Consider the following 60,948-nt stretch of genomic DNA (forward strand, 5'->3'; position numbering starts at 1 on the left):
TCGGTCCCTCTCTCTCCATCCAGGACCGGGGGCGGTATACGGGCGAGGGGTCGCCCTACACGCAGGGATGAGCGCCGGCATCGGCGTCTGGTTGTCCCTCTCCATTCTTCTGCTGAAGGTGTAAAGAGCTTTGCCCGGAATCGCCCCTAAACCCCCCCCAACCCCCGTCCCCCTCAGCGGAAGGAAGAAGGAAATGAAATTCTTTAATTACGAACCCATCACTGTGAACAAAAAGAATATGCATTATTCCAGGAGCCATTGACTCATTGCATCAAACCCACTTTACCCCCAATCCCCAGCACCCTCACTCTAATTTCCAGTCCAGCTCATCTGCACCGCCATCATCATCACCTCTCTCTCTCTCTCTCTCTTTCTCTCTCTTTCTCTCTCTCCTCTCTCACCTCTCTCTCTCTCTCTCTCTCTCTCTCTCTCACACACTCACACACTGTCTGTCTCGCTCTCTCTGTCTCTCTTTGTCTCTCTCCCTGAACGCCTTGCAGATTTGTCTGACTAGGTACTTCCTCCTCACCTTGTTTTTGCCATTAGTGTCACCGGGCTGATGCTGATAGAGAGTGTATAGTAATGATTATTGAGTCAGTGATCAATGAGAAAATAGATAATCTAACAACTGGACGATAATTTATGTTATATACTAGACTAATGACTCACCTACAATGTTTGCCTTATGGAAATGATACTTAAAATAAGAATAATACGGAGGATATTTATGGAAAAGATAGTGATAATGTGATACCGATGGTCATGTGACCTTTTGGAAATTGTCCAAATGGCCGCTGGGCCATGCGACATGTCACCCTCTGATCACACACACGTACGGCTTTTTGATTTAAACCGTGTAGCGGTGAATCTGCTACGAATGATGTCAAAATGTATAAAAAAGGGCGGGTGGTGACGGTGCCGGTCTCAGCTCCCCCCTTGTGTAATTTGGGGGGGTTTATACCAAGGTTACGCATGTGAGAAGACGCCCTCACCACCCGATCCTTTTCAGACCCCCTCTCCACCCCCCCACCTCCTCAACACCCCCACACACCCTGTTCAACGTGCTCTGTCTAGTCGCCCTTCGCATCGCTATGGTGTTATCTGCTCCGTGCCCCCCCCCCCCCCCCCCCCCCCCCCCCCCACCTCCTCCACCCACCCACCACCTACCCCCTCTTCCTCCCCAGTGTAAATATATGCAGTACCGAGGCCATGCCAGCAACCTCAGTTGCCTGGCGCCAAACGACAAATCTCATCAGCCTCGACTCTGCGCCAGTCTTCAGAAGCAGGAAGAGACTGTCCAGTGACAACGATATCTTCTGCTTCAAAGCTGCGGCTCCATCCTCCTTGTCGCTTGTTGATAGCATGTACCGGTTAGAGATGTTCCTGTTGTGAGTCCATACTCCCCTCCCTCCTCCCTCCCTCCCTCCCCCCTCCCTGCACTGTGTCTGTTTTACTCTGCAAGGTTACCTGCTTTTACTTTTTTGGTGTTAATAATACTACAGATGATGATGTTAATAAGTATTTGAATAACTATGAATAGTAATTCCATGTGAGAAAAAAAAAAAGAACAAAATCTGATGGTAATGAGCCGTGTGTGGGAAAAATAATTTTTGTACTTTACTCTGAGAAGTCACACCCATTGAACGACTACAAAAAAAAAAAAAAAAAAAACAAAGTTGTAAAGTTTTCGAAGTGATGTGCTCTATTTTGCCATGACAAGCTTTTTAAAAACACATTTGAAACAGTCCAAGGGATTCTTTTCATCCAAAATCAGGAGCGGTCAATGATAATGTAATATATAATTTGTTACGATTTATGTATTTGACTTTTTTTGTCATGCTGTTAACTGTATTATACACATATATACAACATATTTGTCCACTTATCATAGTGTGTCTCTCTCCGACCAGCTAGATAAATGATCTGAAACTATGTAAAGTCTCTGGTCATGGCTGTAAGTCGGTCCCCGTACGGCCAGAGCGCTGGGAGATAAAGATGTAATTAGCCGTTACCTGTGGCTGGCTAAGTGAAGGAGCCTGGGCTCCACCTGTCCCTCCTGCCAGCCAGTGATGGCCCCCATAAATCAAACTCAATCCTGCCAGTGACAGGAATCCTCTTCAAGGACAACCTCGCCTTGGTGCACTGCGCTCCCCTCAATGTGTACCTGCGACATGCAGGCATGGGCACTACCAACCCCCCATGGTACAATTATCCAGCCAGTTCCCTGCACAGCACAAACAGTGGGAGGTAAGCCCCTATATCTCGATACGACGGCACTCATTTCTCCGCTGAAACACTGTCTCACTCACATGCAGTGGCTATATGCAAATTCGCCATAACGAGCCTGCGCGGAGAGATGGGTTTACCCCAGTTGAACCCTGACTATTCCTGCGACCATAAAAACGGGAAATGCTCAGCATTCAATAAGTTGTCTGAATGTGTTATGTTTGATTTTGTTTCAAACCAGCAATAACCCCTAACTCTACTGTGCAAGAGGCATCAGATACGGTTAAAGCTGTGCTGTGATATCTGAAAGATTGCCATTAACAAGGTATATCAAATAAGTCTGTTGTTGTAATCTTACTGTGTACAGTACTCTGAGATGGTGTGAAGCTCTGTTTAAATGGCCCGTAATATAAAACAGAACATGTTGTACTCAAGCGTCTTGTCACTGCCGATGCCCTCTGCAATGTAGTCGGTCTTTGGGTTGTCTGTGTGACAGAACACACACCACTTGTGCGTGCATCTTGTTGCTCCAAAAATAATGATGGATTCAGTTTCAAGCACAAGAGCAGGTCGTTTGGTCAGTGCTTCTATTTTCTGTCTCAGTCACTTTTATTCTCTCTGTCTCTCAGTATCCTTCTCTCTCATGCTGTTTTTCTGTTTCTCTCTCGCATACTGTACACTGTTCCATGTCAGCATCCCACTGGGTTTGCCAGTGGCGTATAACATCTCTATGTACATAATCTGTCCTTGATGAAGAAAAAGAACAAAAACAGAAGAAAAGATCAAAAAAATATGGAAAAAAACATTCTGTCATGTTTCTCAATGTGGGTTTGAAAAAAAAGCACGTCAATGTTAGTTCATGGGTGGATTTTGAAAAAAAAAAGCAAACAAAAAAAAAAAAACATTGTGTGTTGTGTTTGGGTTTATGGGTGAAGGGTCCAGGAGAGGGACTCGGGCAGTATGATTTTAAACCTTGGAATGGTGATAAACAGAATGTGGGCATTTGTACTAAACGAAGAAAAGAACATGTTTCCATGAGTCATGCTGTATGTAAATGAGTCACACTTCTGGTGGGAGAGAGGAGGACTTGGAAGGGGGGGGGGCGGGGGGGGGGCGGCCAGGCAAGGAGGCAGCAGGTCCCTTGGGTGCACACAGTTTGAGGGTTACATGAGGATGCTGTTGAGAGCGCCCGGTCCAGCGGGCCGGAGGGAGGATACCCTGACAATGCAAATCTGAGAGCTGTGAGCCGGAGGGAGATGGGATGACACTAACCAGACAGTGAACTCTCCATTTAGGGAGGAAGACAGACAGGCACTCATATTGCATTCCCAAACTCGAGCGCTGCGGTCTCTCCCGGGGGAAGGCGTACCACACACTATTTATGGTTACACTATGTAATATGAATAGCATTAGCATAGCCTTGATCACAAACACTGTCTGGCCTACTTCAAGTGTATAAATAACGCCACGGCTGAGGTTCAGTGAGTTTACAGTGACATAAACAAGACATTTGCTCGGCCTGTAATTACACTCGGCACACCCTGATGAGAGCGTGTTGATTGGCTCCTGTAGTTGAAGGGTATGGCGGCACTGTTGGATTTGTTTACTGACATTATGTAAAACAGCTGCCATAATAGTTCACGCCTCCCAAAAGCTAGCAGGTAGTTTCCAGTTTATATCACATCACTTTGAAACTTGCACTTTTATTTCTGTTTTTTTTTTTTTTTTCCTGATATGATTTATTGGATGGGTTTATATACGAGATAGCTGAAATTGGATGTCAATTTATATAGCAATATATGAATGCCGCTCTTTCTTTTTTTTTTATTGTCGTGAGCGTATAATTATCAATGCAGTGTTTTGAAATGGATTTTAGGAGTAGGGCTCGTAAAATACTTTGAAATTGTATCCAGTTTGTAACAGTTTCAGAGCGCTGTGCCTTTGTTGAGGAGTCAGGTAATTAAGCTCTTTAGGGTGTAAAAATAGATAACGCACATTGTCCCTCAACTGTCGCAGTGAAATGGTAAAATAATTATGGAGATTTAAACCCAAGGCCATAGAACAGCAACCGAAGTCTAAACCTGGCAAAGGTCTGAATGTACCCCTTTCTTAATTTTCTATGTGGCGGACTATAGCCTCCCCTACAACACCCTCAATACAGCGAACAGATCCCTGACAGACTTTCAATTCAAAATGCAATGGTCAATCAATACATTCGACTGAATGGCTTTGGAATAGAGCAATTTTTCCCCGGCCTGCCTTACCAGGCCCCAGAAGCTGGATTGATCAAGTGTCTATAGACCAGCCTTAGAATAGAGAGCATAATTCATCATGCCTGATACAAGACACCCCTAATTGCGCATCGATTTTAGGCCCTTCTCTGAAACTATTTGGGCAAGCTATAATGTCAGCTCAGTAAACTCTGTTCAGAGGCAGACAATGAAGAATTAATAATTTGTTTTTCTTTTCAAGCCAGTCGAATGGCTTTTTTGTTTTCTTTGCTACAGAGTGTAAAGTTAGCCAAACGCATTCACTGGGATCTTATATGTGCCATTGGGTGGACGCTTGTATATTACATAAATTATATTTTATTAGTGATGACAGTCATGACATATAACTAGATGTTCATTTTGGAATTGGCAGTGTCAGAACCTATTGATACTGTGTATCTAGAGGCTTATGTCTGACACACACAGCCATGCTTTGCATGTAGAGTAGAACACATAGAGATAAGGTGTGAGTGTACGATAGAATGATAAATGAAATTAAATGAATACACAGAAACAGATGGTGATTTAATAATGTGAAAAAATACCCACGTTGCAGTGCAAGAGTCAGTATACCAAAAGGATATGTCACGCAGCGTGACAATTATATATGAATGATTATCATCGCTGTAAATCCCCCGCTCTCGTCCTTTACAGCATGGCACGCTTAATTCCCATATATTATCCTAATTATCTATTGTTTACCAACTATCTACAGGCTCATTTGGTTCTCATGGGCAAAGTCAATGTTGCAAGTATATTAAGGCCCAGTACTTTTCCATTACCACTGCTAATGAGCGCATCAGTATACAGCATGCTAGACAGGGTAGTGGGGATTGAGGGGAGACTCTGAAACGGCAAACATGCTTCACACCTATGAGCATGCTTCAAATGTTTGGAGGACATCAATAATCATAAATAAGCATAACTAGACTAGACTAGACATGAAATTTGTTACAATTCAGGATAAACCTGACAGTGGCAAGATGTCTAAGGAATTATTTATAAATTAGTGAATAGTTACATAGATACATTAGTCACAGTAGATGTGGTAGGTATAATAGATAGATAGATAGATAGATAGATAGATAGATAGATAGATAGATAGATAGATAGACAGACAGATACATAGATAGATAGATAGATGGCTGTAGATTTAGTTCTAGTTTTAGTGCTGCGTTTTGTGCTAGTAATTAGCCGAGTGTCTTCGGATAGATTCCTTATGCATCCTTCAGCTCAAAAGCGCACTGTATATATTTAAAACCTCAATTTACAGCAAAGATGTTTGGCCACAGGGCAGCCAGTCTCGCCCACGTCCTTCCTGCGACCACAGATGGCGTCTTGTCAATCACTCACCTCTCTAAGAACGGGGGAGCGTTTGTGCTAATTAAAAGTGTGCTCATTCCACCGGTTGAGCAGCGCGGCGATGGCACGAACCAGGCAACACAATGGAGGCATCTCGCCCACCATGTCTCCCCTAGTCATTAAGTCGCCCACCTCACATCTCCAACACAGAAAGAGCCCCATTTACTTGGCCTCTCTGAATCACCATCCCACGTCTGGCATTTTCCTTGTCAATCAACCGCGGGGTAAATATTGGTTGTGGTGCCGAGAACTGACAGGGGGAAAGTTGGATTTCTTTCATGAGTGACAGCGCCAACTGGTGTTATTGTGCTGATTTATATTACAGTTATGAGAAGGCAGGGACTCTGTGTTGTGATGAAGTCACCGCTGCGGACTACAAGTGTCTTATTACTGTGTGAGGAGCGCTGCAGGTGGGAACGCATGACAGGACGGACGCCAGCGGCCGGTCATGCGCTGTGTGCCTCAAGAGGCCGATAAAACACGAACAGATTGCAATGACCTACACTGGCTGGTAATGAAAAATGTCATTTTGCCTCATTTGGAAACTAATAACAAATATTTTCAGTCGAGGCCAGCTGTGAGAAACCCACCATGTATAATTGAGAGAATGAGCCTGCTGGGCTAGGTTTAGTGCTGAGTTTCTGAGGATGTCATACCCATCTCTCTCTCTCTCTCTCTCTCTCTCTCTCTCTCTCTCTCTCTCTCTCTCTCTCTCTCTCTCTCCCTCTCTCGCTCTCTCCCTCCCCCACATTTGCTGCCCGTAGTTTCCTTCCTCCTTCCTCTCCCTCTCCTCCCTCTCTTTTGTGTGGAGACGACTTGCCCTGTACCAGTTCTGCCCTCCCACCCCTAAGTACTCCAGGTTTGCCCACCCTGGCATTGCTATGTTATTAGTGTGTGTGTGTGTGTGTGTGTGTGTGTGTATGTGTGTGTCTATGTGTCTATGTGTATGTGTGTATCCAGCCCCATAATGAACATGAGTGATTCATGGGGCTTCAAAGGCGAGCATCTTATGTGTGTGCATGTGTGCGTGTGTGTGTATGTGTGTGTGTGTGTGTGCATTCTCTGACCTTTACAGGGCAGGCATGTTGGGTTCAGTCTAAGCCAGACCTGGATTACAGGCGTTTATGTTACATTTTTCAAGATGTCATCAATGTAACGGCAGAGGATAGACAGAAACAAAAGGAACAAAACATTTGTCTTCCACCCTGACAGATGTTCTGTGCTGTGAAGCGATGATTATGCCTCTTTTGATTAATTTGGTTTGCCGAACTTGTCTTTGACTTCTATTTTGGAGTGTGTCATTTTTTTTTCAAAATCCATGAAGTGGAGTTAAAAATGATATCAAGTGGAGGGAGAAAAAAAAATAAAAATCAATTTTGTTTTTAACAGAACTCATTGTGTGTGGTTTGTTGCTCCCTCTCGGCCCCTGTGGTTAGAAAAGAGGTGAGGTCAGCCGAGTTTCTGCAGTTGGGTTTTTTCTCTTCCTGCTGAGTAAGGCCCTGGGCTTTTGTTGTGTTTGCAGGTTTGCCTTTGAGGTTTTTATTGAAATATCTGAGTATCAACTTTGATAAGACATTGTCAGAATAAATAGTTCACGTCAAATAGATTATCAAACGAAAGTCATCACAACTGATTATAATTACACAATAGAAATTAGCAGTATTTTGCTACCAATCAGTGGGTTGGAAACAAATTCAGTCGAACAGTTTATTTGTCAGGGTGTGTTTTGATTGAAATTAGCTGTTGTCCTCTCATCCCCACACCAACATCTATGTCGACCCATCCACAACTCAAACACGCTTCCACACATTCATTTACTGATCAATTATCGGACACATCCCCTTAATTGAAATTATAGGTTTTGGGTGCTCTCAACCAAACTTTCACCAGCAGTCCCCTGCTCAAAGGTTTTGTTTTAGTTTGCACAGGAAAAACTCAGCCAAAATAAATGCCTGCTGGTTCCAGTTTGTCTCTGGTGACACAACAAGTTTTGTTTGCAGTTTTGTAGATTTCAACCAAACCAGCAGTGTAAAATAAAAGTATAAAATATTTATAAATATACACTTGGCAGCCACAGAATGCATTTTAGTCCAGATATATATTTTTCCCTCCCTCATCTCGGGGCTGGATAGTGTCGGTCTGATCGGTGCAGAGCTGGTATACAGTAAAAAGGGGCGGGTAGGGGAACTGTCCAATTTGCTGTTGAGCCCTCTGGAGTAGAGCTGAACTCAACTAATTGAAATAAAAATAAAAATTGCAATATGAACTTCTGCATTTTCCAAATCGCAGAAGCTGCAATTAATTGCTTAAGTGAGAGGGGCGTCCAAACTGGATTTCTGAACAAGGTGTTTTAGAGCTGCGGGTAATCTTTGGTTCAGGAATCAAGTACAATATTGATGAAAACCTTTCATCATACTCAAACTCAGTAAATCCTGCACACTGACATCCATTTTCTTTGAACAAAATCACTTTTCTTTAAACAATTTTAAAGTATGACAAGAAAAACTGTAATTGCGGTATTCTGTCAAATAATCGCAATTCGATTTTTTGTTCTCTTTCAGCCCTATTCTGGAGTTATCATGGGCCTAATTCAACAAAACATAGCGATGGGAGCTACTCATACCCTCCATGACACAGTATACCTCCACTCTCTGCCTTTCCTCTAACATTCAAGCCAGCTTTCTGCAGGCGCTCACCTTAGCTCACAGCACGAAGGATAGTGACATCAGATCCTGTGTACTGGTAATGTCTTAAACTGTGTGTGTTGGGTGAAAATGAGAAAGTAAGGCGAAGCAGTTGCCTGGTCGTTCGACTGACTGTCTAAACCATCTTGAGTATTACAAAGTCACAGGATTAGTATATGAGTTTCATTAGAAAAGGAGATATGCACCGTTTGAAAAAGTGGTATTAACTCTTTTCAAACTGTAGAAAAACTGAGCAAAATGATGGTATTTTAAAGGATATTATATAACTTGAAGGTGCAATAAGTAAGATTTTTACTGCCCCATAGCACAAAATGGCCATAATATATCTGGACTGATAGGGTTGTTGATCGATGCCAATGACTCACTGATTACCTCATCAAGTGCTGAGACTTCGCCTTACTTTCTCATTTTCACCCAACACACAGAGTTTAAGACATTACCAATACACAGGATCTGATGGCTTTCAAACTCACTTTCTGTTCTCCTTTTTGGAACAATTCTCTCTAAGGAAAATGTAACTTTATTATTTTAATAATTTTTGAGAGTCTTTCTTCTTTTGACAGTGCCACTGTAATGTGCCATCAGTTTTCTCCTTGCTATGGATTCATTACTCCTCACAAAACCTTAAGAAACAGAAACTCAGATGCCCATAATATGTTTATTTCTGAAGTTATATTACTTGTATGTAATTATGTGCTACATATATGTAAAAATGTTATATTTCTTTAATACATACAGTATATGTAACTTGTTAAAGGTGAAGTTCATAGCTCCTACATCAGCTGTTTTGATGGTTCAATGAGCCTTCATACTACTGTAGAAAAATATAGCAACCTGTAGAAAAACATGTGGAACAATGGAAGCAGCACTTGCTTACTGTTGCGCTGCGGTTTCTGTCAGCGCGCAGACAGAGTGCCTATTTGTCTGCCAAGACACTGACATATGTAGTTTTTTCGCCCTAACAGCCTCTGAGATTTAGGTTTCTGTTGAAGCGTGACCTATTAATGAACCATCACCTCTAACCGTCGACTGAACTAAAAAAAAAAAGAAAGCTGACAGCATCACATTTTAAAGCACAGTGAGCTTCAAACTTAAGAGAGCCTGAGAAATTATTTCACCAGTCAAGCTTGGAGTGAGGAACGGCAGCATGGCAAAATTGCCTTACCTGTGTTTGCTTCTTGTGATGGCAGGCCCGGCACCAGGTCAGTCTGAACACTAGTCTGTCATATTGCTGAGAGGTTCATTCCATAATATTGGTTTTTGAGATATATTTTTACACAAAATGCATTCATCAGTAATTAAAAAATCCTGCTGATTCCATCCTCAAAGAAATGTAATTAATGGTCTCAAGACAGCTGATCTCCTTAAATAATAATCCATAAACTTGACTTTGCTTTTGTTTTGTAAGCGTGTCAGATGATTCAAATGGTTGATATCTAATTTTGGAATGAAACTCCATATATTTAGATTTTTGATATATTAACCCTAACCCTAACCCTATATTTACAGTATTAGAGTCCCATAAGATTTACTAGGTGTTGACAATAATCTATACTGCCACAATGAATCATACGGAAAGGATACAGTAGGATAGAAATAACTGTAGTCAGTAGTTTTTGTGTGTGTCATCTACACATTTTTGGCTGACACCGATACTATGGCCTGCACTCATGCTCCTCTAAAGAAGGGGACAATGTTGAAACATCTGTTTTATTTTCTGCTCTCCCCTGAATGAATAAAATAATATAAAGAAGGAATATGCAGCCTGTTTTTGGAGTGCAGACCATAGTATCTGTGTTGGTTGGTCTTCTGTTTTGGTCTACACACCAGTTCTGAGTGCAGGTGACTCTCTAATCTTATCTACAATATTTGGCCGTCACACCTGTTTTGTGCTAAGTAGAGGGACACTCATAAAAGTCAATAAAAATGACTCGATGAAAAATGAGCAACACGCGCCAGGCTTTGGCAGTATGTAAGTAAATAAGTAAGTAAACTTTATTTATGTAGAGCCTTTCAAAACCAATGTTAAACAAGGGGCTGTACAGGTGAAAATCAAAGAATGTAAAAGAAAAACAGTCTGTGTCAGTCAAATTTTAGTTTCTAGCTGCTTGGAATAGCAGATAGCTGGTTTATCACACTAGGAAGTGTTGGGTAAGTTGTAAAATTATGCTAAATTGACTTCCAAATGGTTTCAGGGGTTGTCTAGACTTTCTGGCAGTCACTGAACTGTCTAACTGTCATCTACGCAGACTAGAATACACCATAAAAAAGTATTTGCAGTTGTCCCAGGTCTGGTCTGTACTTTTTTAAAAGTTCCTTGTACAACACATTGCTTAAATGGCTGTGTCTTTGGCCCTGACAGCGACCCCGGAGGGACTGAGGGTTAGACAGTATCCTCCCTCTCTGCGTGTGATGCGGGGTGAGACGGCAACGCTGTCCTGTCACTTCAAAGTTGAATCCCTCAAGCACGGGGTCCAGTGGTACAAGATGAGGCCGGAAAAGCTGCGCGTCCCAAACTCGCCCCGGAGGTTCGCCGTGGAGGAGAACCAAACCTCATCGCTGGTGATCACCGAGGTAGCACTGGAGGATTCTGGGAGGTATTCCTGCGAGGTGAGCGTCCTGCAGAGAGATCCGGAGTGGGGGAACGGCACTGAACTCACGGTCTTGGGTGAGATACGAGTGACACGTACATAAGGAATTAAGACACCCGCCATTACACCTCGATGCTTTATTGCAATTCATTAGTATCACTCAGTGTTGTTTTGTTTGCGCAGTGATGTTGCCTCACTTGCAATTATCTCTCATTTGTAGCCTTTGAGCGCCAGGAGCAGCAGCATTTAGTGTGAGGAGGTTCAGCCAGAGTGCCGGTGCGGACTATGCATCACCACAAAGAGACTGGCCGAGCTCTAATCCATAAAAATTCAAGTCATGTGAAATTCCCTCTGAGTTCATCTTTTTGCCTGAGCAGTTTCATGACAGATCTAGAAATAATCACCCCGGCACCATGCGCAGTGCCTTGTATCGATCTTTCCCAGGGAATTGAAACTCACCAGAAAACAAGGCAGGGAGGGATGGCCAAATTATTATGTGGAAATCCCTCATGCGGAAGAAAAGCTTCCTTTAGATTTTCTCCGGTTGCTATGTTCGCTCCACCAAATAACTATAGATATATATTCACCTATTTTACTGCTGTTTTATTGTTTTATTCCTGTTTTATTCCTTTTTAACCCTATTTTCAATTCTTATCTGTCTTGTTTCATAATTTATATTATTGGCTTTTAGTTGTTGTTTTGTTGTGTGTAATGCATTTTGCAACTTTGTTTTGAAAAGGGCTATAAAAAAAAGTAGGTTACTATTATTATTATTATTAGTAGTAGTAGTAGTAGTACAAATAATAGTAGTACTAATAGTAGTAGTAGGACAAATAACAGTAGTAATTTAGTAGGTGAAGCAGCAGTTTTTCTTCATAGTCTCATATTTTCTCATTTGTTATATTGCTATGAGTATATCTTCATCATCATCATACTATAAAGCAAGGAATCTCTGTCTGTATGTGTGTCCTTCGCATATCTCAAGAACCGTTCGTCCGATCTACTTCACACTTGGCGGGTGTATTGCTGGGGACCCAAGGACGTGCAGTGTCGGACTGGACATGCAACACATTCAATATTAATAAACTTTGAATAAACAAGCAAACAGCGCTCTGTGCAGCAGCGGGGCTCAAAGCAAGCGACTGGAAGCACAGTGTCGAGTGTGAAGTTTGGATGAGCGGTTCTCTAGAAAGCTGCAAGCAGCAATAGCGGAGGCCAAGCAATTGGCCCGTTCTGAACAGGCATGTTTTGAACGGGCACTGCACTAGTTTTTATGAAGACAGGCGTTTATTTTTATATTTTTCATTCATTTTCTTCTTGTTTCAGTATGTTCTACCTGTCTCCCCTCTACTGTGGGTGTTTTGCACATCCTCCATACATGCTGTAATTCATATATTTTCACATTTATCGTTCATATATTTCTACTTAATATGTCCTATTATGCTGTAATTGTTGGTTGCGTTATATATGATACCACCCCATTTGCTCTATTTTTACCTTTTTTGGTAACACTTTATAATACAGCCCGCGTTTTAGAGTATACTGTAACTCCCCTTCATTACCATGTAATTTCCCTGAACTTACGGTGTAACTTCCTCGTATGAATCAGTACATATAAAATACTTACCGGTTCCTACTGGTACTTAAATGTAGGTACAGTGGAAGAAAACAAGACAGCGAGGAACAAGGGAGTAACAATTGGGGATTTGGAGTTAAGGGTTAGGGTTATGGGTTATGACACTTATGACACATGAGCTAAGAGTTATGACATTTTGGCCAAATAACAGTAAAAGAAAGTTGCCTACCCTAGCTTTAAAGAATAAAAACATTTTTTATAACTCTCTGCATACCTTATTATTGTGTAATTAAAGATATAAATATACATATTATTACATTACTGTATTGTTAGTTTTTCGTCCTCGGATGAGCTTTCTTCTCCAGCCTGCCCGTTATGAGCTGCTGCAGTGCTGGGCGAACAGGCCTGCTAGGAGCTAATTTTCAAAAGTATAGACCCATTTCTCGACATTTTCTTATTCAAATTCATACAATGAAGTATAAGAGATAAGCATAATAAATCCCCAGAGTGTGGGTGAAGCTTGCCTGCCGAACTCACATGCATAAAAAATGATTGTCACAACTGCCATGAGCAAAGGGCAAAAGCATTTGTTTTTATTGCACTTCATCCATATACATACTGATTCACACAAGGAAGTTACACCGTAAGTTCCGGGAAATTACACGGTAAATGTCATGAAGTTACACTCTAAAACGCGGGCTGTATTATAAAGTGTTACCTCTTTTTTTCCCCATGCTGCTTCCCTACTATTTCCTGCTGCAACAATCCAATTTCCAATGGATCATCTAATCTAATATAATCTAATATAAATAGTAGTATTAGCAGAAATTCTGTTAGTTGTTGTAAGTAATATTGGTAAGGTTAATGTTGCTCTTGCTGATGATATTGAGGTTGTTGTTTTAACTGCTTTGCATCACTTTGCTTCTCCCCCCGCCTGCCCCTGCTAGCTCCACCTTCTGCCCCCAAACTCTTCCTCCAGGTTCCCTCGGACCCGCAGACCGGTCAGTGGACTCTCCTCTGTCTCACCGGGGGTTTCCACCCCAGCCAGCTCTCCCTCACCTGGACCTACCGGAGTGCAGCAGATATCGATCACCTGTCAGTCAGCAACTGCACCCTTCCCTCTATCCACCCTCTCAGTAACCTCTCCGAAGGCCCGGCCCCGGGAGTCCTGTCTTCTGATCGGTCGATGAACTCTGTGTCAAACTCGATGCCTCTGCGTCGCCCCGAGTGTTTCCAGGTGATGGACAACCACAGCGGGGCAGTTTACCTCGCCAGTGCGTTCTCCCTCCCGCTGAAACAGTCCTTAGACAGAGGAATCACCTTTACCTGTAGGGTGCAGGACCACCCAGCCATGACCGCTGCTCTGACCGCCTCCTTTACCTGGGGTAAAAATCACAATCACTTTATCTCTCCAGTACAGTAAATACACAGGGATTTGTCTTGGAGGCATTGGTGCAGAGGCTGCTAATTGTAAGGCAGTATGTACTGACACACGGTTCAGGAAAAAAACAGGACCTCACATAGCACAAGCTGCTTGCTCAGTGTTTGCCCCACTCTGCTGTTTATGTAGGTCAGACATCGATCATTCCAAGGCAACAGATTGCCTGCAATATTGCATACTTGAATGAATTAAAGATTTCCCCGATCAACATTTAAACACCTCTCCTCCCAGGGAAGAAGTGAATGTCCATCAACCAAAGCCAGTTCAACCTTCCTGATTTAATTCTGTCTCGCTCAATAATGTGATAAGTCAGTGCTAATCAGTGTTGGCCCTTTTTTTTTTTTGCTCTACATTCTAGACGCTTCCCCTAATGAGCTAATCGCATATTTGAATATTGCCAAGATGTGCTTCCTCTCTGGGATGACCATCGTGTTTTTGTTGGAAGGTGAGTGAGTAAACCTCTTATCAAGAATTACAGGGAGCTGTTGTGCAAAGCTATTTAATTTATGTGTTCTTGCTCTTCACAGCAACCAAACATTTCTGCATGCAGAGAAAGAGATCTGTGCCTTGTGAGTACAATATTCTCCCCTCTGCCTTTGACAAACACTTCACACACACACACACACACACACACACACGCACACACAAAGGTCTTTTTTCTTCATAGCCATATCTCCTTATCCCCATAATCTATCACACATTGTTAGGAAAAAGTCAACACTGACGCAATCCATATTTGACCAATCACTGTCTTCCAGGAAATAAGAAATGAAATAGGAGAGAAAACAAAAAGGAGGACTGCCCGGCTTTCAGTGTCTCATCTCAGCGGACCAACAGACCAACCCTCGACAAACAGCATCACACAAATTCAGGCCCTGAATCACCGCAGAAAAATGAGAATTACGCCCGACTTTCCAGTTCATGTGTGACTATCAGTAAACTGCGTTGTGTATACAGCTCTTTCCCATATTTGAAAGTTCCTTGCAATTTTCAAACCGCTTGCTGCACATTCTGCTTAGCTTTCACATATTGTATATCCTCTAAACTGTGACGCAACGCCGGTGCCTCTCTCTACATTGAAGCTGTTTATCTTTGTAACTCTTTATCACTGCGGCGTGCTGACTAGAATGTTTTGGGATTTGCTTATTGTGTCAGCGGCTGGTAGCTGCTTGCACATCTTAGTCATTCAGTCAGGTCTGTATGTCAAAGTGAATGTTTCATGCATGATCCACCTGTCAGGCAGATACAGTAATCAGCTCAACCTCCGCAGAAGCCTAATCCTTAGATAACAGGATTAGAGTTGATGCCGGCGCCTCCTTGTGTGATAGCATTGTTTATGTTTGCAGTGTGTGGGGTGTGTTCTTGATTCACGTGTCGGAGAAAGTTCATTGTAAATATAGTCTTGCCCACATTGCCAAGAGTGCCAAATGCAGTCAGTAATAATGACCGTTAAATTTAGAGCAAGCTGATGTGTCTATAACCAGATTAACATAAATGTCAGAAACAGAGGCTCAAACCTTATTTCAATAAACATGTTTATACTCGCCTACTGCCTTCATTCATTTATGAATTTATTTATCTATTCCAAACTGCTTTTAAGAATATCTTTTCTGCTTGTACTTTATAGTTATAACTGACTGAAAATATATCCCACATCACTGGAGGTCTTTTGAAAAAAGAAGACATGCTTGATTTTATTAATTTATATGATGCAATGGATATTTACATGTAATGTTCACATTTGAAGTTCACGTTCACTTTCATTCACTTTTACTCTAGTAGTTTGTCTTTCTCTCTTTCTCTCTCTCTCTCTCTCTCTCTCTTTCCCACACACACATATAGACACACACATGCACGTGCGCACACACACACACACACACACACACAAACAGAATCACCTTTTACCTAAATACTGTACACACCTAACAATTATGTGTCATATTCAACACATCTGTATCTAGTTCAGGACAGCACACAGCACTTTGTGTTCAACACAAGATGTTACAGTAATAGTGGCACATACTGACTCACAAATGTTATTAACAAATGTTGTGATGAAACAGAAATGTGGGTGTGAGTTCAAACCAGACACAGGGGGGATGTGTTGAAAATGCCACATGCTTCTTTTAGACTGTACAGTGGTGAAGCTTGTGTTACGTGCTTATCTCTATTGCTGAGAGATGACGTTTGAAGCTGTCGCTTAGATATTCAGTTTGTTGGTGTCGCTAGCAAAGCGCTCCACCTGACTGCATTAAGAACAGCTTGTGAAATCCCGCTGTTATGTAAGAAATATTTTTCATTTGAATCTGACAATTCAAAGTATCATTATTGTCCTCTCGAGCATGTCAAAAGTTTTCCGTCCCCTTTCAGTCTAATGTGAAAATTAATAGCTGTGTAAAATGATGGGCTTTAACTACATCCAACACAAATATTGACTGTTTTTGCTTTCGAGGGTTATTCTATTATGCATCTCTTTATTTGTTGCTGGATTCTGATGGTTTTGAAGCTGCAATGAATAAAAATCACTAGCCATACTTAACATAGCACTCCAGCATTTCATGTCTTTGTGACATGAGGATAACTTAGACCATAAAAGGGATAACACAACATTGGCCCCATTGTTGTTAGCAAAATATTTGTTAAAAATTCAGTAACATGTAAAAATATGTAATAACTTCATCATATGTCATTTCTATTTATGTTATTGCACTCACTTTAAGAACAGAAAGATTGACAAACTGGATCCCATTCATTTTTGCCATAGGTGAAAATAAAGATCTGGATGGAATCCAAATGACGACAACACTTGGTTTACGCATGTGCTATTATGTAGCTGTGCAACCATAATACGTGAATTGCAGTGGTACAGCATTGCACTGCAGAAACCCGTGGCGGCCGGCTCTTGTGAGTTTTGTTTTCCTATCCTGTCTCTAATCCGAACAGGAAGTTCACCAGTGGAGGATCAAACACAGACACAGACGGTGGAAATGACAAGCCATTTTCTCACGTGTAAAAACATAAACATAGCTATAATTTCCTGCTTCCAGCAATGAAGAAATAACAAATTAGTGAAGTCAGCCGCTCACGGCTCCCATTCAGTCAGCTCAGATAGCATTGATCTCCTCTTGTTTGTGTTCCTTATCTTTTGCGGTCTTGTTAATTCCTTCCCGAAAGGACCAGAGCGTGTGGCAAGTCATGCACCTGTTCATCCGTCTTTTAACCCCCTCCATCACACTGCCCACCGTCCCTCTCACAGCGGAGGAGGACAAGTAGAAAATAAGGGGGTCCAGACAGGCGTTAAAGGTGCTACACAGCAGCGCCTTGTCTCTCCAGTCGGGACTCTTCCACGTAATAAAACCCACGATGTGCGAGACGTTGTAGGGCCCGAAGCAGAAGGCGAACACCAGCAGCGTCCCTAGAGCCATGCCGATGGCCCGCAGGCGCCGGCGCCGGCCGATGTGGCGCAGCTTGGAGAGGATCCTGATGAAGTTGATGTAGCAGAAGCTGCAGATCAGGAAGGGGATGCAGAAGAGCACCACGCAGAGCTCCAGACGGAAGGGCAGGAGGATCTTCAGCTGAGCCGCCGTGAAATTCTCATAGCACACCTCCTCCCTGTCAGGATGCGGCCACACTGTGGGCTCATGTGCGCCAAGGCTGTAATTGGGGCTTGTTGAAAAGTTGCTGTAAGAGGCAAAAGTAGCTGAAACGTTGTTGCCTTGGTCATGGGTGACATTGGAAGAGTTTTCCGAGCTTTCAGAGCCGATGAAGGGCATGATGAAGACGATGCTGAGGTGGAGGAACGTGAAGACCCAGAAGAAGATGCTGGCCGCCACGGCGTACATAGGCCGGCGCTTCAGGGAGTGCTGGATAGGGAACGCCACGCCCAGGTAGCGCTCCACGCTGACGGCGGTGAGGAAGAAGGTGCTGTTGTAGATGGTCATGTAGAAGATGAAGCCGGACAGCGGGCAGAGAATGTAGGGCATGTCCCACAGCATGTTGTTCATCACCTCTTGCATCTTGAAGGGCAGGAAGAGGAGGAAGAGGAGGTCGGAGATGGTCAGGTTGAGGAGCAGGATGTCGATGGGCGTGGCTTTCTGCCTCACTTTCTTGCTGAAAGTGTAGAAGGCGAGGACGTTGGCCGGGAAGCCCGTCACAAAGGTGATGATGTAGATGGAGAGGCACAACCCGGTGTGGCACTCCTGCATGGTGGCCCTGGTGTAAGTCAGTCACTCGTGTGGGGGATCGAGATGTGTCACATTATGTCCTGGACTCTAGGGGGATGAAAGCGCCCCAGCACAGGGAGGTTTGATCTGTCAGGCGGTCGGGAACGTCGGGAGGCGAAGGCTTCTTATTGGGTCAGCGGCCTGGAACAAACCCGGCTAGACAGCGTGGTTTTCCTGTCCCCACTGATAAACCAATGCTCATCGTCTCCTCAAGGGCTTTGAGCTCTGCTGATAAGAGAGAATGGGAAGAGATTACCACGCTGCACACCACAGTATTTCGGCCTATTGTCCATTTGACACTCTGTGTTAGAGTGCACTGAAAGACTTTTTACACCATAAAATTACTAGAAGTTGAATGACCACAGCAAGAAGCTGCAAATAAGCTCATTCTGTAATATATCCCTATTTCAGGGGTTTAATGTAGAGCTGAATCCTCTTTTAATGAGGACCCAGCGTTTGGGTCTGGCACATGGGTTTGTATACAAACCATGATAGCTCTGTGTTATTGCTTCCTCTGTCATAAATACAGTACATGATGCCTTATCATTAACTCCCGACCACTGTTCTCCTCATATTATGCACAAACACAGGACAGGTTGTGAAAAAGATGATCCTCATAAGCGTAATGACTACACCCGGGGAAATGAGTGACTCGAAGCTTTTTTATGGCACAACTTCACAGTATGGTTTTGTATTCAAAGCTATTTATATAGAAGAAATACAAAATAAACACTGAAGCAGGAAAATTGCAAGACCCTTTAAAAAAAACCAATAAAGAGTAAACAGTTTTTTTATGAAGAAATGATGCTGACTGAAATGATGATACTAAGAAAGGCTAGTTGCTTACCCTCTATGTAACGTACTGCATCACGTAAGAGTGAATAGGTAAGACAGACACTCCACTCTTATACTGTCCAATGACTAAGCTGGGGGAAATTTTCACTGGCCACCAGAGGAATGTGATGAAACCGAAGAATTGCCACCAATTTGAGCAAGTTAAAGACTTCCTCCTTGCTATTGTTGGTGGCGTGTCATTTTACATGTTATCGTTCCACCACCACAATCTTCCTATTTGAATATTTTTTGAAAAGACACTACCTCTGAAAGGAGCAATTGTAGCTTACCTTATTCCACAGTGTATTTCTTGGCACACCCACACGCGGTGATTGCTCAACTGTTTTACTTGAGCTCCTCTATTCACCACCCTTCAGCTCCTACCTGCTGCCGACTGGCACGTCCGCCTATTTGCATGATAATCTAAACATCCAGTGCAGATAATGGAAATTATTATTAGGGAGATACTGCTGCAATTTATCTCCCACGCTCGCCAAACATGGTTTCCGTGGTAACAACTGGCCTTGCTTGCAATATGAGCGACGCGGGTGGTCATGGGCTCCGCAAGCCTGTCTGGTCTAGGTTATTAAATCTTATTTAGTTATCCAGGCCCAGTGCTTCTATGTGTGTGTGCCTCTTCATTATGTGGGAGAGTGAAAGAGAGAAAAGGCATTTGACACAAAAGAGACTGACCTGTTGTCAGAGCCGTCCCTCCCTTTCCATCATGTGATCGGGCAAGCAGGGCCACCTGTATGGCTATCCAAACACAGCCGGGTTGTTTGGATAGCCATATACTGTACGTAATAGTAATAACCATGATTTACGGGGTGATTAGTGAGACCGATGAGACTGGATGTGCTTATAATTCCTTCTCATTTACTAACGAGTGAGTTTGTTTTGTATTCTATAGCCTATAGACACAGTGGAAAAACTTCCAGGGACGTGCTGTGAGAGATCAATGCACTTTTTGTTTTTACCACCTAATATCACAGCAAGCACGGTCAAGTTTCTCCTGAACAGGTAAAGGATGAAACACAAGTAGGCTAGTCATGGTGAATTTCATAGTAAGAGAGTTTCAGGTAAGAGAAAAGAGCTTTTGAACTACAAGGTGCACAAAGAGGCCTTTTGATGTTGCCTAATGTATGTAAATCACTGTGAGGCACTTTAAATTGAGCTTGGTTCTTACAAATAGTTTTTAAACACTTGCCTGTATGTTGATTCCGGTGTGTATGAGTTGGATTTTTTTGTGACCTTTTGACCCTATTTGATGTTTGTCCCGCTGAGCTTTTCAGTCTTCTCTCGCCCCTGTTACACACACTTATTTAAAAACCTCTTTTCGCTGCGTAAGACAAGTGCCCGTGCACTCCAGACAAGTGGCAACACAAAGAGGGAAAATGTATATCAGTATGCAGAGACACCGAACTCCTGTCTGACATTATTTTACTGGTTTATCATTACAAAATTTCTACACACTTCTGCATAAATTTGGATGATCACATTGTATTATGCAAGCTGGTGTGTTGCATCGTGAGGAGCAGTTTTACAGAGTCACGGATCAAGGATATTGTGAGAAGCTGTTTTAGCATAAACTTTACTTACTGTAATGCATGGTGATATTTCATCACTGCGGGATAACCGGTCCAGTAATTAAGCCAGAGACAATTCATCCTCTCGGCTAGAGAGAGAATAAATCAACAGAGAAATGTAGACACAGTCCCATTTTACACTTTCACATTCCATATTTTACTTGTTACCTTATCTTATAAAATGACATCAGAGAGGCAGAAAGAATAACACTTTTTCCACATTAGGCTATTAACCGTCCTGTGGCTCCACTGCCAGAGAAAAATCTCATATAAAGTATATAATATGAAGCACGCAAGGTTAGATTATTGAACATTCCTTCATCTGGTTGAAAGCTTTAACCTCCAGCATTATTATTATCAATAGTATAGTATTAGGAGGAGGAGGAAGAGGAGTAATAGCAATAGAGGTAGTAGTAGTAGTTATACAAGTAGCACACAGAAAAAAACTCCATTTTAACTCCATTTTAAAACACCATTTAACAGTCATTTAGTCTCATATTCAGTCTTCACATTTTTCTTAAAACACGAGAAAAATCTTGCCAATGGGGTGAGATAACTCCACTTGTTTCCAATGCAGTTTCACTTCTTTCAGGAGTTTAATAGAAATCAGAAGTCAGAAAAAGGCAGATCACTGATCTTCTATCGAGAAAATTAAATTTGATTCTACAAAATTCTTGAAACAAGTGGGATTTGCATTGGAAACAAGTGAAATTTTCTAACCCCACTGGCAGATTTTTCCACTTGTTTTAAGAAAATTATGATTTTAGTACTCAATAATAGACTGAATGACTTGTTAAGATGGAGATTTTTTGCAGTGATAGTAGTAGTAGTAGATGTAGTAGTAGTAGTGGTAGTAGTAGAAGTAGTAGTAGTGCAGTAGTAGTAGTATTGGCACTTTCGCTGCCAGTGTTGACCTGACATCTTGACCCGGACGGCAGGGGGCAGTGATGAGCCTGCTGGCAATAACACGGCTTCCTCTGTGCCTCTGAGGGCAGAAAACAAGCAAGCGAAGAAGAAGAAGACGAGGGGGTCCCGGCAGGTGTGGAAGGTGCCGGTAAGGAGGGCAATCTGAAAACCAACTGGGATTTTCCCAGTTCACAAAGCCAACAGCATGGCACAGGTGGAGCGGCGTGAAACAGATGGTGAACGGCCGCGATGTCCCCAAAGCCAGACCCGTAACCCCGAGGTGCTGCGCAGCACTCGGAACAATGGGCAAGTATTCACACAAAGCTGATGCAGCAGAATAATATTTGTGAGAGGGCACACAAAGTAGAACCAGGAAATGCTCCAGATACACAGGAATCAAACCGGAATGTACCATTGGAGCAGTTGGAATAGTCAAAGTAATGCATTATATAAACAAGGGTTAGACATATATTGGTTTGCCGATATCAGCCTTTAATGAAATAATGGAAATTGACCATTGTTGTCCACCATTGTTGTAAATTAATTCTTCATTTATAGACCTAAGGTATCCCAGAGGTTGCGTTAAAATCAAATTGAAAGATATTGAATATGGAGGCAAAATATTGGGGTATCAGCAGCTTCAATACAAAAATGTCACTATCGGTATCAATATCGGCCTTCAAAAACCCATATTGGAGCCTAATATAAACTATCATGACGTGTACCATCGTTAACTCCCAGAAAGACACTGGCCACCTTTCCATACAAGGTCTATTCACTTTGTGCTTGATAAGGCCAGTTTGAGGTGACATTCAATACTGGTGGCTGTTAGGAACAAGGTGTCAAGGTGTAGATGGTGTCAAAGAGCTCAAACCTGGACAGTTGGAGAATGCTGTGAAGCAAAATATCAATGGGCGTGGCTGTGTGCCTCACCTTCACGATGAAGATGGTAGAAAGCATGAAGCACTACTGCCTGGGAAGTCTGTTTCAAAGGTGATGATGTAAACAGACAGCCGCAGATTTCTGTGCTACTGTAATCTCCCGCCAGCATTCTGAGAAAAGGGAAGGAAATGAAACGATACGGAGTTTCTATTCAAGTCAGACAACAGTGGGGTAATTTGCAGTGTGCAACACCTACCTGGGAACCTCACAGTCCTCCCTCATTCAGAGAAACAGACACCAGCACTGAGAGCTTTACAGCCGAGGAATGCTCATTCAGTTACTTGAGGATGTTTTTTTTCTGTCAAGTATAATCTACTTCATTTAGATGATGTATAAATGCTGAGTCTAACAAGCTACGTTGTTCTTGACAATTTCAGTCAAATATTCCTGTCAGCATTTGTTAGCAAAATGTATGATCCATCAGTTTTTCATAGGATGGTTAGCCAGTTAGCTTAGCATTGGACACTGCAGCAGCCATTCTCCTCTACCATATCTTCCTTTTCATGGATCTGAGACAGTCCTAGAAGTCCTGTAGCAATTATGCTGTTAAAAACCAAATGTACAGGGGCCACATTGTTTTTGTTTAGTTTTATGAATAACATAATAGCATTAGCAAAGCTAGCTGATTCATGCTGCCTGGAATAAACAGGTTCATTTGTTCAATTTTACAGGGGTTTATCCAACCAGCATCTTGCAGTGATGGACCCAGCTGCCCCATTATCTTCAAATTTGTTTTGACACAGATCAAAAGAGACTCACCAGGTCCCATGTCTCACTCAGGACCGTATGCCAGCCAAAGTATATTAGGTCTGAAAGTCATTGCCACTGAAACCCCATTGCATCTTGCCTTTAAGACCCCGATGCATCTGAAAGAAATAGTTAATTGTGTTAAATGAAGTAGCTATCTCAACAATGAAGAGATTGCAGCGTTGTGCCTCATGGACTTGAGCATCCCCGAAGCCTCTTCACTAATCCCTCTGTTAATACCCAGTGCATGAACCTATAAGCTTCCTTATATTTGTGGTGGGAAAAAATAACAACATAATTCTCCCATCCTGACACAAGAGTTCAGTGGCTGCTAAGCCATAATATTGCTATTTGAAGAGTGACTTTGATTCCAACGTAGCTGGACTTATTTTATTCCCAGTGACACATTCATAAAGTAAAGCTTGCTCTGTTGAAAAGATAATCTTGTACATTTGGCTGGCAGCCTTATCAAATATGACCTGAGTCCAAAGAACAACTGTTGGAGGACATGAATTTGTAAGAAAAATAGACTACAGTGTAAAAACGGAGACAAAATAGATTTTCAGTTGCTGGCTCTCCTCCCATACCAACCAAACCGTTTTACAGTGATCACATCAATTCCTTTTATACAGCAATACCAATAGGAAATTCTCCTGTACTCTGCTTTAATAGTGATGTGCATTTGGCTCTCATTGTCAGACACGTGTGATCAATATTTCAGCCATCAACACGTGGCAACACACTCGCTCCATGTAGACTCGTAAATACAGACACAGAGATTAACTTTCAGGATAGGTAATAACTAAAGGATATGGACAATGCTGCAGACATTTAAAACTTATCCCGCTAGTGGAACTGGGCCAAATCATACACCTGTACAATGGATCCAGCCAAGGGGTTTTATTGGGTTATCTAGTGTTGCTGGGAACTCCTGGAGAGGCTGTAAAAACAAAGCTGATATGCAGGCAGCTGAATGTATGGATGTGTTTTGCAGATGGTCAGAAGGTACAGTCGCATACAGCCTCCTCTGTCGCTCATGTTTGAGGTTCCAAAGCAATAACGCTCTCACGTCATCCCCTCCTCACTGTGAGACTGAAAATGATGAATATGTACAACAGGAAAAAAGTTTGTTGATTGTTTACAGGGGTTGCTGAACTGTGTGCAGTGCTTACCCGCCTATTACGTCGCCTTTATTTGAAAGCAGGACTCCAATGTTTGCCTACTCTGAATTTACAATTAGCTCCCTGATTACCGACATTGTTAGTTCTGGCTTTTATGCTACACCTATCGCAATTAATCAACTATTATTCACAGTCTTGATTACAACATGCTTTTAGTCAGTTCAATGCCTTTAAAAAGAGTTTAGCTTTCATTGTACAGCTGCAGACAGTGGTAAATATATAAAACTGACATGAATAGATAGATGAATAGATGGCAGGCCTGATGCTAGAAAGCTCCTGATCCTCAGACCAGGAGCTCGGCTCATGAAGATAAACACTTCTTGCAAGATCAAAAAGCATAGCACTTAAAATGCATCTCATTACAGGAGCAAAAGAGTTGAATCAATGGCTTTGTCAAACAGCGGGTGATTGGCGAGATAAAAAGGGGGGGCCGTTTGGACCGGGGCCATGAGACGGAGACATCACATTCATTCATGAAGGTCGATGAAACTTTAAAGTCACCGCTCTTCTGATTAGAGTGTGAAATTGTTCGATATAGATGTACAGAATATACCTCTTTAATATCGTGCCAGTGTAATAGAAAAGAGAGCCGGAACACAATTGTGTTTCAGCGTTAAGATAAGATGAAAGTTTAATGACCCCCATGGGGAAATTTTGTAGCATTACAGATGAGTCAATTGGTGACAACCTCACACCAATGCTGTCTTCTAAAAATACTGTAAGTAAATCTAACAATAATTGCTCTTCTTCCACCAAATAAGATATTCAATTTGCAATTTAGTGTCATTAGATAAGCAGATGTAACTGACGAATTACCGTTAAATTCAAACTAAAGTGCCCAGAGATAGTGGGATGGTTAAGTCTCCCCTCCTCTGGAATCACAACCACATACAATACATCGCTTGCCTCGCTACTTTCCCGCTCTAGTAAAGTAAATAAAATTACTAAAAGGTGAGTGGAACACACTCCACTTGAAAAATGACAGTATACAAATTTGTTTCAGTGCATGTTTTGCACATAAACCTGACAAGAACCATTTCAAAACACATTGAGAGATTAAAAAAAAGAAAAAAAAGAAAAAGAAAAAGAAGTAGTCTGCTGTATGTCTGCCTGCAGGATGGAATCAAACCAAATGGTTGGATGTACTATGTATCATATCTCTATGCTTATATATATATATATTATGTATAAAGATTGTTGCTGTTTTTACTGCCACACTAAAAAAGATGGTGTTATTTTCTTCCTCTTCTGGTTGTGCATCATTAATTATATGTGCATTACACTACTATTTTGGATAAAAAGCATTCAAACATTAGTCAAAGCATTAGTCAAACAGGTGTCAACCATTTAAGAATCACGTCCAAGTATTTCTGCCTGTTTATTACCCCTTTAAAAAAACATATTGATGACTGCCAAACACCGATAACCACATGGAAAACCTTGTTACTGACAAATTCCAAAGACATTTTGCTTGTTTCTGTTATATAAATGTAATTCTGTAATCGAAATTGCATGGTGGCTCGTAAAGATTTGGGCTTTTAGGGATCTATATATTGTAAAAGCTTGTAAAAGAAGCCTTGCCACTTTAAATATTGAATATAAAGAAACTCACATTGCAGTGTATTCCAGCTTTGAAGAGTTTCTGCTTCCTCGCCCGAGTCTTTGAAGGTGCTGAACAAGTTTTGGGGCTGATAGGACAAACAGCGGGTTTTTTTTAGGTCAGCAAAAATGTCATCTCACAGAGACCTTCAATATCCCCTAGAAAATGTTGTCCTTATCAAAAGCTGCTCAAAAAATATATGATAGTGAGCAATTTTATTTAAGTGAACCTTGCTAAAATGTGTAAATGTCACTCGTACCTTCAAGGTCCCCAAAGGCCTGCTTAACATGAGGTCACATGGCCCACCAATGGCATTTGGAAGGGCTGAGATATTCCAAGTCTCTTCTGGACCAGAGTTTGCAGCTGCAAGTAAAAAAAATAAGCAAGAATATGCTGGTGCTCGCATTAAAACCCATTTTTCACCCATTTCCCTATCATTCAGGCTTAAACGTGGTACCTCTAGATCAGTGGTTCTCAACATGGGGTCCGGGGACCACCAGGGGTCCTTGAGGGGGTTCCAGGGGTCTCCAGCAAATTATTTCATTTACAAGAAGCTAACACAATTAGAAAATGTAGAAGAATGACTGTTTTGATCATAGTTTCTCTGTTATCTCTCTACCTACAGTACAGATAGTCATGGAATTGTGGACAAAATCATATCTAACAATAAAGATATTCTCAGATTTGGATCCGAGAGACAAAATCTCATCAAGCTGAGGGTCTGTGGCCCTAATGTGGACTAAATTATGGGTCCTTGATATGATTAAGGTTGAGAATCACTGATCTCGATAATACATTCTTGTTTCTTTTGATGCAGTCCCTTTGATTCCCTATGATTTGATTTGATTGGTAGTTGTGGTCTGTGGCGACCGGAGGCGGTGTTGATTTCCCCAACGCCGCTGCAGCGTTCATATTCTGTCAATTTTGCTTATATTCCATTTTGTTATCAACATTTAATCTTTGTTTGCCCTCTGTCACACACTTCACACCTGATCATCTGAGGAGGAGGAGGATCCCTCTCAGTGAGGCCGGTCCCAGGGTTTCCTCCATGTGTTTTTTTTTAACTAATGAGGTTTTTTGTTATTGAGGGTCTAAGGTTCGGGGGTGTCGTTTTTTTCATTTTTCATTTTATATTTATTGTGTTAAAATGTGAAGCCCTCTCAGACTCTAACTGTGATTAAAGTCACACTGAAATGAAACTTTTAGCTCATTTTAACCATCATACCTCATTCTTGAGTATTTTTATGTCAAAATTTCACTACCTTTACTTCCTGGAAAATAGAAACTCTTTAGTGCTGACTTCATTCTCCTCTTCTACATCTTGTACCAGGAGGCCATTATCCCACCCCTCTGCCCCTACCATCAATAAAACAGCCTTTCTCTCCCTCTCTGATTGGTTTACACTTTTGAATGATCCCTCCCTGCATTATGTTCTGCCCCAATATCCTGTTTCAACAGTTCATCACATTAAGGAAGATGCTCTCAAAATGCAGTTTCATTGTAACTTTAAGGGCTACACAAATAAATTTGACTTGACTTCTGCAATTTGACTACATTCTGCAACCAGAGTTGACTATTGAATTACTAATAGGGAGGTAACTATACAGTTCGGTAAGTCAAAACTGTTCTCAATTCCTATTTTGGGTGTAAAAGATATATTTAGAATTGAGAAGAAGTCTGGCTGAGGTGCGAGGCCCAAACAAGTAGGTCAACACATCTATATCAGATAACACACGCTCACACACAGACCACATATTTACAAGGGCACAGCGATGTACAAATACACAGAAACAAACAGTCACAGCCCAACGAGAGCCTCCTCCAAAACCGCAACCCATTACTGTGGATCAGTGAGAAAAGGGTGTCTCTTATTCCAGTCCAATAATCCAATATAACATGGGATGGGGCTCTGCTCTCCAGTCACAACCCGCTCCCAAACACCGGGACCTTAATAATCAGTCGAGGAGTGTATGAAATCTATCCAGCCGGTGTGATGCAAATATAAATCAGGCTAATAGCGGAGCGTAGCCTCTGTCCAGTGGGGTATTTAAAGCTCCGCTGAAGGCCTTGCGATGAAGGCATGTGGGTGAGCCGTGAGCACAGCGATACTTATCCCCGCGTCAGACGGAGAGCTGCCTGCCCGCTTAATCAGGGCCCCGCCGCCACGTACGCTTGCCTCCCCTGACATTTGTGCCGATGCAGTGGGCCCGGGTCGAGCTGATAGATGAAGCAAAGTGATAATTACAATGTTCTGTTCTTTATCTCCTTGCCATAATTATCTGCAAAAACTTAACTGGGCAGCGTAGAGAGCGAGAGGCGCTCGGTTTTGTCGAAACCCATCGGACCGGTTTGTCGTCTTCATGCACCGTGGATCTGGATTTATCCACTGATCTGTGTCATCCCTGGTTGGTATGTTGTGACTCTTATGTCTCCTGTCTATTACTGTAAGGTGTGTGTGTGTGTGTACTGAAAGTCCTTACAAGGCTCTATTAAACGCTGGAGGGTGTTTATGTGTTTGTGTGTGCATTGCCTGGCCTTAGATGAAGTTCAACCAGACGCTGGATCATCCATCCTATTGTTTTTCAGAAGAATCACCTCTGCCACAACCCTGATTCCTGCTATGAATATTATATGTATTTATAATATAGCCACTGAATAATCTCCCTTCCTTTTATCAGCAAACAGTGGAGTATAAAGAGAGGTCAGTCTTTATTGTCATGCGCACTTTATATTGTAAAGTGGTACTATTGGAGGCTGTGCTGACCTGTATTTCTCAGCTTACGTTGAAGGTTGAAAGTTAGACAAAAAAGCACCATCTGGATTATGAGATACACTATAGAGAGAAAATATGCACAATGAAAAGCAATAAACCCCATATGTTGAGTAGCCTTTTGCAAATTTTGATCAAAAAACACTCTACTGGATACTGTCCTCTTTTTTTTCCATTCTTGGCTCATATATGTATATTTTTAGTCGCTCATACATCTGTTTTGTATATTTTCCACATTCATCTTTCTTTTTTTTCTGCTGACATTAGATAGTGTTTTGCTGCAACACATGCCTTCATTATGACAAGAACTATCTGCCCTGCAGTTTGAAGAAAAAGCTATTTTCTTTGAATTTTCTACAAAGGTTTGTGTAAACGAAAGTATCTTTTGGGCACTTGGTTTTCTTCCCTGTGGTTCAATCAATATCTGACTGTGAAGTAGTGTTTCCTTTAAAATACTTTGTAGCTGTGTTTTTTTGGGGGTTTTTTTTAGCGCAGTTTTAGTTTGGGTATGATACCCGTCGCTGCTGCAGTTTCAGTTTTTCTTCCAGTGCAGGCTACAGTGCTAATTTACATGCTTTTGATGGTAAACTTGCCAATTCTCCACATTGCCTCTTTAAAACAAGAGAAAATAGGTCTTGGCTGCTGTATAGGGGGAACACAGCTGTGCATAGGGCTGTGTACCTGTCTTTGGCATACTGATTTTTGTTCTCAGAATTGTTTTTTAAAGCCTCAGAGGATATTAAACCGTATTGAAAAGACTTCAAATTGTTCAATTCTCACAATGAGCGCTCAAGTTCCCCTCTTGTTTACAAGAATTGTCACTGAGGAAGTCAGTTACATGATCTGATTTGCAAACGCAGATGGATATTAAACAGAAAATGATTTACTCAGTTGAAGCAACAAAACATAATGAAAAGAAATGGTATCGTGTTTCAGTAGTTCAACTAGCATCTTTAAACAAGCCTGTGACAACTGAGGATTTCCTTGTTGTTGCACACAGCAGAATAGTTTATTCTCTGTTATTTGTCTGCTGGACTGCAGACAAGAATAACTTTGCCAGTGGCTTGTATTTTAATTTCAGAAACTCACCAAAGCTGCACAGATGGTTACGGCCTTAAGGGGGGGAAAAAAAGGGGGGGAAAATGATCAATAGACAACATCAAAAATCCTCTCACTTGGCTCCCTCTTGTGGGATGATAAAGCATGGGAAGCTCTGGCTGTTCCAGTTGTTCCGGCTTAAGACTTTAATTTGAGACACTCTCCAATCTGGAGCGACTTGCAGTGAGTGAGCAGGTGGGGGATTCAGCGTCCTGCTCAAGGGCGTTTCGGCAGGATAGATGGCTGATGGTCGCGCAGATCGAAGCCGCAAACACAAGGTCATGCCGACACACTTTAAAATGTTGAGTTTCTTGTGCAGTCCACTTCAGCTGCCACACTGACATGAATTTGTTTTACTGCGTGTCCCTCTGAGACTCGTATATATATGTGTGGCATTTCTCTAAAGGGGTCAGTGCACAGAGTCAGACGTGGAGCAGGTTTCATGATGGACACATGACCCTCAAAGGACTTTGCAATTCACTTCATGGATGTTAAACATGTAATGAGCTTTGATCCATGAGGCCTATCATGTCTGACCCTCACCTTTCTCTGGTGGTGGAGAAAAGTGGTATCAGTGCACTGAGCATAAATGGTCAGGAAGGAACCATCTTAAATTGATTTACTTGGAGATGTTGCAGGATTTGATTCAAGTCTATCTGGGCATTTAATAATAATAATGATAACTTTATTTCTATAGCACTTTTCTAAAAAACAATGTTTACAAAGTGCTTTACAAACAATAAAACCCCAAGAGACAGCAATGTAAAAGTACCGCAGTTAAATAAGGTTGAATAAAAGAATAAATGAATAAAAAATAGGAATAAAAGGTAATACAAGAGAGATAAACAGATACAACTAGAGAGACTACAAACAGATGGAATTTTACATATATTTGTGCCGAACCGCATGAATCAAGACACAGTAATAAATAACTAAATAAGTTAAAAAAAAACAAGTAATAAAACAAAAAACACAATTCCAAAATGAAAAATAAAATGGAGATACAAGTATACGGAGCAATTCACATAAAAGCCTGTCTATAAAAGTGTGTTTTTAGAAGGGATTTAAAGGATGAAACTGATCATAGGCACCTTCCATGTTATTTCTAACGGTAAAATGGCCTCAGATCTACACAAATATGTAAAGATGAATTAGAATCAGAATAGGAGTTAGGATTATACTGGACATCTGGTGGTATTACATTTACCTACGTGGGTCTACTGCAGACCCTGAAGTAAAATCAACACTGGCTCCATATTTGAGTCAGGAAAGCTTCGTGTGGGTACTGTGATTCGGCACACACACACACACACACACACACACACACTGCAAGCATTCATCAATACAAAAAAAATGCACTATTTGCACACACCACGCTTGAATTATGTTTGCCTTTAATTTATGCCTCCAAAGGGATGCGTAAACAATTACAATTACTTGCAGCAGTCACAGTAAATCATGGTAAATCGGTATACTAAAACAACACGGGCAGATTTACATGCAAATTGGCCCAGGGAAGGTAGCCACATCAGCGCTCGAGGTTCGCCGTGTATATTTTAAGACCACAGAGTGTCTTGTAATTTCTGCTGTTCATACTATAAACAATATACTCCACTTACAAGACAGCAGACACAGTACGCACATACGTACACACACGGTACTGCTACTTGCAAAAATACACCAAACTTTTAATAAATCACCGCTTTCACCTGGAACCAGCGGGCAACGCCATAACCTTTTCTAGTATCAGGTTCTCAAACGCACTCCATCTCCACTCATTACAGCACTAGACCACCGTGAAGTGTCTCCAATAGTGAGCAGCAGGATTGTTCATCAGAGGTGACGTACAAGTGGGAGCTGGGGATTGGGAGACTGATGGAGCTGTGATCCAAACACACACTCTGCACCTCCACAACAAGCTGGAGGAACAGATTTAGCTGAGGAGAATCAACAACAGCACTCTGTATACACAGGCGCTATGCATAATTAGCACTATAGACACAGTGAACAGAAATATGTTCAGACTGCAAACAACTCTGTGATTCAGAGACACACCAAAATAAATAGGTGCTTTCTTGGTCTGACTTGCCAAGAGTCAACATGTGCAGAGAGGTATTCTGTACTATAAACCAAAAGATGCTCACTTTTGGAGGATTGCATTCATTTTGAGAGTAGAGCGATGCATTCTGGCTGTGTTTAGGCATGTGATTTCCACTGTGAAGGAAATGGAATAGCCTATACATTGGATTACAATCTAATTTTTTGGTTTTGTCCACAGTAGGCTCGACCCAGTTGATATACAAACACACATAATAATAAAAATACTTTATTATCATTGATAAAATGGGGCCATGGAGCAGTTCTTAAAGCACAAGCAATATACACAGACTCCCTGAGAAGCAAAGATAAAAATACCTGTGGCGGTGGGCATAGACATGGAAAATCTGTATCAATATCAGTTGCATACAATATTGATAAGTATTATATTTCCAACACTATTTTTGGCAATTCCTTGAAGCACATGGTTGGTTGGAGTCAAAATGTTGCTACCAGTTGTGATGCTTATTTTTCATAACTGAACAACACTGTGATGGCACTGCTAATCATCCTAATTTCAAGGTACTGTTCTTAACTACCAAGTAAGTAAATACATAGCATCTTTCAAAATTGAGAGTTACAACGTGCTTCACAAAACAGAGGAACAGCAACAATATAAAAGAAGCTTAACACCGATAGACAAAAACACCAGTGGAAAGCTAACATTCAAAAAAATTGTTCTGAGATGTTTAAAACACTCAGCTGTAAATTGAGTGGGAATCAGTTCTGTTCCTTTAACAATAACTGCTTTGGAAGTTCATTCATTTTCCATACGAGATTATTCCTATTCAGGTCACGGGGGGGGGGGGGGCTGGAGCCTTTCCCAGAATGCATTGGGCAGAAGGCAGGGAAACACAGGTCGTCAGTCCATCACAGGGTGAACACATGGGCAGACAGACAAACCCACTCTCGTTCACACCTGTGGGCAATTTAGAGTGTCCAATATACCTGACTTGCATGTCTTTGGACTGTGGGAGAATACCAAAGCACACAGAGGAAACCCATGTGAACAACATGCACACTCCACACAGAAAGGGCCAAGGCCGAGATTCAAACCAGGATAGTTTCAAACCAGGATTCAAACCAAGATTCAAACCAGGATTCAAACCAGGATTCAAACCAAGATTCAAACCAGGATTCAAACCAGGATTCAAACCAAGATTCAAACCACGATTCAAACCACGATTCAAACCAAGATTCAAACCAGGATTCAAACCAGGATTCTTGCTCTGAGGCAACAGTGCTGCCCCTGCTTTGGAAGTTGAACTGATATATTTTGATAATAGTTTCCATATGAATTTTGGTCATATCAATTGATATCAATGCGATTATCAATGCCCACAACTACATGCCACAAGTTAAAAAAGTACAGAACAATAAACCAATAAATACATAATCTGTACAAAGTAATGATGACACTCCATAATAGACATAATTTTTAATGTGCTATCAATGACCTAATGGAGACTCTTAAGTCCCTCAGTAAATTGTTACACTGTGCTTTTTCCGGGGAAAGCGTGGCAGCTCAGCTCTTTGTGCTGACCCCATTCGTGCACGGGTGTGATTATTTTCCAAGTCATTTAAGTCACATAAAAGCGCTTAATTAATAAGCACCCATCCATTCGTGGGATCCCCTTCATAGTTAGCTGAGCATCACTTCCGAGCGCCGCTGAGGCGAATCCCCTTAATTGAGAAGTGTCAAGAGAGGCATCTGTAAACAGAAGGTGCAAAATAAATAGTTCCATGTAAATAAAGACCACCGCTACTGTTAATTTCTTCTTCAATAATTTTCACAGTTCCCAGGGGCAAAATCTATCCAATCTGTCTGAATTCATCCAGGGCCCCTTCTCATTTACTCTCATTGTTAGGTCTATTCATAGGAGCAACAAAGATATTCACACAAACATCTTTAGTGTATGTTGTCAAGGTGGTGTTGCTTAGTTACAATGATGGAAGGGATGAGGGTACGTCCAGTAGGCTTGGTCTGCAGCTATGGATCACTGAACTTGTTTGCTCTGAGGAGACTCTTGGCAAAGTCTGATAAATGACCCTGGTGCTTCACAAGTCAAAATAATACAGTATATGTGGGTCTGGTCTGGCTCTGGAAACCATGTATGCATGTGTGGGGTTTGGGGCATGAGGGCTAACCTTGTTGGCTGCAAAATTTTGTCTATTTGGGACTAAGCGGTCATTGCTGGTGTTTTTGCTCTGCACTTCCCACATATTATTTGGCAATCAAACAGCATGCTGTGATGTTGTTTTCCTTGGATTTTCTGTTGATGAAGTTTGAGTTTCTGTAGTTACTGCTCTTTGTTCAGCCATGGTGGCTATCACTGCTAATGTTCTTCTGTTTATTCCAAAACAAATAGCTTTCATGAACTGGATATAGGTTGCGTCACTATTGTGTTATATCAGTCGACAATAGAGAGCCTCAAAACAGATGTTTATATATATATATAAAAATGTCCCTGATCACTACTTTAACAAGCACATTTCATTGTGGTGAGTCTTAAAAGCATATTTTTAGTGAAACAAATGAAAATATCTGTCAGTGGGGTTTCACTAGTTCCAGTACAATTTAGCTTACTTGAAATTTCATCTTAAAATAGGGCAAATCAATTCACATATTTCAAAATAATTTGTCACTTGTTTCCAGGAAAGCTAGATTGCATTCAAAAAAGTTAAATTATCTCATCCCCTCGGGAGATGATAAAGATTATGATGGAGATTTTTTCAGCGGGGGAACCTTGTGCAGTCACTCTTGCTTGGTGTTATACTGGATCATGTCTGTCAGCTGTTTGTTTGTTTGTGTCAGTGGGTGTGGGTTGTAGAATGTAGGACGCTGACATCTGTCATCATCTTGGTCTCTCTCTGTGAGCCTGTTTTGGAGAGACAGAACAAGCCCTTCATTGCCAACATGTCATGTATAAGAAGCCCCCCTGACACATAATTCTACTTTTAAAACTGCCACAGTGTCACACATATTCTTAACTCTAAATGCATTTTTTTATGGTATGAAGAAGTCTGTCAATCAAAAAAAAAAAATGCAAGCTCCACTAAAAGCTGCTGTCAAGCATCCTCCAAGAAATGCACAGTACAGATAAAAACACAAACTGTCAGGGCGACCGAGCAGGTAGAAGCGAGACTATAACATTGCACATTTCCCCAGCATGCAAGTGCACAGGAAACATGACACGATATGACAGGACATAAACGCACATCTGAGATAGAGAGCCATGTGGTGGAAATCTGCAACATCAATAAACATATGGCATCTGTTGGCTGCAATATCAAACTATCATGCCGTGTCTCACTCACCTGGCGTGGATGGGTAAAGTGGGCAGGAGGCCCATGGCCGTGGGCATGGGCATGTCTGTGTGCGTTGGCGTGCATGTGGGCATTTCCAGGGTGGCGGTGCGGGTTGGCGCGCATGGTGGCAGGGTGGTGGTGCACATTGGGGTGCTGCTGGACGTGGTGGTGTCGCTGAGCCATAGGTATGTTAACAGGGGGTCTGGGTGGTTGAGGGCCTCTAGCTGGGGATTTGTGCTGAGTGCGCTCCTTGGGGAGGGTCTGGAACTGGGCTAAGGGGATGACAGCAGGAGGAGTTGGTGGACGGCGGGCCCCAGGGCCAGCAGCTCGAGCCTGGGGTCCAGGGTGAACCAGGGCGGCCTGGGTCTGCTGATTGCGATTCTGGAAGATTTGGGCCCTTTGTGTGTGCGTTTGAAGTGAAGCCTGGGTGAGGTTAGTGGGATTAGGCTGGGCAGAAGGGTATGGGACTGGAGCAGTGCCTCCTTGGCGAGGCTGACTGGCACTCTGTATGCCAGGCTGTCTCTGTGTGTCCAAGCCGTGTGGTGTCGTCTGGATCTGTGCTACTCTGTGTTGCTGGGTCGTGTGTGCCTGTGGGAGGTGATTAGGATCAGCCAGCGCTCTTGTATCTGGGCCCCATGGTGCAGTTGGTCCCTGTTGTGTCACAGGCCCTTGTGACACAGCGACGCGGCCTACAGAGGCCGGGTGGCTCATGAGAGGCAGCGCCTGGGGGTTATTGCTGTGTACGGCTACCTGCCTGGGGGCAGTCTGGCTACCAGGCAGAGCTCTGATGTCTTGCTGAGTGCTCTCTCTTTGTGCACGGGGGCTTCTATGTGTGTGGTGTGTTGCCTCGGGCTGTGTTACACTGTGAGTGCTTTGGCCTTGGAGGTTGGGTCCAGGAGAGGACGAAAGGGTCTGAGTCTGTCTGGCTACTGACAGCGCATCTTGTCTGGATGCAGCTCTGCTCCGTGAGGCAGTTTGGCTCTGAGCTCCAGGCTGAGTTCTGTTTGGTGTCCTAGCTTGACGTGTGGGAGGCTGGGTGGTGTAGTCTGTGCTGTCAGGGGTGGAGTCAGATGGTGTCTGCCCTCTTTGAGCCGTGCCATTGGGATACGCTGGTGTCCCTCTGAGGCGATCCCACGGCATCTGTCGACGGTGGGAGTTGGCAGCTGCTGAGGCGTCACGTTGCGCTGAGTTTCTGTCAGCTGGGACGGTGTGCCCTGATCTGGCATTAGGCATTGGGTCTTGCTGGTAGGTCTGCGTGTTGGCGTTTCGCTGGGCAGTGTTGTGACTGTTGTGGTGTGTGTATCCAGTAGGGATGAGTCCAGGAGGCGTTTGAGGACTTGTGTCTCTGTTACCATGATATGACAGTCCTGTTTGCATTCTGGGATTTGTGTGTGATTGCCCAGATCCTATCAGATTTTGTTGGTTTTGTGAAGCACTATTACTGGTTATACTGGTAAGAGGCAACGCTGAGCTGTCTTGTTGAGTCGGTTGGCCATTGGTTGGGTATGAATTGAGATTGACATGAACGGTAGGCATTTGTGCATTGTTGTTTTGCTGGGCGGTTTGTGGCAGAGAGTTAAGGTTGACGTGGACCGTTGGAGGCTGGGCACCGGCCTGGGCAGCGCCAGCCTGTATGAGAATGTTAGGATTTTGCTGCTGTGTGTGTGGGAACGCGTTTCCATTCTGAGAAACTGTGTGCGTGAAGGCAGGGTTGTCTATGCCATTGTGTGGGTATGAATTGGTGTTGTGAATAGCATTGTGCGGAAGCCCATTTGTGTGGGTCTGGCCATTGTGTCGGTGTGTGTTGGAGTTATGCAGGCCGTTCCGTGACAGTGTATGTGGGTTCCCATGGCCTTCGGCTGGGAGTGTGTATAAGCGGTCAGGGTGGCGCGTGGATGTGTTGAAGTCATGGAGGGGTGGATGGGGACCTTGGCCCAATTCCCTTGCAGCATGAGGCGGTGGATCTGGTGGCTTAATGGGAACAGAGGAAAAATAGGAGGAGGGAGAGAGACAGAGAGAGACAGACAGACAGACAGACAGACAGGGGAGAGGGGGGGGTTAAGTTGTGAAAAGCTCTTTAGCACCATCACATGGACAAGATAAAAAGACAGATCAATAGCGGATCATATGTAAACATTACAGTTTCTTACTATAAGCCTGGGATTTGGATCGGTCTTCTGCAGTCCTATAGAATCCCTTTGTCTCTGGTCCGCTGTAATAATAGACATTACACCAACAAATATCTCTTGAGCGCAAGCAAACATGCCCGAGTTATTATGTAAAGTATAGACTCTCCCAAACATTGACTGACACGGAGATAATCAAAAGGCATCTTACAGTGAGTGACATAACAAAATAAACAAAAAAAGACAAAACAAACAAGCATGTGGCCGAAAGTGGAGAAACAAAGACACACGATCGCATACAAATACTCACCCCTCCTCCTTCGCACGAGCAGCACAAGGATCACGATGATCGCGATGATTATGAACAGCAGAATCAAACAGCCAATCACAATCCCCGCCACTTGCCCGCCACTGAGACATGTGTCTGAGACAGAAAGAATGGGAGAGGGAGAATTAATAAAGATAATGAGTCTGGCACCCAGATAGACCAGAGGAGTAAAAAAAAAGAAATGGGAAGAGAAGAGAAGACTAGACAGATTCTAAAAAAAGGATGGTGAAGTAATAGCAGAGGAAGAGACAGAGAGAGAAAGAGATGAAAATAAAGGGGGGAGAGACTGGCTGAAAGTCACTGAATGACTTTGACTCTGACCACATTTTTACCAGATCAATCTCCCGGGAAACGCTGTGTCCCTCTCCTGTCGCGAAGACGGATACGGGGATAGAGTCCAAACCTAACCGTCATCATTATCAGTCACAGAGAGGTCAGCGTCCGCCATAACTCACCTACGACGGCCAAGTCTGTCCCTTGCTCTGACGTGCCTCCCGTGATGCTGTTCCTGGCCGTGCAGGAGTATCGCCCGCTCTGATTGGTCGAGGAAGTCTGGACGCTGAGCACCCCGCTGTCCGGCTGGCCGGACGCGACGGGCTGTCCGTCGCGTTGCCATGAGAATAGGGCGGGGGGCAGCGAGTCGGACATACAGGTGAGCCGCACCGTCTGTCCCGCCACAACGTCCCCTCCCCCCACACACTCTGTCGGGGTGGACTTGGTCAACACGGGGGTGTCAGGGCCATCTGGTTTGGTGACAGAGAGAGGACATCAATATCAGCAACACAGCCACCTAATTCGCCAAGTACAATAAATTAAGTCCTCTGATATATCCAATTTGGAAAAAAAAAAATTACTTCCTGAAGTTTAGCATTTAACATCTCTAACGCATAGATGATCTATTCTGCAAGTGTAGTCATTTTGTCAATGCAGGGCTTAATTTACCTACTATCCTTTAAAAAAGTACCTTGATTTTTATATCAAGCTGCAAGATTGTTATGTAAAAATACACCTGTCTAATCCTGAATCACAAAGTAGGGCTGCAACAGAGAAGAGCATCCCATCCCCCCTTAATTGAGACCCTGCAGATTCACTCTATTTGCCCAAATGAAATTCTAGTGGCGGGTATGGACACTTCTCCAGCCAAAGGAAGTGGCAAATCAAAACCAAAGTGCCTTACAGTACCGTGACTGCATACATTTTTGGCATGGGTGGCTGCAGAGGAATTTTCCAATTCCTGGGATGTGATGTGATTATCTTTTGGGCTATAAACTGGGGTCAGTGCCTACACAATGTAGAAACTTGGCTTGGATATTAGAGGACAGGGAGGTGGGTGACAGCAAGTATGCCTCTGGGGCGATGTCATTGGAGTATTATTGGATGACTGTTATTAACAAAAAGCACGTTGATATACAACATGACTGTTGTATATCATGGATGGGAGTGTTGTGTCAAAAAAGCCTGAAAAAACAAATCACATAACACATACACTACCAGTCAAAAGTTTGGACACACATGATTGAAATGTTTTTCCATTATCTTAAAGCCATTTTGATACAAAGGCTTATGCTTAAATGCTTGAAATTTGTTTCTATATAAATAGTGAAGTTGATGCCTACGTATGAATTTCTTTGCCTTTCCATCAAGGCAAAGGGTAGCTAGTTTAAAGAATAAAATATAAGATAGTTTTGATTTGTTTAACACTTTTTTGGTCACTGCATAATTCCATTTGTGTTATTTGATAGTTTTGACGTCTTTACTATTATTCTAAAATGTGGAAAATAGTAAAAATAAAGAAGAATTTGGTGTGTCCAAACTTTTGACTGGTAGTGTATATATGCTATTTAGTGGACTGTTTTTTCCCTCAAAAGCATCTTACAGTACCGTTAGTGCATTCATAGTGTGGGTTGCCCCAGTGGAAATGGAGCCCCTAACCTATTAGCATGGCAGGGTTAAAGCCATGCTGCACCCACTGAGCTGGAGAACCACAGACTGCAGGGTGGGAAACTCAAAATGCCTCACACCTCTCAGCATTGTAAACAATAAGGCCAGTAAAGTTATCATAGTCTCATCATCAATGTAATTACAGGCTGCCTGGGGGGCGCTCCAGCAGAATGTGTGCTAGTGCAATACAGCACACTGTACGCGATGCAATATGCAGTGCTGGATAAGCAGTTAAGCTATTGCCATTTGCAGTGGCTGCAGCAGATTAGCTGACACTTGTTTTGATGCGTGCCAACTCACAGTAGACGGTGAGGCTCTGCGTGGCGGTGCGGGCGCTGACAGGGTTGCTGACGGTACAGGTGTATTCCCCGGCATCAGACCGCCTAGCCGGGTCCATGACCAGGGAGCCGCCTGAGATGGTGATCCTGGAGTCGGCAGTGATGGCCACGCCTCCTTTACCCCACTGGACTGTAATGTCTGTTCCAGCCGTCCACGTACAACTCAGAGACACATTCCTCCCCTCCACAGCCACCGAGGGAACAAACAGACTCACCCCCGCCACTGCATCTATAGGGAGAGAGCAAAGGCAAAGGAGAAGAATTACCCAAAACATGTTTCTGAAGGTGCCATTCTGTATACATTATCTTGCACCAGAGTGTGAAGAGAGCACACTTCAAAAGTTGGAGTGACAGCGCAATAGAGGGCGGTTTTGTGTTTTCTGCTGAGGCTAATTTGGTGTAATCAAAGCAAGTGAGGGTTGAGAGAGGGATAAGATTCAGATACAGGCACAGATGGCGAATAAAGGGGCAGACGGTACGAGTGGTAGCCGAGATGCCACTTGGCGGGCAGCCTAAGTTAAATAATTGGAGAGGGAGGAGGGGGTGTGTATGGACGGAGGAGGCTGTGACTGTGACTAAAAAGAACAGCAGCAGCAGCAGCAGCAACAACAACCAAAAACATGTCGGGAGCTACCAAATGGCTCTAATCACTTCTCACTTTGCTGCTCCATTTTGCAGCATGTCCTCTTGCTAATGCCTGTGACTCAGATACACTACATTTACATTTCAGGCATTTAGCTGACTCTCTTATCCAGCGTGAGTTATGAGTGAGTAGGTAGGGGTTAAGTGTCTCGCTCAAGGACACTTTCAAAAGACGCTCGGCTGTTGCGGGATTGGAACGTGTGACCTTTCGGCAACAGGACAGCTTCTAGCAACTAGGCCTGTCACCCATTAGGCACTGAGGCAGCACGGGTGCTAATGGGGATGAGCAAGGCTGCACAAAATCATCCCTCCAGCGTGGGCTGATGACTGGTACGTAAAGAAAAAAGAAAAAAAAAAGAAACACTCAACTATCCAGGTTTCAGAGATACAGTTGGGCTGGTATGTATAATATCAAACATCTAAGAGCATGAGTGCTGAATATGAAATGAGGTTTAATTAGCATAAAGTCCAGAGCCACTAGCTCCATTCCCTCCTCCTTTTTCATTAATTTTACCTCGCCTACTATGGGTCACTAATTTCATTATACCTCCCTGACTCATTCTCTTACTCCCCCCTCTCCTCCCTCTTTCCTCTTCACTCCATTCTGTTCCTCTCCCACAGACTCCACCGCCCCTCCTTCCTCCACCACCTTCCCTCCCAGGCTGTTTTCCTTTCCTCTTTCCTCCTTCTCAAGTGGACACACAGGCACGCTCCTTTATCTCTTACCAAACACCCTCAGCAGTATCGATCGGGAGTTAATGCTGAGGCCCGTGGTTACCAAGGGGTTCACCTCCACCGTGTAGTTTCCTGCGTCTCGGAGCTGGGCGCTGCCAATTCGGAGCTGGGTGGCGGTGATGGTGATCCTGCCCTGGAACTGGGCCACCGGGTTTACCACTGCATTTCCCCCAGTCCACAGGCCCAGGGTGTCCGCTCGGTACGTCCATGTGATGGATAGGACCTCAGACACCGTCAGTACCGTGAAGACTATGTCGGTGCCGGTCTGAACCAGCACCGGGTCGGTCTGAAACTGGATTTGAACCGGGTCCTGTGCCAGCACATCAGCAGGGAGGACTAAAGAGGTTTAAAGGAGTGAGGAGACAGGAAAAAAAGCTTAAGTTATCAAAGTGGAATTAAGCAGAGAGAGTGAAAAGCTATAGATATACACAGAGACCGGCTCAGGGGGAAAAACCCATTAGCAAGGTACACAGTCTTCCCTCACTTGTAGATTTCAAACCACGTTCTTTGGATTGTAAGTGATCCAAATCTAAACATCTGTTTTGTGTTTTTGTTAGCCCGCCTTGTCAAAATCATATTTGCTGGCTCTCTACTCAAGAATCAGTGGAGCATAGGTGATTTTACTTTACATTTGCAAAACGTATAAAACAAGAAACAAACAAGCATTTTTACAGATTCAAACATTTGTGTCCATTTATAGAGTTCTGTCAATGAGTTTGAAAATTGAAGAAATGTCTCCAATCCAGTGTTTGGGTATTCAGTATTCTATTCTTTTGTTTGTGCTTGGATTACAGATTCAGACAGGCACACCTGGGTACAGCACCAGGCTGAATTCTCAATACCCTTTACAGGCATATGAAGCTACCACGCAGGAACGCTCTGGCCAATGAATTATAGTGAATCAAATCAATATGGTCCTGATCAGTCTCGCTGGACTGCCTTTACAAGATTTGCACCGCAGAGCAGAGTGTAAAATGACAAGAGCCAACAGTGAGATGGATTGCATTCAGTTCCCACCCGGATCTGCTACAGTAAAGATAACAGAGGTGTTTCAGCGCCTGATTAAAAATATCAATAGCCCAGTTTGTTTTTTTCAACAGAGGTGGAGAGATAAAGAAAGCCATGAGTCAGACGTGAAGAAACACCCGAGTGACGCAGCACAGTGTTGCCGCCTTCGTGCGCTGTTGGAAATATTGTAATTACAAGGTCAGCAAACATGAACAATCCAATAAAGTTAAATAAATATGACTGGAAAAGTCAAAATTTTATATGCCTGAGTTGCTGAGATGTGTTTTGAAGGATAAATGGCAGAGAGCATGGAAGCCGTGTCGACAACCGATGGTAAAACGAATGCATTTTATCAATATGTTATTGTTTGGCATTCCATGAGTAATTAGTATTGTTTTTAGACCAAACTCCCCTGCACTCCCCAAAGATCACCTGTCACCTGTTTTCTGTTAATTAAGTTTCTGTAGGTGGCGATCTTTATCTTTTTATATCGCTATATAATACAAGAATAATAATACTCCCATGCTAAATACCCAATTCTTCTTCTATTTATTCTAAACCCAACCCAGACCTACCCAACCCAGGGTGAACAGAAAAAATGAAAACTTTCATGAACCGCGTATTGATTGAAACACCATTGTGTTGCATCAATCGGCAGAGTAGCAAAATGGATATTTATTTATATGAAAATGTTGCAGATTATTACTTTAATCTTTAGCTGTCGTGCATGAACAACAACCTTTCGCTAATGAACAAATTAAAATATCAATTACATGCCTGATTTTAATTTTCTCTTTTCCACCCTGCTGCTGCTGCTGCACAAAGTAGCTCTGTGCTACTTGATCTCTGAAATAAAACAACAACCTCCAACAACAAAAAAAACCCAACTTTGTTACAAGGCCCATTTTGTCTATGTCTTCCCACCAAAAGGACTTGGATGCGTGTCAAGTCGTTCAACTTCAGAGCTCGGAAGCAGGAGTTTACGACGGGCACTTGAAGGCAGCACATCACTCTGTAGTCCGTGCACAGATGGGAATGCAGCCACGCAGGTTTAAGAGCCGAGCGGTTAAGGAGTGACTCTGCTCGAAATGCAATTGTTTTATAAACGTGTCTGGAATACCACAGAGTTCCTCCCCTGTCCTGCTATTTTTTTGTTCCCACAGTAGACTATACAGCAGTGGTGGAAGAAGTACTCTGATCCTTTACTTAAGTAAAAGTACCAATACAGCAATGTAAAAATACTCCATTACAAGTAAAAGTCCTGCATGAAAAATCCTACTTTACATAAGTATTAGCAGCAAAATGTAGTTAAAGTATTAAAGTAAAAGTAGTGGTTTGGTCCCTCTGACTGATATTTTATTATATATGACATCATTAGATTATTAATACTGAAGCATCAGTGTGTAAGCAGCATGTTACTGTTGTAGCTGCTGGAGGTGGAGCTAGTTTGAACTACTTCATATACAGTTAGCTAGTTTAGTCCAGTGGTTCCCAACCTAGGGGTCGGGCCCCTCCAAAGGGTCACCAGATAAATCTGAGGGGTTGTGAGATGATTAATGGGAGAGGAAAGAAGAAAAAACAAAGTTCTGATACACAAATCTGTTTTCAGTTTTTGGACTTTTTCTCTAATCTTTGATTTTTGCTGAAATATTGGATCATTTGAACATTTATTGAAATGAAACCATGTGAGGTTTAGAGGGAAAAATTTGGTGGAGCTGTTAACAACTCATAGACATCTGAAATGTGACCCCGACTACACACTGCTTTTTGTAAAAAGCCAAAAAGGTTGGAAACCACTGGTTTAATCTTTAACAATTTGTTGTATTTTAAAAGCTTGTTATATTATCCATTGTGTCAAATCTCCATCTGAAAAGTAACTAAAGCTGTCAAATAAATGTAGTGGAGTAGAAAGTACAATATTTCCCTCTGAAATGTAGTGGAGTGGAAGTATAAAGTAGCATCAAATGGAAATACTCAAGTAAAGTACAAGTAGGCCTATCTCAAAATTGTACTTAAGTACAGTACTTGAGTAAATGTACTTTGTTACTTTCCACCACTGCTATACAGACACCCTACACCACCACACACTTTTCAGGGTTGTTTGAACCATTTTGACGTTGTTCTTGACCTGAAAACAGGAGGAGTGGTCAGTGGGAAGTTTTACCTGCCAGTGACAGGACGATAAGAAGCAAAGGTTGGTTCATCTCTTCAGTCGGGGCGGTCTGTGGAGAGATAAAACTCCTTATAATACAAAATGACTATTAAGGCTGAATGTGATACGTCTTTTCAAAGCGTAGTCAATGCCCTACACCGAAATGACAAGCTAGGACCAGATGTTAAGCTATTAGTATCGTGCTAGCGTGGCTATTCAATTCAGTTTACCACCTGACAACAAACAAACCGACTCATTCACCTCAAAGCAGTGATAAAAAAAAACTTTTGTATGACACTTACCAAAGAGTTTCGCCTCTGCCCTCATGTTCATTTTGTACGGAAATAAAGCAGCCTCACTGTTTGTTTTTGTTATAATCTGCCCACTTCCTGTTTCCCTCACCTGTCAAAGACACACCTGTTCTCTTAAAGGGCCACAGCAATTTATCTGTAACGAATGGAGAAGCTGGAGTTATCATTCTACTGTATTCTATTTGGTCATCTTTAGTGATAATAACACGTTGTGCTGAAAAGATCAGTCGAATAATCGAAATTAACCAACTAGGCTATATTTTCTATAATTAATCGTTTTAGTCATTTATCAGGTAAAAATATAAAACAGTTGCTGGTTACTGCTAAGATTTGCTTAATTTTCTCCGTTTCATATCATTATAAAATTAATACTGTGGGTTTTTTTCTGGCTGCTGGTCAGTCTAAGTAAGCAATGTTCAGCATCAATTTGGGCTTTGGTTACTTGTGATGGGCATTTGTCATTATTTTTTGACATGTTATTGACCAAATGATTAAGCGAGAAAATAATTTATAGATTAATAGATAATGAAAATAATCATTAGTTGCAACCCTAAACACAAGTAACATTAACAAATACTAAAAAAAAAATCATTATATTTCATAAGACAGTTGTTTTTTCAGGTATAGATGATGCTTTGACATGCTTGTGGTTGTAGGTGAACTTGATGTTTGAGCCTACAGTGTTGTATAATTTGACTTGAGCAGATGAAAGTATTAATTAATGCAAATCAAAGACCCCAAAATACAGTGTGTTGCTGAACTGCCTGTATGCTACATTTACATTTATTGTGCATATGAAGACATGTTCAAAGAACATCAGCACCTACAACCAGGGATGTAGTGTAAGTTAAACCCGCATTTAAACTCATTTAACTCAGCTTTTTATTTGAAAAATAGGGTTTATCCACCTTTTAAGGCTGACATAAGTCTTTATGTGATAAATTCATATACATCAAGTAGTATCTATACGCAGATAGGGTCTTTCAAGGGAAAAATAAATTCAAAAATATAAAAAACATAACACAAAAAACATAAATTCATGCTTTTCTGGGGATATAATTGATTTTTGTTCATAATGTTGGTTGTTTGCCTTATGATAATCACAACTGGCCCTTTTCATGTACCACTACATCCCTGTCTACAGTGATACACAGCTGTAACGATCTGATGAAGTAACTGGTGTAATTACGGTGTTTATTTATTCAATCAGAAATGTCTTTTCCCATTCTATTCTTAGCTTCACTTGTTCAGCTGTGAATTACATGGATTTGTGTCAAATCCAAACAGACATTAAGGCTTTTGCATATGGAACCAGAATTATTACCCAAAAGCATTGGATGGTGTCTGCTGAAGGAGACAAACAGAGGGTGAAGTAAGGACAAAGTAATAATATTTTTCTGCTGATATATTAGTGCCACCCACTGGCTAATTCCAGCTAACAGCACAGCTTTGCAGACAGAGGACTCAGTGAGAGCCATGTCTGGTTTCTTCACGCACACTTCTGAGAAAAAAAGATAGATTTATAATCGATTTGCTTGTTTTAAGTCCTTTAAGGTGTTTCCCAGCTGCATGCAAGTGATGCTGAACATTTTTTCAGCGATTACACTACCAGTCAAAAGTTTGAACACACCACATTTTTCTTTATTTTTGCTATTTTCCACATTTTAGAATAATAGTAAAGACATCAAAACTATGAAATAACACAAACTGAATTATGCAGTGACCAAAACAGTGTTAAAGAAATCAAAACTATCTTATATTTTAGATTCTTTAAAGTAGCCGCCCTTTGCCTTGATGGAAAGGCAAACGCTTTGGAAAGAAATTCATACATAGGCATCGACTTCACTATTTATATTTGTCTAAGAAACACATTTCAAGCATTTAAGCATAAGCCTTTAGATCAAAATGGCTTTAAGATCATGAAAAACAAAGTACATCCAATCAGGTGTGTTCAAACGTTTGACTGGTAGTGTATAAAAAACATGGTAACATTTTTGGTGCATCTATTCTATCCCTAACCCTCTCTAAGTTAGTATCAACATTGGACTATCCAAGTGTGACCAAAAAAATAAATCAAATATAGAATAATTCATTTATTATCCCCTTCTGACATGCCACAACCGCAGTTCCCTATTTCTGTGAAAGCACTTTTTGAATAGATAAATGGACATAATAATAATAATCAGACAATGAAATAGACTGAAAAGATTGTCCACACAGCAAATACTGTCACGGTCGAATAAGAAACTGCCAGTACAAAGTCTATTTCGTATAAGGCGGAATAGCAACATTGTCAGTGGTTTCCTTCTATAAGAATACTATTCCGCTTTATCTGCGACTCCGTCTACAAACAGTAAGTAAGGTGAAAATCCATGTCCAGGCAATCTTAATGTGTTGCATTGTTTGTGGGAGCATGTGCTTGGACACAGGTCAGAGGGAGGAGAAGGCGGGGGTGGAGGGAGGGGGTGGTGATGATAAGGAGTGCTGATTTGACAATGGAAAGTCCACTTATTTAGAGCCGTGGCATTTACTGTACAGGAAAGTGGGGGGGGGTGGGGGGGTGGTAGGGAGGAAATTGCACCGCTTGAAAACAAGGTGACGCCTAAAGTGCCTCTCACTCACTGGACCTGACAAGCAGAGGAAGAGGCTGGAGAGGCAGAAAGGTCCTCCAAACTCCTATTTAGATTTCTTCCATGGCAATCTAGTGCTGCAGCGACAACCGCGTGTGTTTTCAGCCAGACTCTCCCCCTGCATTTTAGTGCTCGAGATGCAATGGCAAGCGCTTTGAAGACCTGTGTGATATTGCTTTATTTTGGGCCATAAAACTGTTCGCAGACTGCTTGCTGGGCTGCACCTTAACCCTGGGGAAAGTGAATGTAGAGAGGAACAGCTGTGACTCAACTCTACTGTGTGTCTCTAATCTTTGGGAAGGTAGGTGAATCCCACTCTGTAGGCAGCTGATGGCTTTTGCTGCTGTGTAAATTTTTATAGTTAACAAATAGAGCTGGATGAACTGGCCTAGCCACCTGATGGATGCCTAATTTCAAGGTAAACTGCAACCGGGAATTGCAGGTTATAGATATTTTCCTGCATGATAAAGGTTGGTTTGTGTTCCTGCACTGCTATTAGTGTTTCTTCTGTGTTTTCATGTAGCCATTGTTGCTTGGGGAGGGGATTTTAGTTTTGGCTCCACGCCTGTCCCAGTTTGTGATTCTACTGCAGGTTGCAGTGCCAACAAATGTTCATTGGATACTTGATCATAATTTAAAAGCAAAAAGAAACGACATTTTAAACATTAAGATGACATTTTGTGTGTGTTTTATGGAGAGGGAAATGTTGGCTGAATTTCACATTTTGTATACAAGTTGTGTTTTTATTCTTGGTGTGTAGTGGCACCCCGCTGCACGAGTACTGAGGAAACACTATGCTATCACCGAGGTCACGGACAAATTCCTCTCTTCTGCTTTCTCTCTCTCCACATCAGCAGGTGTTATGGATCTACAGTGTTTCCTGTGCTGGAGAATTGCCCCGCTACTTCTCTTGAGTAAGGCTTTTGTCGAAACCACGATCTTTGGTTAAAGCCTTATTGTTGCATTATTGTTTTAGACTGCTGGCAGAAAACTCCCCCTATAAAACATTTTCCACTATTTTCCTTTTTTATATATATATTTTTGATCTAATAAGCTATGCAAAGATGTAGCAGCAGCACACCTTTATCACTGCAAGGACACAAAGAAAGAAACTGGTCACCAAGGTGTGTTTGGGTCTAGAAACTGGTCTCCCTTGTAGATTAAAGACATGTAAACTGCATCTTGCATTAGCAGCCAGACTGCATTATTTGGATCTCCACTGTTCTTTACCTATCAAGCTCCGGCCCACTTTGGATGCATGATTAATACTCCCCATGGTAAATTCAGAGAGGCTTACCTGGTCCACTGCAATTTTGACACAGATTCTAGGATATTAATGTGGTTTGATGGATATCGCATTAGGCATGGCTGTCATGCACTATAAATCATTGGTTGACATCATGACAGAAAACAGCCATACATATTCATAAAGTGCATGCTGAGGAGGAAGTTGAAGAAATGCCATTATTTGTTTGATTTTCTTTCCCATTCTGCCCAAAACCATGTACTTCCCAAGGCCAAAAAGTCAAAACTAATGAATATGAAGTACTATGAGTCAGCCTGGCCAACTGAATATAACTACATATGTAGAAAACATCTAGGAAGAGGCATCCAACATTGACAAGCTTTCAGTAACAAATGGCTCGATCTCTGTCCCCAGTGCCATGTGGGTTCCAGTGTATGTCAGTGCGCATCCTGAATGAGGAGCCTGTCCATGTAATCCCCGGCTCTAGCCTGGTTCTCCAGGCCAAGATTGAGCACGGGCCCCTTGAAGAGGTCTCCATGGTAACCTGGGAACGCGAGTCCGAAACTGGAATTACTCCCGGGAAAGTGACACTGGCCACGTGTGCTGGCAAGTGTGCCGGTACGAGGCCAAATGGCCGCGTGAACCTGGAACAGCGGGGGGCCACGCTGAAGATTGATGGTTACAGCGCAGCGGACAGCGGCGTGTATGCTGTGACTGTCACAGATCAAGCGGGAGCGAAGACCACTGCACACTGCATTGTCAGAGAATACGGTATGATATGCGACAAGGTCATTTTGAAATTCATCGGTCAAAAATACAGATGATTCTTTCCTCAACAACATAGGTGAAGAAGGTCTTAAGACTAGAAAGCCCAATGGATTTTGAGGTCTACGTGGGTATATATATAATTATAAATACTATTTTCTTGCATGATTTTGGAAACTCTTACAATGCTGGTTTATGCAGAAATTAGGACTCATTGGGGATATTTTGAAAGGTGAGATATTTCAATTCTAACATTTAAAACAGCCATCAATTGACTACGGCTTGGCCTTTCTAGTATTAACTTTAATAATAAACCATAATGAATGTGCTGAATGTTACTTTCATGCCAGCAGGCATCTTTTCTTTCTGATGCTGGATATCTCATTTTATAATGAAACACTTTAAATTTTCTAAAGATTTGCCTAGGCTTTGTTTCTGGGTATTCCTTTATTCCCTTATTTTTCCCTTCCAGATGATTACCAGTTCAGTCTTGACTTCGCTCCTATTTTTCTTTAAAAGCTTCATTGCTCTCACTCTCATCTGTCTACAATACCTGTATCAATTTGTCAGTTCCACTGTTCCCTATATCTGTTATCTCAGTTTCCATGGTTCTCCATCATATCTTTCTCCAACATTATGCCTCACTCACCAGTCTCATTACTGTCTCACAGACTGAGCAAGTATCTCCTGACAGTATTAAACCATTCTCATGATACTTTGTCTTAGACCATCCTAGACAGCCCGGTACTATTACTCTTATTCTCTAACAGAAAAATGCCCTCGGCTGAACACTTCACGTCAAACGTCATCTCAGCTCGCTGCTGTCTGCATGGCCCCAAGTTTTTTAACAGCCTGCATCCGCTCTACCTCGATGCTTATCGCCCCACGTCAATCCCACTTTCATTTCCATTTATCTGTCTTTCCAGAGGCTGTGCACCACGTCTCTGTCAGCATCAACGTCTCTCACTCCTCCCTGGTTTGTGGCGAGGCCTGGGGGACGGACCCCCACTTCAGCTGGCTCCATGAGAGAGTGGCCATCTCCAAGGCTGTGGGGATCGTCTCCGAAGATGGAACCACCCTGTTTGTCTCCAGCTCGCCCATCTGTGGTCACTTCACCTGCCTGGTCAGCAACAAACTGGGCTACAGCACTGCCACCTTCACTGCAGGTACGAGCCGCTTCAGAATGGTTGCTTCAGGATCTGTATGTGTGTGTGTGTGTGTGTGTGTGTGTGTGTGCAGTTTGTTGCAGGCAGGTAATCTTTAATCACACCCTCCTTTGATGATGGATTGGAAGGAAAGGTTGCACAGCTTATTGGCGTCTTATTTTAGTCACTCTGGTGCAGAGGTGGAAAGTAACTAAGTACTTTTACTCAAGTACTGTACTTAAGTACAGTTTTGGGGTACTGGCACTTTTTTTCCCACTTTTACTCCACTACATTTCAGAGGGAAATATTGTAATTTTTACTTCACTACATTTATCTGATGGCTGGAGTAACTACTTACTTTGCAGAATAAGGTTTTACATGCAAAACATACGATAAGCTCATAAAATATGTTGCATTGTTAGAGTTTAAACTCCCCAACAGTATATGAATCAGTTAGACCTACAACATTAAAATACTTCTTATAGGTTAATGCATGAATAATTTAACACTCTGAAAGGGACCGTTCTGCAAAATGAGTACTTTTACTTTTAATAAAGTATGTTTCCATTATGGTATATTGCTACTTTTACTTAAGTAAAGGATTTGAGCACTTTTTCCACCGCTGCTCTGTGTGTTATTATATGGATATTCAGAGTAGAGGCAGGGAGGCCGATGCCTTCTGTTTATGTCTATGAGCAGTGCCCTGATTGCATTTTGTTTTGTGTATTGTTTTACTGTTTGTGTTTCAGTGATAAAGGATTTTTCCACTGTGCGATCAATAAACCACTACTGCTACTGCTACTGCTGCTGCTGCTGCTACTGCTTCTACCACTGCTGCTAAACAGGCTAAACAAATTCAATTCTTTGTATCTGTCAAGACATGATAATCCAAAGACAGTCAGGATACTTTCGGATAGCTCCTGCTGCAGTTCCAATGAATTAAGCGACTGTACAGACTTGCTGTAGCGAGCCTCTGGGGGCGGCCATGCCGAGTGACCTGTGTGTTTTTTCTGTCGGTGTCTTTTCTCTGCCTGACAGCACCGTGTGAGACGGAGGGCAAAGGGACGACGGTAGCTGTAGTGTGCCTGGTCATCCTACTGCTGTGTGGAGGAGTGCTGGCTTTTCTCCTGTGGAGGTACAGTAATGCACACTGACACCGGCAGACAAAGAGCCGCACAGCACAGATACAGATCTCATTTCAGGCTTCGCTCTGACGATAGAGCCATACACCGAGAGAAAATAAGATACTGGTAAAGACTGCTGTAAGGAAGACAGAATAAAAGGAAGTGAAATAGAAATTGCAAAATGCTACATAGCGTCATTCCACATGAGAAGTCACACACTCGCACTCATGAGGCATGACAGGCTAACCTTTGTCTGCTGACAAAACAATTGTCAAGTTTAGTCGAGCCGGTGTATGGTTTGTCAGCGCCGTTTGATCAAGGTTTGACATTTGGTTTCTTTTCAGGAGACACAGATACAGCAACAGAGGAGAGAGGCTGCACGAACATTTGGATGACAACATCTAAAAAAAAGTCCCCAAACTCTCAAGCTGCACTCCTGTGACTCAGGCGGCCTCAGAGGAGAACAGGAAATGGGCTGGATTCTAAGGGAGGAACTTCCTGCCGTGTAAGCCACATGACCTTACAGAGCACTGGGACAATGTGGAGAGTGAACCGCCTGCTGGCAAATGGAAGATGCCTAAAAATGGAAAGCCAGGTTAAAGTGTGAGCAATGTCCTTACACTGCCTCCTGCTGGGCTGCACCTGACATTATGTATTTCAATACAAAGTAGTTATTTCCTGGAAAAATCATTTAGTAGGTTTGTAACGACTGTGCATTGTATTAAACTGTATTGCCTTTGTAATAAAATCCCTGCACAGAATGTGAAGCAAACTCACTGAATCAGCATTTTACATGGCTAACCCAAAGAAAAAACAGTTTCAGTTTGAAGAGTGCTTTATCATTTTCAGGAGCATGTGTTGGTGCCTGTAGTATGCATAAACATAAGGGGCTGTAGTAGCTTTGTCCAGTCTTGAGTCCGTCTTTCTGATATCTTAGACAAGTCTCAGTCTCAGGTCTATTTTGATGTGGACTTGTCTGTACTTCACTGGCCAGCCACTTTCCACTACAGAAAGTTATTTCCTTTAGATGCTAAAAAAAAACGGCTAAAAAAGAAAAATGTGTTATTAGCTGCAGTATTTAGAAAATGTCATAATTCATAAGACATTTGTTTGCAAAATATAAGTAAAGTAGTCAGCACAACAACAGAAAAATAAATAGGCTGAAAAACTTTTATACTTTTTCAATTCTTCAAAAAATAAAAACATTTGTTCAGGAAAAAAAAGGGTTATTTCTGATTATTTTTCATTACCTTTTTGGCTCACTCAAGATGCCAGTGAATCCAACCATAACTGTTTGTCACTGTAATGCATTAGAAAATAAATGTGTGTATTATGCAAAAACAAAATATAAAATACACCTGCAAGATTGTTTGTTATGAATATAAGAAATTGCAGTACACCTCCTGTTTATTGGTAATAAAAGATGGGTAATTTATTGATGTTTGGGTTGTTTTCTCCACAGCACTATAAGGAATCTAAGGGATTTCAGTTAAATGTACAAACCGGTGCAGATAGACCTCAGACATAAATTCTTTGAATTGATTAGTTGGATTGCCTATTTGGTCTTGGTCTTGACTTGATCCCTGGTGGTGTGTGTACGTGTGTGTATGAGTGAGTGTGTGTGTGTGTGTGTGTGTGTGAGTGTGTGTTCATTTCTGTGGAAGCGGGATGTTTTTTAGCATTGTGGAAACGTTATCAGCAGCTACCCTGGCAGCGTTAGTGCCATACTACACCCACTGGAAATGAAACCCCTGACCCCGGCAGTGTTAGTGCCACGCTCCACTGAGCCGCACAGGCCCATGTAGAGGAAAACGGCACCGAACAATCAGAGGTCAGACTGAGGACAGGTTACAGGGTGTGAGGATGCGGCAATTGAACATCTGCCATGAAAGTTTAGGTGCGCCTGTGGGAGTTTTTTAGCCGAAGATCCTTTCTGCTTTGTGTGCCGATATTTTGAAATATATCAAGGAAAGAGGCTCCATTTGTAAGGATAAAAGACCTCGACATTACAGGACTTTAAAACAAGAGTAATAGACACAGCTTATAGCTCCCACAACTGTGCCCCGGGCCGTAACCCTGAGTTGGGAAAGGCAATGATGTAATATAATGAAAAAGGGATGAAAACTGTGGGGTGAGTGACAGGTGTGGAATACAGATCGTACCCTCAGTCCTGCGTCAAATCCTGAGGCTCCCCGGTTTGATCCGCCAGATTACATAGGAAACACAGAAATAAGGGGGAATATAAAAAAAACGTTCATGTATTGTACATGTATTGCATCAACTGGAAGACTGGATCACAGCAGTGCTTACTGAGAGAGGACAGAACATTTCTCATTCACTTCCCCCCACACAGATTTCCTCAGCCAATCCGGGGATTTGAACCGCCATCATCCATGTCACAAGCCCACTAGTCCCGCTCCCGTTGTATTGTGAAGCTACCTCGCGCCCTCTCGCCTCCGTGTGCCTCCCATCGGACTAAAGAGGAGGTGGAGGCGCCAGAGAGAGACATCCATCATCTGAAGCAGCACCAGCAGGCCGCAGAGCCTCGGCTGAACCCGGATCAGACCACGCTGGAGGCACAAATAGTCAAAAATCCTCCAAGGTGCATGAATCAAAAAGAACTAAAGCAAGGAAAATACTTCAGCTACTCTTGGGGAACAACTGACAAAACCTAAATATATGGCTGTTGCAGCTGAAACGTGTTGGTTTTTTTTTTACTACTAAAGTCAATTATTTTCATTCCATACCAGACTGGAGAACTGAAGCGGACCTCTTCATAGACCAACATCAAACGGCTTAGTTTATTACTCTGAAACCCCGTAATTATTCCCCAAAGTCGTTTCATTTGGGAGAGACTCGATGAATAACAACTTTTTATTGCATGATTGAAATTACAGAAGAGTCTAGAATTTACAGAAAGGTGGGGAGGACCGCAGAGATGAACAGGAAGACAAGCAAGGAACAGTTTTAAATTGTGGCAGCAGCAATGATGATTGGTTCTCAGAACGTGTGGCGAGATCTGATTGGTTGAATGTAAATAGCAGGAGCAGGAAATGTCAGCTGACAAGCATGGGAAGTTGACAGCATGGGAAAATCCACTATCTCTGAAACTAGAGAGAGAGTGTGTGGATAAAAAAAACAAAACGTAGCCTTCCTGATTGAACTTTCGCCGTAGATTCATCGCTGTAAATAACAATGTGATATTAGTCAACTTGCCTGGAAGGGGGTTCTATTAATTATATGGCAATTCCGTTTCCTGGAAATGATCAAATTCATTTTTAACGCATCGCCAGACTTTCTAGACCGGTGTGGGAGCCCGGGCACAGGAGTGGAGCCTACAGTGGGAAGCAGTATCTATTAGAATGGTCTATTATAATTCAGCCCATAGAATAGAAAAGATTGTCTGCTGATCCCTGCCAATGAATATTATCTTATCACCATCTCTGCTCTCCGTGGCACTCATCTAACCCCCCCCCCCCACACACACACACACATACACACAATAGCTGATTCATAGGTTGTACAGTGTTTGGGGGGATCCATTGTGTGTACAATGCAGAGTTGTAAAGAACAGGGCATTGATCCGTGACACGCTCATGAGAAACATCAGCGGCCAGTCTTCCCTCTGTTGACTCCACTTCAGTCTTTCTCTGTGTGTGCATTCCTGCTATGTTATTGTTATCGAAGCTGGACTTCCTTGCCAGAACTATACGTATTCATGTTTATAGAGATAGGGACCAGTGGAGAGCTAACAAAGGAAAATGGCTGGTCCGGTCTGATTAGAGCCACGGGACAGAAAACGTGACTACAGCCATTTTTAGCCACCGGCTAAAAAACATGATTGAGAGTTGATTATTTGCTAATGTAACTTTCAAACAAATTATCCACAATCTTCAAGATGTGTGCTCCTGTTTCTGATCTAAATTGTGATTTTTTTTATTGTACATATTCTACTATTTTGTATTTTCTATTGTACTGTATGTTTATTGTGTAACCCCTGCTGCCATTTCTTGGCCCTTGGAAAAGAGATTTTGAATCTCAATGGGTCTTCCTCGTGAAATAAAGGCTGAATAAAATAAAATAAATGAGCTTCTTAGGTCTTCAGTCATTATGGTGTTTGTTTATACGACTCGTAATAAAATAGTTATCTCAATATCATGCATCAAATATGATTAAAGTGCATCAAAATAGACCAAATTATTTTACTTTATGGAACTGCTTGGCCCTGGCCTAGAGCCTGTGTCTTAAAACAGACAAGAGGAACACTCAGCAGCAAGCAGACAGTCAATCAAAAAGTATGCTTACACATACAAAGACTGTGGAAATATCAAATCAATATTAGTTGCTGACTGTGCCCAGCGCATGCCAAGCCCTTGTGCTGATGGCATATAGCTCACTGCAGACCGTCTGTAGCCGGTGGATCCTCGTGCAGCAGGTTGACGTCTGTGATGATTCCCTGCGCTACCGGGTCATTTTTCATCTGTGGGATTCAGGAGATATTGGTGTGCTGTCTGTGTGAGACATGCGGTTGTTTTCCCATATTTCATTTACCCTCCCGACAGAAGCGATGGTGGAGGTTAGAGGTAAAATAAAAACGTCACGCTCAAGATACAGCGCTGAAACATAGACATCAACATCCTGTGATATATATATATAAAAAAAAAAGGGCTTTGGGAACGCTGCCATCAAAGCCTAAAGGCGCTGCTCGCCACAGGTCTCCATCCACACGTGCACACTTCCTCGTGTTGCTATGGGCTCCAAGTTTCCATCTCAGCCCCCGCCCCGACTTCCTTCAGTTTAAAAAACATGGCTCCTGCCCTCTGACAACACCTCCCAAAATACAGGCACACCCTGCACGTCCCGTTGTACATGCTGTAACCTGGGTCCCGCTGGAGGTCAGAGGGCTTCATCTCCTCCTCAGCAGGCCAGACCCAGACTGTTCTTGGTGAACTGCTCCCACTGCTGGTGAGAGCTGGAACTGCAGGGGGATGTGACACTCCAGTTCAGTAATGGTTATAAATGATAAAACAACAAGGAAGACAAACTAAGTATTGAGTAAATTAAGTTTCCTTTTGTCAGTTTATACAAGAAGCATATTAGGCTACTGCCTGCTGAACAGTGTATGATACACTCACAATCACATAAATCTAAACACATAATACAGTAGGTCTATTATCTTTTGCTGTTATGATATGGATGTCTGTTAAGGAGTACTTAGTTTGAGTTTTCAGATGCAGCCATAGCTTATCATATTGGATGCACCCTGTCCAGGGAGAGAATATTTAGTTGAACTAAGAAGGGGAATTATTGGGGGTTTGTAGGAAATCACAGGTGACTGTTCTGTCAGGCTGAGACAGGCCATGTGCACAATCCAGGGTGTCATTCTTTATTCTTCAGGTCAGAGATTAACTGTTGGCGTATGTCCTTCAATCAGCTGAAAAGTCTCATCATTCAACTCAAATTACTGTCTGGATGTACTTAAAGTGGTAATCCACCTGCCAATCAAACAGTGTGGGCCAGTGTGTCCATATAATTCCTCATAGAGGAAGCAGATAATTAATTGGAAAAGCGACAGCATTCACACACATTTCTCCTCTAAATTTTGTTGAAACATTACATTCCAGTTACACAACCATGCCAAAAGGACTCAATTGATTGAAACAGTAATCTACAATCTGCAACCTTTTGTAGATTAATGACACAGTTACTTGAGCCACAACTGAAATTCCCTTGAGCAGCAAAGGGCCTTCTGCCTTCCTTATGAGAGCTGCTGGAAGGTTTTTGTTGATGACTCCTGATCAGCCTGGGCTCCTTCTTCAGCTCCAGAGCAGCTGGCCCTCCCACAGTGTGAGATACTGTATAGACCCAGCAAACAAGCTGTGACTGTGCTGAATTTGGTAATGACCTAATCAATGTAGGGTCAGAAACAATTTCTTCCTCTCTTCATACATCAGCAACAGTAGTTTCCAAAGTGCACCTGCAATTTTTTACTATTTTACCAGGCAAAATGTTTTCTAGAAAAGAAAGGAACTTCCAAACAATGATTGGTTATCTGCCAATCAGACATGGCAGATAACCATCTAATCTAGACATCTAGTCACATGACTTGGACTTGTGTCACTTGAGATTTGTTCCACCAGACAAGTGAATTAAAATTTTGTTTTCTGAATGTGTATGGAATGATTGAATTTATTGAAGTTGCAACTGATTGTAGAAATCAAACTCATGATGCTCTTACCAGGTTTTTATCCTATTACAGCGAAATTGCATTGAAAAATCCTAGATATTTTGTTTTCTTTAAGATATTAAATTGATACTGGACTCTTGATTTGTTCTGACTTGACGTTCTGACGTGTTCTACATTTAGACTTGCGACTTGATATTAATGACATGAACTTGACTTGCTAATCTACATTTAGACTTGGGACTTGGCTTGAGACTGATTTGGGACTTGAGCAAAGCTGACTTGGTCACACCTCAGCTAGACACAGCCAAATATTTAGCAGCATTTGACTGGTAGTTGGTGTTAATACCCCCCCTCTGTGTATATAGATATATATATCTGTACAGTATATGACAGGATGCATGTAATGAAAATGTCACTCAGATTCACTGTTGTTCTCAGGGAATAACATACACAGACCTTGGTAAGCTGCTGCCATTTGTTTTCTGTATTCTGATAGGATCCAGATCCACCTCCGCCTGTTGATCTCATTATTCCAGTCAGCCGGTTTCTCATGGCTGTCACTCTGCTGCCACTTCAGCTGATGGCAGAGAGTGTTACTTTAGCAGAAAGCTCGGTTACAGTGCTATTGTAGTGCCATGAGTGATAAATGTTGCGTTGCTGTCAGGCGTGGAGAAACACGTGGCAGCTGCACTCGGGCCGCCCACAGAGGGAAGGCTGCTCCACTGAACAGCGGCTCTCCCTTATTTAAATTGAGAACGGAAATTAACAGTGTCATTTGTCAGGTGGACCTGGCTGGGGGCAGGCAGCCTCGCTGTGCCAGTGATTATGGTATGTGTTTCTGTTTAAGGATGTGCACATAATCAGTGTTGTGTCCCACCCTGCAGAGCATCTGGTCTCCCGCACACCATCCGTCTTGCCATGTTCTTAATGATGGGAAGTGTCGCTGCTCAGCAGTGATCTTCCGCTGCTGGTTATCGGCCTCCCATACTGCCATGCTGTAGCACTTTTCCCAGCTCCTCGCAAAGGCTGGACATTATCTGACAATGCAGAAAGACACAGCTTGACTAAAAATAAGCTAGAAGTAAATTAATTGGCCTGACTCTGTATCTAATGTAAACCAAATTTATATACGAGGAAGAGCAATTAGATAACACTATTCTGATTTGTTTTGGGAATCTTAAATTAGCATAAATTTGTGTTTATAATCAAAATTTCCATGACAATGCTATATGGAGGCAACAGTAGCCTAAAGCAGTGGTTCTCAACATGGGGTCTGGGGACCACCAGGGGTCCCAGAGGGTGTTCCAGGGGGTCCCCAGCAAATTGATGAATTGTTAGACCTCACCATTATTTCATTTACAAGAAATTAACACAATTAGAGAATGTAGAAACTATTTTGAGTTTTCACTGTTATCTCTCTGCCTACAGTACAGATAGTCATGGAATTCTGGACAAAATCATATGTAACAATAAAAATATTCTCAGATTTGGGTCCAAGAGACAAAATCTCATCAAATGGGGGTCCATGGCCCTAATGTGGACTAAATTAGGGGTCCTTGATATGAAAAACGTTGACAATCTGTGGCCTAAAGGAAAGAGAAGTGGCCTTGCGACCAGAGGACTGGAGGTTGAATCCCCGGACTGGACCAGGAAATCTGGGCAGGTAAAATAAATAACACTCTCATAAAAACTAACTGTTGACCAGTAAATCCCCAGTTATCCAGAGGAGCCGTGGTCAGCAGCGTCAGACTGTGGTTGTACTGGGCAGATCCCAGGTGTGAATGTGTAGATCTGTATGAATGTAAAGCAGGGTGTTACTCAGTAAGCAAAAAATGTCCCTGAATAAAGGTTAAAACATTTAAATCGGCCTTTAAAATAAAGAGTGATAATAACCCTTCTAAATGTGCATTTCAGTGTCGGCATGGTAACCAGTCTGTTCAACACAGCTTGAAGGGAGCGGCACCAAGTGTTAGGGTACTGTGAAATGTGGACAGCAGCAACTTTTTATGGTCTCATCTGCTTGATAGCACCGCAGGGCTGCAGTGTCCCACAAAATGTTCTTGATCATGCTAAAAAATTCATTCTGCTCTTCAGGCTTTAGTGCCTATAAATTTGACCTATTGCTAATAAAACTTATGTGCCTATAAAATGGATTTTAAGAGTTTCAATTATTTAAACATTATCTTTTCCCAGGCTTGAGGACAATTTCCATTTCCATTACTCTGTTTCATTCCAGGCAAGTTTAATTAAGTTGTAATAAAAAAATACCTAAAAGAGAACAAATGTTGACGCTCTTTTAAATGTTAGCTCTTTTGATCAAATAACTGGCCACGTGGCTGTAATTTATATCAATCATTGATCTATATCAATCATTCATATAATCCTACTTTTATAGCACTCAGAAATTGTTATAGGCCTACCATTTTATGCTGCTATTGAGTCTATTCCTAAATACTGAGCTACTAATCACTAGACTTGCTTAATAAGCTGGAACATTTCCTGCAATTTCACTTTTATTTATGCAAATTAATCTTTCCATCTATGACATTATCACATCAAGACAATCAGGGTAAAGCAAAGCTTTTTATTGCAAGTATTAGTGAAAGATACACTTCAAACTGAAGCAAAGCAACACTAAAAGGCCAACAACCTAAAAGAGTTACAAAAGAAAGAGAGAGAGACATTTAAAAACTGAAAGGAAGAGAACTGTTGGTACAACAGAGTCTTTGCAACATACAGAGAGATTGAGACATGGATCTTATGGTGGTGAAAGGTCACTGGTCGATGTACATCCATTTGCTGGTGC

At 42.3% G+C, this 60,948-nt stretch overlaps 4 protein-coding genes and 1 long non-coding RNA gene across 8 annotated transcripts in view; 2 read left to right on the plus strand and 3 right to left on the minus strand.

Annotated features, from left to right (window-relative positions):
* The window catches only part of iglon5 (IgLON family member 5), a 13,355-nt gene extending 13,231 nt beyond the window's left edge, over nt 1-124 (plus strand). The window contains exon 7 of the mRNA XM_071514652.1: nt 24-124. Within this exon, the coding sequence (XP_071370753.1) occupies nt 24-124 (101 nt within the window). The remainder of the gene's footprint in view (nt 1-23) is intronic.
* A 15,805-nt stretch (nt 125-15,929) lies between these two features.
* Nucleotides 15,930-20,892, minus strand: LOC139640445 (free fatty acid receptor 2). 3 transcript variants are annotated; one of them, XM_071514640.1, is made up of 3 exons: nt 20,828-20,892; nt 19,519-19,651; nt 15,930-18,622 (listed from the first exon to the last, which is right to left on the minus strand). In XM_071514640.1, exon 3 carries the CDS (start codon nt 18,374-18,376, stop codon nt 17,276-17,278), a length of 1,101 nt encoding a protein of 366 aa, XP_071370741.1. In that variant the 5' UTR covers nt 18,377-18,622; nt 19,519-19,651; nt 20,828-20,892; the 3' UTR covers nt 15,930-17,275. The 3 variants fall into 3 exon arrangements, with proteins under 3 accessions (XP_071370741.1, XP_071370742.1, XP_071370744.1); XM_071514641.1 differs by lacking the exon at nt 19,519-19,651 and having other exon boundaries at nt 20,828-20,869; XM_071514643.1 differs by lacking the exons at nt 19,519-19,651; nt 20,828-20,892 and adding an exon at nt 19,242-19,260 and having other exon boundaries at nt 15,930-18,619.
* Nucleotides 20,893-23,431: 2,539 nt separating this feature from the next.
* Nucleotides 23,432-26,697, minus strand: LOC139640454 (uncharacterized). The gene is made up of 3 exons (XR_011694918.1): nt 26,450-26,697; nt 26,203-26,278; nt 23,432-23,528 (listed from the first exon to the last, which is right to left on the minus strand). It is a non-coding gene; the product is annotated as an uncharacterized lncRNA (long non-coding RNA).
* Nucleotides 26,698-30,935: 4,238 nt separating this feature from the next.
* Nucleotides 30,936-45,095, minus strand: LOC139640447 (uncharacterized). The gene is made up of 9 exons (XM_071514644.1): nt 45,037-45,095; nt 44,747-44,804; nt 41,566-41,910; nt 40,160-40,426; nt 38,374-38,661; nt 37,901-38,014; nt 37,615-37,676; nt 35,474-37,435; nt 30,936-35,034 (listed from the first exon to the last, which is right to left on the minus strand). The coding sequence occupies exons 2-9, from the start codon at nt 44,784-44,786 to the stop codon at nt 35,011-35,013; spliced, it is 3,102 nt and encodes a 1,033-aa protein (XP_071370745.1). The 5' UTR covers nt 44,787-44,804; nt 45,037-45,095; the 3' UTR covers nt 30,936-35,010.
* A 2,584-nt stretch (nt 45,096-47,679) lies between these two features.
* Nucleotides 47,680-53,267, plus strand: LOC139640451 (uncharacterized). 2 transcript variants are annotated; one of them, XM_071514650.1, is made up of 6 exons: nt 47,680-47,976; nt 48,530-48,589; nt 49,336-49,692; nt 50,613-50,852; nt 51,870-51,966; nt 52,300-53,267. In XM_071514650.1, the coding sequence occupies exons 2-6, from the start codon at nt 48,538-48,540 to the stop codon at nt 52,358-52,360; spliced, it is 807 nt and encodes a 268-aa protein (XP_071370751.1). In that variant the 5' UTR covers nt 47,680-47,976; nt 48,530-48,537; the 3' UTR covers nt 52,361-53,267. The 2 variants fall into 2 exon arrangements, with proteins under 2 accessions (XP_071370751.1, XP_071370752.1); XM_071514651.1 differs by having other exon boundaries at nt 48,533-48,589.
* The last annotated feature ends 7,681 nt before the right edge of the window (nt 53,268-60,948 follow it).

The sequence above is a fragment of the Centroberyx affinis genome, unplaced genomic scaffold (assembly GCF_046629955.1).
Source record: "Centroberyx affinis isolate AG114_WGS23_722 - 3 ecotype Tasmania unplaced genomic scaffold, CSIRO-AGI_Caff_v1 ptg009474l_1, whole genome shotgun sequence".
NCBI lineage: Eukaryota > Metazoa > Chordata > Actinopteri > Beryciformes > Berycidae > Centroberyx > Centroberyx affinis.

Coding starts and splice junctions, on each gene's coding strand:
- LOC139640451 (XM_071514650.1), top strand. CDS start 48,538: ATGGATCTACAGTGTTTCCTGTGCTGGAGAATTGCCCCGCTACTTCTC. Junction 48,590..49,335: donor TGCCCCGCTACTTCTCTTGA/GTAAGGCTTTTG, acceptor CTCTGTCCCCAG/TGCCATGTGGGTTCCAGTGT. Junction 50,853..51,869: donor CACTGCCACCTTCACTGCAG/GTACGAGCCGCT, acceptor TCTGCCTGACAG/CACCGTGTGAGACGGAGGGC.
- LOC139640445 (XM_071514640.1), bottom strand. CDS start 18,376: ATGCAGGAGTGCCACACCGGGTTGTGCCTCTCCATCTACATCATCACC.
- LOC139640447 (XM_071514644.1), bottom strand. CDS start 44,786: ATGAACCAACCTTTGCTTCTTATCGTCCTGTCACTGGCAG. Junction 41,911..44,746: donor TATCGTCCTGTCACTGGCAG/GTAAAACTTCCC, acceptor AAACCTCTTTAG/TCCTCCCTGCTGATGTGCTG. Junction 38,662..40,159: donor GCAGAGCCTCACCGTCTACT/GTGAGTTGGCAC, acceptor TCACCAAACCAG/ATGGCCCTGACACCCCCGTG.